Below are 72,089 nucleotides of genomic sequence, written 5' to 3'. Positions count from 1 at the left end.
TTTTTATTGAATGGTTGAGAATTGAATGAATGAATGAATAAATGGTTGAATTAATGGATGAATAATTTTGTATATGCACAGGTTACAAGTGGCGCAAAAAATATTACAGAACAAATTATAAAAACTAAATGAGACATTTTGGCGACTAAACAAATATCATTGGTTAGCTTTTGGCTACTAAAATTATAGTCGCCAATTGTCAAAAAGTGAAACTTTTGGTTACTAAACTTTTAGTCACCAATTGTAAAAAAGGAAACTTTTGGCTACTAAATTTTTAGTCCAATTTTCAAAAAGTGAAACTTTTGGCTACCAAATAGTTAGTCTCCAAACATACATGCTCAATTGGTTACTAAATAACTTAGTCGCTAAAAGTAAAAATATATATATTTAAGTATTTTTAAAAAATATATAGCGACTAAAGTTTTAGTCGCCAATAGGTCACTTTTGGCTACCAAAAAAATTTTAGTCGCCGATTGTCTTCCCCGACAAACTATTGGCGACCAAACTAGTGACCAAATATATTAGTCGCCAAAAGTGAAATTTCTTGTAGTGATGCCTAAGTAGATATGTAGAGCAAATAGTTGTTTTTTTGAAAATTAATATGTATTTAGTAGAACATATCCAATTATATTTTGATAACATTTTGTAATTATATATGATGAATGGAAACATCTAATTATATATTTTGTGATATTTGGATGGAAATTAATATTGCATATCACATGCTCATTACAATTTTTTTTGATTACATATACACTCGCTCTCCTAACAATAGAATCCTGCGTCTGTCTCTGATTGTATGTAAGCTGTAAAAAAATGTTATAAAAAAGGTGTGTACTCCAACAGGAGTCGTTACCATATTTTCTCATGACAAGCCCCGACATGGGCCTGTAGACTTGAACTGGCAGTCCGGTATACAGTAGCCCCTGTGGGCTTCACTTGACTCTACACATGTAGTAATTTGTAACTAGGGCTGCAAACGAACCGAGCCGAGCCGAGCTTTGCTGAGATCTAGCCCGGCTCGTTTACTTATTGAGCTCGAGCTCGGCTCGACAAAAAACTGGGTTTGAGCTTGGCTCAACTTGTTAACATTAATGAAACTCGAGCTCGACTCGGTTCGGCTCGATAAGTTTTTTAAAAAATATTATTCATATTATTTAAATAAAAAATATTATTTATATTATTTAATATATATAATATATTTATTATATAATTTAAATAAAGATAAACAAGCCGAGCTCGTGTGAGCTCGAGCTCAGCTCGTTTATTAAACCAGCCTAATATTCGAGCTTGAGCTCTGCTCGTTGCCGAGCTTGTTCATGAACAGCTTGGTTCATTTGCAGCCCTATTTGTAACCCAACAAATAATTCATGCTACTATTAGATTCTGTGACCTAGTAATATCATGGTGTCTATTTCTAAATTGTTGGTCAGGTTTCAAACTGCTTCCTTTTCTTCTTCTTCTTCTTCTTCTTCTTCTTCTTCTTCTTCTTTTAAGAAAAAAAAATTCGGTTTGAAGAGATTATGCTAGTGATAACAACTGAAGTCCCCATCTTTAAAAAAAAAAAAAAAAACTAAGGTAAGATCATGAAAGCTAAATAAAATTCTCATATTTTTTTTTTCAAATTTTGTTGAATTTGGTATGATATATGTTATGAACAAATGAATAAAGCTTGAGTTTATTTTAAACTTTTTGATTATCAGGTTGCATCCAAATAGCTTAGGAATTAATTACAAAACGTTTCTATGTTTCAAAAAATTCAAATTATTTTGAACAATTAAGAATGGAAGCTCATGTTTTCAATTTTATTATCACTTTTAAATTATCTTTAAAATAAATATTTTTGTATTTAAAAAAAAAATTGTATGTCAAACATATTGTTTTTCCGAATCTTGAATTTTCATTGTGTATCCAAGTGGGCCAACTATGGGCTTGGAGTCTATGGGCTTGTTTGGTTTGTATCTCAAGATACAATTTTTGAGAAATTTTTTTCAAATTTTGTTTGGTTAAAATTTTTTGAAAAAAAAATTCAAAAAATTACTATATGGTTGGGTTCACTTTAAGATTACATAGGAAAAATTACTATATGTCTTGAATTCATTTTTTCCAGTCACCTAACATAAAATTGTACTACCCATATTCTCCACCAATGGTACTAACATGAAGCACCACACTCCCAGATTACCGAATAATCATTCGAGAAGCAGAGAATTTATTGTTGTTGCCATGTCAAGAAAGATTTTCAAATTAATACCCACTTTTATCTTTACAAGCCAACTCACTCTGTTAGGGTAACTCCACGAGTAAGAGACAAAATGCCTTTCAAAAATACACAGAAAAGTATGTTTTATTTTGCCAAATCAGTTTAGCTAGTATGCACACTAACCCTACTCTTTAGTTTAGCTAATCAATCAAACTAACTTAATTAATTTTGAAAAGAAAATTATTATAAACATATATAAGGGGATTTTTTTTAGGGTCCCCAGTATTTAAAATTTATAACATAAATGACATTTAATATTTTCATAATGTCTAAAGTCCCTCACACATCAATCCAGAGAATTTCTCTGGACTTCCCAGAGAAATTATCTCTAGAGAAATTCTCTCCGTATTTCTCTGGTTTGCACAAATTTCTCTGGTTTGGACAAATTTCTTTGGTTTGCAAATTTCTCTAGTTTTCTCTGGACTTCCGAAAGAAATTCGCTCCAAACCAGAGAAAAATCTAGAATTTCTCTGAACTTCCCAAAGAAATTCTCTCCAAACCAAAGAAATTTTCTCTGTGTTTTGAACAAACCAGAGAAAATTGGGCTACTTAGAAACCAAAAACAATCATAATTTTCTTTGTGTTTTAAACAAATGAAAGAAAATTGGACCACTTTGAAACCAAAAACAATCACATATGATTGTTTTGAACAAACCAATTGGTCTACTTAGAAACCAAAAACAATCACAATTTTCTTTGTATTTTGAACAAATCAAAGAAAATTGGACTACTAAGAAACCAAAAAACAATTGTAATTTTCTCTGTGTTTTGAACAAATCAAAGAAAATTGGGCTATTTAGAAACCAAAAAAAATATTACAATTTTCTCTGTATTTTGAACAAATTAGAGAAAATTAAGCTACTTAGAAACCAAAAACAATCACAATTTTCTCTGTGTTTTGAACAAGCTAGAGAAAATTGTGATTATTTTTCCCTGTGATTGTTTTTCTAATAAGCATTTTATCAAACAGGTTAGCTTCAAAGCTCACAGCTATATGTTTTACAGTTCCAAGAAGAGTTTTGTCAAATCAAATCTGACGGTTATGTGTTTTGGAGTTCTAAGAAGTATTTTATCAAACAGTTTAACTTCATACTATATATATAGATGTTTGTATGTGTATGAGTTATGTGTATGTGAGAGAGAGAGAGAGAGAGAGAGAGAGAGAGAGAGATACCTTGTTCCAAGACCAGTAGAGGACGGAGCCAGAGGAGGAAGAACTAAGAGAAGCTTACTAGGGCTTTCAAACATGAAAATGACAGTATCACTTCCATCATCGGCCTTGATGGTGATGATATTGTTGTTCAATCCCACTATTGGGTTGTCTTCTCGTCACGATACACTTTGATTCCGATATCAGTGAAATCGTCCATGGATAAAGACACTTTGAGCGTCGCTTGACGGGGGAGAGAGAGTTGGAGAAGATGACGACGACGACGAAGACGAACTCCGGTGATGGAAGTAGAGTTCGTCGGAGAGAGAAGAGCAGAGAGAAGAAGAGAAGGAGAGACAGTTTGATTTGAGGGGATCAAATTTCTCTGTGATATATGGGTGTCGAGGGTTGAGGGACCTTAGACATCATAAAATAATATTGTGGATCTCTTCCATTACTAAAAGTGGAAGAGGGACCTTGACTAATTTTTTCTATATATAAAATGAATAAATAATTTTTTTATGACATGCTACATATGTTGACATGGCATTTATAAATATTTTTTTTAAATATATAAATAATTAAATTATTTTTAATATGTATATTCAATTATACTTAAAAAATATATTTTCAAACCATAAAAAGAGCAATTTTAGATGGAGGGAGTAAGTAATTTTAGCGGAAAACCCTTTTGCCTCTCAATGAAGGCTAGTTAGTCGTGGAGAGCTAAAATCAAAATGGATATTTTGTCTCTTCTGATGACGAGCCTTTTGGAGTAGAAAAGTACCAATTGCACTAGCAAAAATACCTTAGAATATCCTTAAAGATGCTCTTACATATCATTAGAAATTTAAAACCTTACTTCCAAACAAGACTCAAGTCTAATCAAATCAAGAGGGTCCAATGCTCAAAATTCAAACTATTGCTTCATTTCATTCCACTAAGAAAGTTATATATATATATATATATATATATATATATATATATATATATTTATGTTTTTAATGATTTTTTTGGGTCAAATTTTGTTACTTTCCAATTTATCTATTATAGAATAATCTAAAAGGTTAAAAATAAAAACTTATAAAATTTATAAACAAAAAAAAAATCAGAAAAAAAATTTTATTTTTATTTATTTATTTGCCTTTAGTGAACTTTATTCACAAAAAAAAAAAAAAAATCTAATTGGGCTAGTCGAATAAATTCTAAAAGTCTAAAGTGTTTTGAAAACGAAAATTAAAAAATCACTAAAGATGAAAAAAAATCAACAAAAAAATCACTAAATGAAGGATCATGGGTGCACTTTACATCTTTAGGGGAAAAAAAGTTAAAACAAATAAAGGATAAAATGTTAAGTACTTATATTTTTTTGTTCTTTTTAATTTTCTAGTATCTACACAAAGTTTGTTTGAATATATACATACCAAAAATGTGTTTACATAAATTAAGATCTAAAAAATCATTACAAGAATTCAAAGAGATAAAAGGTGATCTTCTTGTGTAGCGAAATTCAGTTTACAAGAAGAAATAAATCACCAAAAAAAAAATCTAAAACTCTGAAGCAAAGTATAAATTAAAAATTAATCTTGCATAATCATGCTTATTTACAATAATATCCTTTTCAACCATGTAATCTTATTATTTTGAACTCCATTTAATCTTTGCAGTAAAAAAAAAAAAGCACCCACACACAGAGGTCAGCGCTTATTGTCGGGTAAATCTTTCTACCACTCTAACCGATGAAGAATTTGATTTTTTTTCCTTTTTTTGGATTAGTGGGTGGTTAAGATAATATTTATAATTTTGGGGCTCATAAAAGGTCTTCGATTTCACTATCCTCACTTAATTTCAGGGGTGTTAGGGAAGTTTTCAAAACTAGCTTAAATTTTTAGAGCATTTGATAATTGCAGACAAAGCTCATGTTAGCTATATTAATTACTATACATTACACCTCTATATGGCCTTGAAGCAACTACTTTGTTCAAGGCTAGCTTTCTTTTCTTTTTATCTTTTTCCTTTTTATTTTTTCTTCTGCTTTAGGAAAGTTTGTAAGCATAATCAACCCATATTAGCTCAAATAAACTATATACAATTTTCCTTTGCTTATTCTTTCCCCCACTACAACAAAAAGCATTTTCTGCGACGTTTTTTAGCAACAAAATTGAATTTGGTTGCCAATTGTATTTTTTTGGCGACAATATACGTGTTGGTCGCCAAAAAATACACCATTAGCAACAAATATTTCAATTCGTCGCGAAAAATGGTTGGCGCCAATTTAATTTTTCGCGCGGGAGCGCTAAAAATGTTTTGGCGACGAAATTAATATATGGCGACGAAAATGTTTGTCGCCAATTTTTGACTTTTTGGCGACAGAATTAAACTAGTCGCTGAAAGGTGAGTGCTATTTATGGCAACAAAATTATTTTCGTCGCCAATAAATTTATTATCAAAACGACGTCGTTTTGAATCTGTCTTTTTTTTTTAATAAGTGAATAAACAAAACTGACCTAAAAGAGACTCCTTCATCTTCTCGTTTCAGAATCTGCAGCGGCACAAATAGAGGCGGCACAAAAGGTATTTTTCTCTCCCTCTTCTTCGTCTCTCTTTCCCTCTCCCTCTCCCTCTCATTCTCCCTCTCCCTCTCCCTCTCACTCTCACTCACTCACACTGTGAGAGTTTCGAATCTGTCTAAAAGGAGACTTCTTCATCTTCTCAGTTCCGAATCTGCAGCGGCACAAACAGAAGCGGCACAAACAGGTATTTTTCTCTCCCTCTTCTTCGTCTCTCTTTCCCTCTCCCTCTCATTCTCCCTCTCCCTCTTACTCTCACTCACTCACACTGTGAGAGTTTCGGACTGATATTGTGAGTTTCGGACTGATATTGTGATTTTCGGGATTGATCTATTCTAATTTTTGGACTGATTTTGAAACTAATTTTCGGGACTGGTATGTTCGGAATTTTTGGACTGATTTTTGTAAGAAACAAAATCTAGTTGAACCTTGCAGATTCTAGGTGTTTAACTTTAACTGTGGAACTGGGAATTTTGGTCTATTCCCATGTTCTGCTTGACTACATACATGTGCTCTGCAATGCATATTTGATATCACTCACTCTAGTTGAACCTTGCAGATTCTAGGTGTGTAATATGATTAAGGCACACACATTGATCTTCATTTATTTGTTTTCTGCTAATATATATATATATATATATAAACATGTACATTATTTAAATCACTTTTTTATTATTATTTTTTGATCAGTACATTATTTAAATCACTTGTCAACAGAGTTTTGTTTATTATGTTATTACCTCAATGTATCTGAGATTCTGGTCGGTTGATTATATTTATAACAAATTTTGGAATCCTCAAATTTATTTATTTATGCAATTACTTAACATGAATATATGTTTATTACATTAGGCAGTTGCTGAATTGGTATATAAACAATGATTAATGATTCATTCACACAATTTGTTTTGCCTGAATGCAGACAATTGAGACTCTGATCCGTAAGAGTTTCAATTGTGTACATATAGGTAGAACAAATTGTGTGGATGTAATAGTGCTGATAAAAAATGTATAATTTTTTTTTCCCTTTACTAAAATAATAAATCAGAAATATTTTATACTCAAAACAATTATTTAAAAAAATTTCTTAGACTTTGAATTTATGTAAATTTAAAATTTTATTACAGTGTTCGTCACATTCAAAATGAATTTAGTTTATATATTTCAACTAATGGATAATTTTGTGGTACAGCTTGGGTTGTACAAGTAATTTCGCTATTTGAGCTTTACTTATATTTGGAAGGGCATTTTAAATCAACTCCTTATGTAAATAAATTAAGAAAAATAATATACAAATCTATTTTTTAGACCCACTTTCTATACTCAATGATATGTAAGAGAGGTGATTAACTAATAATTAGAGAACATACGAGAGAGAATGGTGTCATAAATATTCTAATTGATTGCCACATGGTTGGGTCTAACTTGGACTTAGAATAGCAATACTCATCAATCAAACTTAAGTATTCTTTAGGGAAAAATGATATATAAGCCCATTTTTTAGATCCATTTTTTATATCCATCGATTGTGAGCACACAGCATGACATGGCATTAAGAAGCATATGTTAATGGGATATTCAAGAGCATTGGCTGAGATCACCTTTGCCATTGGTTTAGATGGAGTATGCAAAATATGACTCTTGTTTTGTTTTGTTGGGTATGTGAATGAACCAGGGAACTTGCATTTTTTTTGTATTTTTATTCAAGTGGTGTGTCATGAGGGTGGACCACGGTTTTGTGTTGAATATTCTTACAAGTTACAACTATTCATTGCCCAAAAAATTATAGATATTTTGTGTATCGGTGACCCTTTTAATAATTTCATCATATAACATTCATTTCATGTCCACTCTCCGTTAATTTCATGTACAGTGCGATTTTAATTTAAACTTTGATTTACAATTCAAATGTTATAGGTTATTGGCTAATGCGAAGAGATAAAAAAGCTGCAATCATTCGTTGGGGGCAATTACTACATCAAGTAAGCTTTGACTATATTTTAGGGCATTTTAAATTTATTTATCAAGTTAGTCATTTTAGTTTCTACACCTATGATCTTGAAACTATATAACCTTATTAAATTTAATAAGTCTAGTTGTCAAAAAAAATGGGACTAGATACGTCATTTAGCAACTTTAATATTTTAGTTGATTTTTTTATTTTTTTATGAAATGAAAAAGAATTATGTTTTGGATGATTTGTGGATTTTTTTTTTTTTTTTGTAGGTGAATAGATAATTGTAAAAGAAAAAGTTGTTGATTAATGTATAGGACATGACATTTTGTTTTATTAACTATTTTTTTCTATTGACTATTTACCCAAAATATAAGTCCCAAACAGGCCTAAAAAGAAAAGAGAAATAATCAGTTATCTTTTTGTTTTTAGGATAAATTGCACTTTTTCCCTTTATTTTTAGTCATTTTTTTTATTTTTTTTATTTTGGTCATTCATGTTTCAAGTTTTTTTTTAATTTACTCCTAAAACTAACTTTTGTTCAAAATTAGATAGAAAATGCATGTTTCCTGCCACATCATATAAAATGAGGGTTGTTTCTGGGACTACTGGGTGATAATTTGATTATCTGCTAATCTGTATCTGTTGGGTGATAATCTGATTTTTTGTTAATCTGGTTCTCTGCTGCTGTGTGGCTGGTCTGTATCTGTTGGGTGATAACCTGATGCTAATCTGCTAATCTGATGTGTGTCTGTTGTTGTTTTTGGCCTATGCTAGCACTGGTTCCATGGCTCTTTTTGTTTTGTTTGTATTTGGATTAGGTTGCATGCCTCTATTTTGGTTTGTAGTTGCTGTATTGCTTGCATCATCCCTCTCTTTTTGTTGATGTTTTCTTCCTTTCTGTAAGGTTATCCATCATCAATAAAGGGTTATTTGTTGTTGATTAAAAAAATAAAAAATAAAAGGGCAAACTGTAAATTACCCTTCAGTTTATATGTGGTTCATGCCACATTATGGGACTGTTTTGTATGGTTTATATGAGTTGTTTATAGTTATTTATTATTTTTAGAATCAATTTAAACTGTTTTGTATAGTTTCTGTTTATAGTTTATTAGGTAAGAATAGTTTAAGAGCAATGCTACGTCTATTTAAAGTCTTGCTAACAATATTACGAAAAACATATATGTTCAAATATCATTGGAAAACAGCCATCAAGGCCAATAGGATGTTGGAAGATCACCATATAATTTGACTTATAGTTTCTTATACTATACAATGTCATCATGTGTACATGCAGCATCTTTAAATTAAATATTAAATTAAAAAAATGTATTACAAGGTTTGGCTTTTTTGAGCATTCATGATATGACAAACACTTATATGACTCAAGGAACTATTTGACATATAATTCTCTAATTCAAAGGAATTTCACATAACCATGGCTTTGTAGGTGACCAAATATGGATAAGAGTTGGATGCTACTTAGGGATAGGATGAGTTCCCAGTATCGAGATGGGGTGAAGGCTTTTGTTCAATTTGCAATGATGAATGTAGATCCAAATGATAAGATTCGTTGCCCATGTATGGACTGTTTGAATTGTGAACGACATACTTGTAAAATTGTGGAGTATCATTTAGTTGTGAAAGGGATGTCTCCTTCTTATAAGACTTGGGTGCATCACGGGTTAGAGGTCTTCGCGCAAAATGTTCGTCCTTTTGGGCTAATAACAAGGGTTTCTAACGTGTCTCAAAAAGAACGTGAAATGGCTCATTGGTTTGTCTTGAATAATAGCCTCGAGCTTGACCATTATCTAGAGTACGTTCTTAATCTTGTTTTTTTTTTTGTAGAATTATGTTTTCAATATAATATGTTACTTATGAATCATATGTTTCTAAGTAGGCAACACAAGAATCTTTTAGAAAATGAAGGTGTACGTGACATCACAAATAGACAGAAAAAGGAATTCCCCAAGTGGTTCAAAGAACATGTAAGATACAAGACTTAAAAGGCCCGTTCGGGGGCCGAAATTGCGAAATGACTACCAAAACCACTGAAACTTGGCACGGACAGCTGGTTAAGGCCTAAATAGACTTGTAGGAACAAACGAGACCTCAATTGGATCTTCGGTTAGAAAATTAGAAGGAAAATTGTAAAATACAAGACTTAAAAGGCCCGTTCGGGGGCCGAAATTGCGAAATGACCACCGAAACCACTGAAACTTGGCACAGACAGCTGGTTAAGGCCTAAATAGACTTGTAGGAACAAACGGGACCTCAATTGAATCTTCGGTTAGAAAATTAGAAGGAAAATTGTAAAATACAAGACTTAAAAGGCCCGTTCGGAGGCCGAAATTGCGAAATGACCACCGAAACCACTGAAACTTGGCACGGACAGCTTGTTCAAGCCTAAATAGACTTGAAGGAAGAAACGGGACCTCAATTGGATCTCCGGTTAGAAAATTAGAAGGAAAATTGTATAATACAAGACTTAAAAGGCCCGTTCGGGGGCCAAAATTGCAAAATGACCACCGAAACCACCGAAACTTGGCACGGACAGCTTTTTGAAGCCTAAATAGACTTGTAGGAACAAACCGGACCTCTATTGGATCTCCGGTTGGAAAATTAGAAGGAAAATTGTAAAATACAAGACTTAAAAGGCCCGTACGGGGGCCGAAATTGTGAAATGACCACCGAAACCATCGAAACTTAGCACGAACAGCTGGTTAAGGACTAAATAGACTTGTAGGAACAAACGGGACCTCAATTGGATCTTCGGTTAGAAAATTAGAAGGAAAATTGTAAAATACAAGACTTAAAAGGCCCGTACGGGGGCCGAAATTGTGAAATCACCACCGAAACCATCGAAACTTAGCACGGACAGCTGGTTAAGGCCTAAATAGACTTGTAAGAACAAACGGGACCTCAATTGGATCTCCGATTAGAAAATTAGAAGGAAAATTGTAAAATACAAGACTTAAAAGGCCCGTTCGGGGGCCGAAATTGCGAAATGACCACCGAAACCACTGAAACTTGGCACGGATAGCTTGTTCAAGCCTAAATAGACTTGAAGGAACAAACGGGACCTCAATTGGATCTTCGATTAGAAAATTAGAAGGAAAATTATAAAATACAAGACTTAAAAGGCCCGTTCGGGGGCCGAAATTGCAAAATGACCATCGAAACCACCGAAACTTGGCACGAACAGCTTGTTCAAGCCTAAATAGACTTGTAGGAACAAACGGGGCCTCTATTGGATCTCCGGTTGGAAAATTAGAAGGAAAATTGTAAAATACAAGACTTAAAAGGCCCGTACGGGGGCCGAAATTGTGAAATGACCACCGAAACCATCGAAACTTAGCACGGACCTCTGGTTAAGGCCTAAATAGACTTGTAGGAACAAACGGGACCTCAATTGGATCTTCGGTTAGAAAATTAGAAGGAAAATTGTAAAATACAAGACTTAAAAGGCCCGTACGGGGGCCGAAATTGTGAAATCACTACCGAAACCATCGAAACTTAGCACAGACAGCTGGTTAAGGCCTAAATAGACTTGTAGGAACAAACGGGACCTCAATTGGATCTTCGGTTAGAAAATTAGAAGGAGAATTGTAAAATACAAGACTTAAAAGGCCCGTTCGGGGGTCGAAACTGTGAAATGACCACCGAAACCATCGAAACTTAGCACGGACAGCTTGTTCAAGCCGAAATAGACTTGTAGGAACAAACGGGACCTCGATTGGATCTTCCGTTAGAAAATTAGAAGGAAAATTGTAAAATACAAGACTTAAAAGGCCCGTTCGGGGGCAGAAATTGCAAAATGACCACTGAAACCACCGAAACTTTGCACAGGCAGCTTGTTTAAGCCTAAATAGACTTGTATGAGCAAACTTGTATGAGCAAACAGCACCCGATTGGACTTCCCGTTACAAAATTAAAATCAAAATTGTGAAGTTCATATCGAGGTTTTTTTTTTTTTTTTTGTCAATCTAATATTGTTTTGTTTTTTCATGTGACAGATTGGCAATGGTGGAAAATAGTTTGGGCTGCATCAGAAGATTTGATTTTGTGTTTTTGGAAATATTTTGACATAGTATTTTGGTAAATGATTTATGGATTAAATGTTTAGCATCAAAATATTTGGTGTTGTATTTTTGCAAATATTTTGACATAGGATTTTAGTAATTGACTTGTTGGTTAGATGTTTAACATCAAAATATTTGGTTGTAATTTTGAAAATATTTTGACATAGCATTTGGTAATGTATTTATGGGTTTGATGTTAGTAGTTTGTAAGTATTTTGACATGCATGTTTTAGATTGTCAGAGAATTGTAATTATGTTTATTGAGATTTTTCATAGCTATTAATTTTGAATTAGTATGAATGTCTTGCACAGGTGTATTATTATTCACATTACATTTGTGTATATATTGTGCACAGGAAAACAGGTGTTTTGGATTATTTTGAACAGGAAAATTATTAAAATCAAAATTTATGTACTGAATTTTTAGTGACAAGTGGTATTTTGGTCGCTGTTAATATATTTGGCGACAAATTGTTCTTGTTGCTAAAAGTTAGTGGTTATTCCAAGAACTTTTCGCAACCAAAACTTATTCGTCACTAAAAACGTGATTTTTAGCGACCAAATTAATTTTGTCGTTAAATAGTACTTTTGGCGACGCATTTATTTGTCGCTAAAACCACAGGGCCTATCCAAATTTCAACCTTTTAGCAACAAATTGTAATTTTATAGCGACAAAATATATGATTTTTGGCGACAAATTTTCTTGTTGCTAAATGTCTACATACGGCGACAATTTTTGATTTCGTCGCCAATACTTTTAGTGACAGGCCTTTGGTGACAAATTGTATATTTGTCGCAGATTCTTTTGGCGACGAAATTTGTACTTTTGGCGACCAATTTCTGGGTCGCCAAATGTGTATTTTGTTGTAGTGCCCCATAGGAAGGCAAAGAATTGTACTTGGAGATAAAAGTAACGCAAGGTAGCATAAAGTAGGATTGTTGTCAGGGTTGTGAAGCCCATAACAGATTCTGTTTCAATGGTTCAAATTGTGCAACTCTTGTCCCGTTTCGTCAGGACTAGAAGGTTTAGTTTGTGCGTGGGTGTAGTTACACCGCCAGTTCTATTTTAATAATTTGATTCCTTACTTTTAAATTTTTGTATGGAGATTATCCTCCTATTAGATTGATTTAATAATTGTAGCCACTTAATTTAATTATATTTGGCTTCCAAAAAAGAAACATTTTGTTTATAAACGGGTAATAAATTACACTTTTCACTCTTAAATTTGTATGTGAATTTCACTTTGATTTCTCATTTTTTAATTGCAATAATTAAGTACTTAAATTTAACTGATGATTTTTTTTTTTTTTTTTTGGGGGGGGAGAGGGGGTGGGGGACTCCTATGAAAATTCTCTCTCTACATTTTCAGAGAGATACTTTGAAAATGTTTCAAGTGCATACGTCATCAGATTAACGAATATTGCCTGGATTTAGTCATACCTAAGTTAATTTTGAATAGCCTGAATACTATGTTATTTCTGCAATTTTTGTGAACAAACCTCAAATTACTGTGAACAAATCGGAATGACAACTCACATTAACTCAGTTTTTACTTATTTATTTACATATATTGTTGGGTTTTCTTCCTAGAAAAATTTATCCTAAGTATTTATATTACTAGCGTTATTTTCGGCAGTGATTTCTGACAAAAAAATTACTTGGATACTGAATATTTCTTTCCAAGTATTGGATTAATTTGAATTCATCATTATGTTTTCAAGTCACCATATTTTATCATGAGAAGCCCAATATGGCCTCATATGGGTTTCACTGACTCTACCTATGAAGCAATTTGTAGCTAAGCAAATAATTTCGTGATACCCTTAAATTTTGTAGCCGAGTAATATCATGGTGTTTATTTCTAAATTGTTGCTCAGGTTTGAAACTAATATAACATCATGAAAGCTAAATAACGTTCTCATATTTTTTAAAATTCTCTTGAATTTGCTATGATATATATTCTGAAGAGATGAATAAAGCTTGAGTTTATTTTAAACATTTTGATTGTCAAGTTACATCCAAATTGCTTAGAAATTACAAAATGTTTCTATATTTAAAAAAATAATAATAATAAAAAAAAAAACAAAAAACAAATTATTTTGAACAGTTAAGAATGGCAGCTCATGTTTTCAATTTTACTATCACTTCTGAATTTGAAAATAAATATTTTCAATTTTCAAAATTTATAACATTTTTAAAATTTTAATTTTTGCATGTGCTTTAACACACCCCCAGAAGGGGAAAAAAAGGTGCAAGGTGATTTTGGAAGAAAAAAAAATCAACCCAATTGTGCTTGATGGATTGATAATTTTTCAATCTACCGCCACCTTGCCTATCCTCAAAATTTGGCTGGTATGATGAATATTTTGGCATTCCAAATCAACAATTTATGTGAGTTTTTGCGAATAGAAATACATAATGTGAAAAAAAAAAAACAAAAAATAAAAAAATTGAATAAAAATGTATAACTTTATTTTAATTTTTTTTTAAGGTCCTTAATATTAATATTTTATAAGATAAAGGTTATATACAATATTTTCATAATAATTGTGATTTCTCAACATTTTCACAGCAAAAATTCAACATAGAGAAATTTTACCCCGACACAGATAAATTTTATCGAAATCTAATAAAAAAAGGCATGTTAGAACTCTCCTAGTACCCAAAATTAGAAAGGGATTTTTCACTAATTTTTTCTTATTTTTTTTCACAATTTCAATTAAGAGAAAATATTATTTATTTACATTCTCAATACAAAACTCACAAACTAATCAAATGACCAATGTTATTCAAATCATTTTTCATAAATTAATATAAAAACAATTAATCTAAGAAAAATAAGCAACAAAAATGAGAAGGGTGGCATTTTAATTTGAGTCTTGATAAAAATAATAAAAATAAAAATCATATGGTTTGAAGAATTTTTTAGTGTACTTTTCCCAAAAATAAAATAAAAAAAAATACTAAAAAATTTCTTAGTGTATTTTTTCCAAACGTAACACTTACAGTTTGAAATTATACATTTATTCAAAACTTACTAAAAAAATTTTGTACTCCTTTTGAAATGGTTTAAAGAATTCCACATCCTTTTGGAATGGTTTGAAAATATCTCATCATTTTTTTGGAATATTACATCGGAGTGTTACGTTTGGAAAAAGTACACTAGGAATTTTTTTGTGTATTACATTGGAGTATTACACTGAAGAATTTTTTTGGAGTGTTATATTGAAGTGTTATATTATAGTGTTACATTTCAAAAAAGTACACTAAATTTTTTTTTAGGAGTTTTACATTGTAGTGTAATGTTCGAGTATTACATTAGAATGTTACAGTTTGAAATTATATATTTATCGAAAAATCTCATATTTGAAGTCATTTCAAATAAAAATAGTCTCGTATAAAAATTCATCTCAAGTTTGATTCACATACGTTGCATATCTTACATTTTCTAACAAGTGCACGCGTGCACACACGCAAAAAAAAAAAAAAAAAAAAAACATAATAGAAATAACGGTATAATCGTAAATCTTATTTCTAAACAATATATTAAATCTACATTTTCAAAATCAATAGGACTAATTAGTTTATAAAAAAAAATTTAGAACTAAACGGATTACCATTTCTTAATATGAGATTTATAAATAATTTTTTTTAGATTTTATTGTAATATTATATGTAAATATAAAAATAATTATAAAAAAAGAAAAAAAAGAGTGTTTTCAAAATGATAGCTAGCTTTTGAATCAAGTTGCAGCAAGGATGCAAGGTACTTACTTGCTCAAGCCTTCTTTTACTCTTCTTTTTCTCTTTCTGAGTTGGATAGAAAATTTATAATGCCTTCTTCGACACAGAATTGAAATTGATACAAAGTAGCACAAAGTAAGTAATTAATATATATATATATATATATATATATAAAGAAAAAGAAAAAGAAAAAGAAAAAGTGATTATTCACACAATTATTTCAAAAAGACAAAAAAGAAAATAGAGAATCTCTTTGCGGACAAATGTAAATAAGATCAATTTTTATTTGTGACAGTTCACCAACCACAGTAAACATGACTTCGAAAATACCACGTAACAAAGGTTTTATTTGAGATGTGGATTGATTTTTTTATTTTTTAGCTTGAGATTAAAAAGTTTCGTTGGAGATGAATTTTGACTTTTGTGAAAGAAAAAATAAATGATTATGGTTTGAATATTACATATTTTAGCGTAAGACTAAAAAAAATTTTTTGTGACTATTTTAATCCCAACTCACCCCAACCCTTCATGCCAAACAAGTGCTTAAGCAATACACTTTCAAGGTAGAGTTAGGATTCAAACACTAAAATAAATATTAAATGATAAATTTTAATTTGCACCACAATAATTAGTGGGAGATAAAATAATCTATCTCCTCTTATATTTATGATTTTTTATTTTTTGGTGATACCATATACGATGATATCATTGTTGTATTATATATATATATATTTTGAACAACGGGTGTCAAGAAAGGTATGGAGTATGACGAGTAACCATACATATCTCTAATTTGAGAGCTCTAAATGAAACACTAGTGTAGTGAGAGAGAGAGAGTAGAGAGAAATAGAGAGAGAAGTGTGGGCTCCACATTCACATGGATACTCTCCACATCATTAGAACTGCATTAAAACTCTCAAATTAGAACTCTCAAACATTATTGGAATATGACCACTGGATAGGTTTTCAACTGTTTAAATAATTAATAAAGTATTTTTTATTTTAGGTTAATTGGCCCAATAAAACTTCCGTAAGTGTCTCAATTGGCCCAAGACATTTTAAGCCTAAAAGGTTTTATAAGTGGTTTGTTTAAAAAATTACAAAAACCCATATAAGAGATCAATTCTTTTTTCAAGCAAAAAATCATTGTTTAATTTTTTTTAAAATATGACTTGACCCCATCATGAAAATAATATTTTTCTGTTTATCATATATAAGAAAATTTTAACATTTGACTACTAATAATTTTTTTGCATGAAGCCCCAACAGTTCTCTCCTCAGCGAAACACTTGTGCTAATTCATTCTAAAAACTTCACATGCCACCGCGAAATCAAAATTTGTAGGGGAAATATCAACTCAATGTAAAGTTATACAAAAAAAAATTAAAAAAAATTACAAATCAGTAATATAAGTTATAAAAAAAAAAGTACGAATCAATATTAAATTTTACAAATATTAATAATTAAAATTTTAAACTCTTTTTTTTTTTTTTTTATGAATCTATAATAAAAATTTTCCAAATTTATGTACCACAAACCGTTTTTAGTCTGGTGTGCTCGAGGCCTATGGACACCCCCACTTGGCCTCATAAATTATAATCCATCTAGCTCTTTATGAGACTTTATTTAGGCCCGCAAAAGAGGCCTCTATTATCTTCCATTTGCCTGTAGAAGGTAAAATGTAAAATAACCCACCAAAAAAAGATGCTTTTACCATTAATTTTTTAGAATTATATAACTTTCTGATCATATAGATTGGGTCTTAAACTAAAAATGAAATTAAACTTCCAGGCTGGGTGAACCCAAAATGAGGAGAAGAAAAAATTTAACATCAATGATACCAATGACATAGTATCATCATCTAATATAAGTTTGTTATTCCTATCTATATGTAGCAAGGTGATGAATGGGGTTCGATCTCTACCATATGGATATATTAATTGGTTGGTGATATCACATGTCATGACGTGGTATCATTGTTGTATTAAATTTTTGCTCCAAAATGAAGTCTTGAAATTGACTGAAGAAAACTGAAATTGAGGAACTCAAACCTATATATTATGGATGCATAGCAAGAGATTCACTGTTATAAATTTATCGCCCAAAACACTTTTACTCAGTCATGGGATTACGCCTTATTATTCTCATACCTTGAAATATTTAAATCATCCAATAATTATAAGTATTTTAAAACAAGAGACATGAAATTTTTTGGACTTGATCCTTGCCCCTTAGTACCATCCAATAATTACCATTTACTCTCCAATCCAAATACTTGGACCAAAAACAGGGGAAAAAACTATTTGAAATAAGGATTGGATTGACATCCTCTCAATTAAATAATTGAAATGGAGTATCTTCATTATATCATCCAAGAAACAAAGGAGGACCAGAAATTCAGAAAAACAGAAAAAAGTCAAGAACTCCCATCAACTTCATTCTTTTGTAGCTCCCTGGCAGATTAGTTCCAGATTCAAAAACTAGATTCATGATGAGTCACTTCTTCCATAACTCGGACTTCGAACAGTTATTAAAACCAGTACTTAATTTCTTGATAACCACAGTGTTGGGATCTGGGATCCCGCCCAAGACCTTATAGAAATTATACCAAGCAGAAAAACACACCCACATTCAAGGAGACACAATATTTAACGTGATTCGGCCTCAATGCCTACGTCCACGGGAGAGTAGCCGGTTATCACTATAACAATGGAAATATTACAGAAAGATTACAATAGAGGAGGAGCTCACACTCTCCTCACTCACACACTCACCCGTCTCCCTCGCTCACACCGAGGGAGACGGTCTCTCCGCCTCACATATTTCACTCTCTGTGGCTTCCTCTGCTCTCACTCAAACCCTCCCCTCAGCCTCCATTTATACACTACAGAAGAGGTGGATGGAGGGGCTGGCCTTGCATATGGCCAGCTATCTTGTGTGCTGGCTTCACATGGCCAGCTCATGTGTGTTGGCTTCCTAACATGGCCAACCTTGCAACACATGGAGGATCACCCCTCACATGGGGTGATGATATCCCACAAATCACCCCCTCAACCCATGTGAGGTGATCCACAACACACATTGCTGCTAATCTTGTCACGCCCAAATTCAACATAGTTTGCATCTCCTCACTGAGACGCTGCATCCCTTGAAAGCTAGAGATAATACACCAGAGATACAAGAGGATGAGGGAACCCTACATCCTCAACTTAACTCACACCACTCTCTGATTTGGAGAGAACCGCTGCTCCTATCTCCTATAGATCTCTTCCACGCTTCCTGTCTCGGATGCCTTCAACATAGTCTGCATCTCCTCACTGAGATGCTTGCACCCCCTGAAGCTAGAGATAATACACCAGAGATATAAGAGGAGGAGGGAATCCTACATCCTCAACTCAACTCACACCACTCTCTGATTTGGAGAGAGCCTCTGCTCCTATCTCCTACAGATCTCTTCCACGCTTCTGTCTCGGATGTCTATACCTGCTATGCTTGAACTTGCGCAACCAAGATATCCGACACCCCCTGATTGGATGTCCTGCACCCCCTGCTGGGATGCCCTTGACTGTCATGCATTACCGTGCAACTCCTTGCATGATGAACACGGGAGCAACTAGAAAACTTCAGAGTTTGACACATCAACATCCTCAATTTTCCTTGCTCGGAGCTTATTTCTGAACAACCAGCCTTTGCTTTCTGCACTTCAGAACAACTTCCCAGCGATCTCATACGCCCGTTGTCTGTGCTGCAATCCCTGATGTTCGGTTCTGTCTCACTTGTACGTCCGTACTGATGTTTGACAGTTAGCCCTTCTGCCAAGACAACTTCCACCGGTCTGTACAAGTTACCACTATGCAACTCCGTGCATAGTGCTCGCACCCATGGCTTCTAGTCTCCCTGCGTCAAGCTTGCTTGAGAGATCTGCATCAACTCTATCATCTGCTGCCATGGAACTAAAGAAACCACCATAGAGAAATAAGACTTGCCACTCCTTGGCACGCACTCCTGCGTTTTACCTGTCTCAATTTCTCTGTCTGGAAGTTTCTGTGAACTGTCAACAACCCGTTGCTGCACACTCTTCTCGCGCCTCTGTACGACACTCTAGCGTACCCTTGCACTGTTGCACGTCTGCAATTATACTTCTGCGCTTAGTATGCTCCTCTGCAACTATTGTTCTACATGTCCACATACCATTAGTACCTTCTCGTATACAGTAGCTCCAACAGCCACAGTATTTCCCTGAGCCTGTACTGGTTGCCAAATCATCTATCCGTTGATGAATAGTCTTCTTTTTGATTGAACCAGATCATCTAACGAACTCCGGAGATAATCATCTTTGCAATCCTCTGATCACCCCTGACCAACCCTGATCTCCCTTGATTTGCCATTTAATCAAGTCTGATCTCTTCTGGCCTTCAATGATCTATCTCAATCTGTATCTGGTTGTCCAATCTGGTCAGAATCTGCCCATTCTAACCTCTTCAGTGAATCCGCAACATTCCATAATATCCGGCAACCTTCCTTCGAGTATTGAAGATGGCAAACACCCATGTTTTGACAATCTTTCCAAACCGTTCAGAATTTCACTATTCTGACCTCGCGGTTGCGTCCGGAGCGGTCTGTTTAGCTAGGACCAACCTTCGCTGCACTTCCAGGGACCTCACTGAAAACAAATCTCCGAAAGTTGGGCCACACCACAATTTTCTGAAAATTCTGGGCCAAATTACAATTTTCAGAAGTTCAGGGAATATTCCGTGTACCAACAGAATATTCCGTCCACTGCACCTGATGCCGTTCGTCTCTTTAATCTGCCTTCTTTTTACAGAAACTCCGTCTCCAAAATCTGACCGTACGGATGTGTCCGGAATACTCCAAATAGTCGGAAACCACTATTGGATCACCAAAAACGGACTCTAAATGGCTTAGATCTAGCCAAAACATTTTGTATGCCTCAGATCTGCGGCTGCACCATAGTCGCGCCGCACCGGATTTTTCCTCAGAGTGATGACGTGGCGATGAGGTGTCTGCCACGTGTCGATGATTGGACGCTGACGTGGCGACCACGTGGCAGCTCCTGGCTGACAACTGTGCCACGTGGTGATGACGTGGCGAGATGACGTGGCACGCGTGCTGATGGCGCGTGTAGGGCACGCGCTGTTCCCTCAGTCGTCGTCTTCCTTGAACCGCGCGTGGGGCGCGTGGATGCGATTGGGACCATGCGCCGGTTTCCTGATCGGCGCGTGGTGGCGCGTGTCGTGACTGGGATTCACGCGCCAACTTCTAGGGGCGCGTGAGGGCGCGTCCGGCCTCCGTTGGGTGTTTGCTTTATATTTCTGGACTCCTCTTCTCGAGCCCTTGCTCCTGGTGTGCTCAAAACCCGATTTCGAGCAACTTGATTTCTGGGCAATTTCAAACAACACGTTATTTTTGTTCCGAAACGCCACCAACGAGGCTCTGATACCAATTGTTGGGATCTGGGATCCCGCCCAAGACCTTATAGAAATTATACCAAGCAGAAAAACACACCCACATTCAAAGAGACACAATATTTAACGTGGTTCGGTCTCAATGCCTACGTCCACGGAAGAGTAGCCGGTTATCACTATAACAATGGAAATATTACAGAAAGATTACAATAGAGGAGGAGCTCACACTCTCCTCACTCACACACTCACCCGTCTCCCTCGCTCACACCGAGGGAGACGGTCTCTCCGCCTCACATATTTCACTCTCTGTGGCTTCCTCTGCTCTCACTCAAACCCTCCCCTCAGCCTCCATTTATACACTACAGAAAAGGTGGATGGAGGGGCTGGCCTTGTATATGGCCAGCTATCTTGTGTGCTGGCTTCACATGGCCAGCTCATGTGTGTTGGCTTCCTAACATGGCCAACCTTGCAACACATGGAGGATCACCCCTCACATGGGGTGATGATATCCCACACACAGACCACAACACGGCAAAGTAAAGAGGTTCCAAAATTAATCTTTGTATATCAGAGAAAAATGGAGCAAACCACCAAGCTGTTATGCTTTGCAGATTTCCTGAGCATACCCACTCAATTCCACACCAAAGGACATCAGTCCATACAATACATGAAATTAGAGATTACAGTACATTATTACATTTTCCATTGCCTTCCATTCCACACAGATAAGCAACAACACACAAAGACACATTTCATATCCTGGTCACTAATTAGTAATACAGAGTTAGATGACTTCAATGTTTATTCAATAGCAAACTCAAGGTAGCTACTCTCAGGAGCTGTCTTAAGGGCAGCTCGGAAAAGATTAAAGTAGAGTGGAAACTGCACCAAGGCAAAAACTGTCATGGGTAGAAGCGCCACTATATATTCAAAAACCCATGCGTCTCTTACAACACCTCTGAGGATAAAGAAATGTCCACCGCAAAAAGATATCAACATGGAAGCAATGGATAGAAAGAGTGTCGTCAAACCTATCAGGAGCATTCCTGGCAACTTACGATGAAAATCCATGGCTTTGTGTTGAGTGGTGAGAATGGCTAGGAAGATGATCAATGCTGTCAGTGAAAAGCAGAGCGCCGCAAGTGATGAGATGGAAAAGACGTCAAACATGCCCTGTTGTATGAGGACAGGCACCCCGTTGTCTTGATTAACGCCACCTGGTATGCTGGCTGACGTGGCAAAGGCCACTGTGGCAATGAGTGTTGCAGCGATGACGCACGAATCTGATGTTTTCATTAGCCATTGGGTGTCAGCTTGCACGAGATCACTGTGTGTCTTCATAAATATTTCGTTTGGGGTCTGGCCGTATTTGTTATACTGAGCCCCAAAATATACTGGCATAGATTTCTTAATAAACTGCAGTAGAGATCAAACAAATATATGTCATGCATATGCTTTATTAATTAGCGGCATGGAATTCTGAACAAATTGCATTACATCCAAGCATGCAGTTTTCACTAATGTTTCTACATAATTAATTCTATAAGTTTGTGTTTGGTTGATGGATTTGGAAGGTGAGAAGGAAAAGGTAGGTGAAATGTGAATAAAATATACTTACATTTCACTTATTTTTATGTACCTTTGTCTTTCTCTTTCTAAATCCCTTCTTAAATCCTCCAATCAAGCACTGCATAAAGGAATTTTTTAGAGAAATGCATTACAAACTAATATTTTACACCAAATGATGTCCCCTTTTGTGGCTCTCTCGAAATTTCTTTCTTCTTTCTTTCATAAACAAAGTTTGTCAAACAGTGATTAATATTTCATGAAAAAATCTATGTTTTCAAAAAGTTTATATTGAAGGTGCATCCCAAAATAATGTGATGATGACAGTTTTTACATGAGTTTTTTTTTTTTTTTTTTTTTTTTTTTTTTTTTTTTTTAAAAAAACACTTACTGTACTAATTGGGTTTGAAGGGGTAATATACATTGTGGCACTAGTTTGTTTGTTTCATCCACCACTTGCTATGTTCTCATCGGCTGCCCTTCCCCCATAATCTTAGGATAATATAAAAATAAAAATTAAACAAAAAAACTTGAAAAGATCTCGTTCCACATCCTGTTCACCTTAAAATCATGCTGATTCTATATATAAATTATCACTCCAATTTTAATAAATTATTTTGTATAAAATTTAAATTTTAATTCAAGTTTTGTTTTTATTTCAATAGCATTACTCATACTTCATACCTCATACCACTTGATTTCCCATTGCATTTTCAAACCGGGGATAAGCCAGGGACGATCTGAAATCTTTGCAGCGAGATGCAATGCACTGTTGCCATCCTTGTCCACTTCATGAAAGATGGTGTCTCTCAGAATATACCTCTTCAGTAAATACTGGAATACATCCGTTTGCCGGTTCTCGACTGCCAAGAGCACTATATTCTTCCCATCAGAGTTTCTGTCGCTGACGGCCACCGGAAATCTAACCATAATTTCCTCCACTATTTCCATGATACCATTCTTTGCAGCAATTAATACAGGTGTCTCGTTTTTATAAACATACTCTAAAAAATTGTTAAAATCAAAATGTTGATATCTAATATAATCATTGACGGTAAAAGATCCACTCAAACAAAATTTTAAATATTTTAAATACCAGTAAAAAATAAAATAAAATAAAATTTTAAATACTTAAATTATATTTATGAAATTAAATAGTTTAATTTTTTTTTTCTATCTTACCTTTTTATTTTTTATTTTTTCTCAACTAGTAATACCACTTTATTCAACCAATCACACTATCCTTTCCCACTCTTGGCCAACATCACCGCCATTATTGTCTAACAGTATTTGGTATATTCCCGAGAAGGATTAGAGAATATTGTGATGGTGTGGAGAAATGGGAGATGCTAGAGAGCTCTAAATCTAGAGCTTTAATTTGAGCTCTAGTGATGTGTCCAAGCAATAAAAAATAAATAAATAAATAAATAAGGCAAGACACAAACATCACATCAGAGTGGGTCTCACATTCCCATTAGAGCTATTAGAGCTCCTATATTAGAGCTCTAAAGCATTTTTGGTGGAGAAATAGATTAGAGAATATTCAAGTAGGATTTAGTGGATAGTTTTCTTTCCCCCAACAACTATTGATCCAATAATCATACTTTCTTCATTTTTATCACATTTGACTAAAAAAAAAAAAAAAATCTACCTTCAAAAGCACATTTGTCGGCAATTTTCACTACAAGAAAAAGTACTATTAGCGACTAAAAAATTATATTTCGCCGCTGAAAGTATAGCATTTGGCGACTAAAAATGCATTAGTAGATTTTTGGCGACTAAAAAAATTCAGTAGCCAAAAGTATAAGTTTTGGCGACTAAAAATCTGTTTGGTTGCCGATATATGGCTTTTAGCGACTAAAAAAATTTTAGTAGCCAAAAGTAAGGCCTTTTGGCGACTAAAAAAAATTTAGTAGCCAAAAGTGAGGCATTCAGCGACTAAAAATGTGTTTGGTAGCCAAAAGTGAGGCTTTTACCGACTAAACAAATTTTAGTAGCCAAAAGTAAGGCCCTTTGACGACTAAAAAAAAATTAGTAGCCAAAAGTAAAGCATTCGGTGACTAAAAACACGTTTAGTAGCTGAAAGTGATGCTTTTTGGCGACTAAAAAGAAGTTTAGTCGCCAAAAGTGGTATCCTTTTTTTTTTCTACTAAATAATTTATTTTTACATAAATTGTGTTCAATAAAAAATAATTATGTTTATATATAGACTTTAACATTAATACGGGTCTAAGTACTATATAAATAATATATGTTGCATATATAATTATATGATGTTATGGAGGCGTAGTGGAAGGAGTGTGTTGTATAAGGTTTATGGTGTGGGAGATTAATGGTTCGAATCTCTATAAGAGCAGGGTGTAACTTTTCTTTTCTTTTTGGAATGAGCTTTTGGCGACTAAATCTGTTTGGTCGCTGATTCCTTCAGTATTGGCGACTAAAACATTAGTCAGTAAATGTATAATTTTAAAAAATATAATTGACTATTTTTAGTCGCCAAATGTATAATTTAAAAAATATAATTGACTATTGGCGACCAAAGTTTTGGCCGGTAAAGACTTGCTTTTTGGCGACTAAAATTTTTTTAGTCGTCAATACCTTTCCCGACCGTTTTCCAGCGACCAAACTGGCAACTAAAAAATTTAGTCGGGGAAACTTAAAAACCGACTTTTGGCAACTAAAAATTGACTTTTGGCGACTAAAAATTTAGTCACCAAATGTGTTTTTTCTTGTAGTGTTTTTTACACACAAACGCAATGAAATGAATAGGTTACGATTATCAGATTGACATAATTTTTTTGTCATGAATGTCCTACAAATTGAGTAGTTTAAATCATTGAAACGGGACCCATAATGAATCCAACAAGATTAAAGAGAACCCACCAGTACATTAGTTATAAATATGTAGACTCTTTTCCAACCCAAAATCATTTTAGGTCCGGCAGGAACAACATAGAGAATGAATTTGGGTCATACATTAATTTTTCAGTGTACTATTCTTTGTACACTTTTTTTTATATATATATTTTATAAAAAATTCCAAATTCAAGATACCACTACCTAACAAGAAGAGATGAGATAAGTATAAAAATTACCATCTTTGTTCTTTTGGTTATTGTTGTTGTAAATAAAAACAAACAATTATGCAGCGGATAAAATAATCATATCATACCTTTCGATGATAGAACCTCGTGGATAAATCACGTGCTTCCAGAGTCTGATAAATCAATCCCAGCAGTGGGGTGATATTACAATGGTGAATATCACCCACACAAACCACAGTGCAATTGACTTGATCGTTGTTTCTTGGGAGAGAGTCAGTTTATGGGTAGAAAACAAAACCTACGTTGTTTTCTCTTGGATTACCCATAACCATATAACAAATATTTAATATATTATAATATCTATCCATATCAGTTAAGATACAGATAATATCTAATATATATTATATCTATCTATATCAGTTCAAACTGATAACGTCTGTTTCAAGAGTGGTTATCCTAAATAGGTTTGATTTCAAAATCAAAACCTATTTGGATAAGGATTCAAAATCAAATTTAATGGTCATGCCACATGGGCGCCCATTACTAACATCTCCCACTCGCACATGAGTTGGCATGACACTGCCACATCTCTATCTCAATCTCCCCAAAAACGAACAATCTCATACTAGCCACTGCACCGTGCGACTGCTGAGAACACCTGCATGTGGGAGCTCTATACTAGAAACTCAAAATGAGCCAGCATAGAGACATCAACCCAAAAAGAAAGAAATAGTGTCTCATATACCCCAGACCCATCTAATTACACCGGTCCAAAAAACATCTCTAATCCCTCAAAAAGAGCATGTTTGACCCTCTTAATTCTTGCAATATATTCACACTCAATTCGCCTCTCATACAGAGCGATGTGAGTTGCCGGCAGTGAATATACAACAGTGGTGTAATACTAGATGATCTTCCCTTTGCACTCATGCCATTTAGTTTAGGATTGACCGCTTTCCCAGTGATGTCCCTTAAGGCCGAATCATGCATGACCGCAGGCAACATACCAAAGTAGCAGAACATCAACCCCTTACCTTATGACATAGTCAAAAGTCACAAAAGGGTACATAAATGAAAGTCATATCAATAATGACACGTAAGACTCACACGGTGAGGAAGCAGGGATCCATTCTCTCACCTCATTACTCGGTCGCCAAGCACATATAGTATGAATACATGCTACGGTGGAGTAACTCTTCCATAAAGAGTGACGTCATACTCGATACACCGTACAGATATTAGTCTAGTCGCTTTCTAGCGCCTAACCCGAATTCTCTATTTGCTCGCCTTCTAGGCGCCAAATGAGATCTCGCATCTGGCTAATCATAACAGGCATAACATGGAAAGTGGGTACTAACATCCATGTTTGGTCCTTAACACGACCTCATCTTGGTTATAACCAAGGCGACATACATAGTGGATGATTTAAGCCTCTCTTGGCTCCGAATAAAATAAACCACCAGTCTCATCCTTGCTCGCTCCCAAGCGCCAAGGGCGATTGCTCGTGTGAGTGAGCCAATCTTGCCTGCTGACATCATCATCTGCTAATCATTATGACACAAACCATAATAGTGTCAACATCCCATCATCTCAAAATAAGTGATCGATTTAAAAAAAAAAAATGACCACAGCTTGCGCAATTATGGATTCCAAACATAAGCCATATCAGCACCTCTTGCGATAAGTATATACAACGGAATCCACCATGTGCGCCTCACATGAAATGATTTAAGATCACTACCTCTTGCGCAATAACCTCTCTAAAGATATTTTTGGTGACCAATTTGCGTTCATTCTTAATGCGCCCAACTAGCGCAGATGCGCCCAACCAGCGCATTGAATTTTACAATGAGCAAATTAATATGCTTCTAATAAAGCATTTTATCCACAGTCTAATGAGCAAGGTCAAAGTCTAAACAACTCAGTTGACCATTTACCAAAGATAACACTTATCATGCCGAATACGCCCACATAGCGTACTTTAGGCTCCCATTACAAAGAAAATCAAGGAATATAGGTCCTCCCAAAGACAATCCGAGGATTCACTCAATAGCTAAGGCTCTGGCTTTTACCGATAGGTAAGTCAATGGATTTGCAATTTTGCATCTAGAATCATTCTAGGATATTCTCTATGTAAGTCATCGAAGACAAACCGAGAATTTTCCTAAAACAATCCCTAAGGATCGTACATCCGAGCATATAAATTACATCACCCATGTCCATCATATCTAAAATAGAGGACTGCCCACCCTAGATGGCGACTACCTTATAAATTCCTGGCTCATAATGACTAAGTAAGGAAAAACTTCTTTTGGACCATTGATCATGCCTCAGTGGTCTTCATCGATCATCGTTGCCCTATCATGGCTTGACGAAATCTAAGAACCACTGTTTGGATAACTGCTTTAGGCTGTAAAAGATTTATTGGAACCAGCAACCTTTTTGCGCTCCTAACTTTTCACCATAAAAGCAGAAGGTAAATCCTTACGGATCTACTTATCCAATTCTCTAATGAAAAACGGGTCACAATGTCCACAAATCAATGTTCCGAACTTATGTCAATCATAGCCTAAGTCAAAATAACCTCACTCCCCAGGAGGAAGTCTTCTCATGGTCAACACTTTCCTCAATGGTGCGACCATTCGGTATCTAGCGAGCCTTATGCCTCAACAATGACTATCCAAATTACGCATAACTTTATAACAGTTTTGCGTCATAATGGAAAGTCAACCAAATTATAAAAATGGTTGATCCTCAAAGACTTTGTCTTAAACTGCGCAACATTGATCCACTTTCTAAAGACAGGGGACTAGAGCCTTTGGCATTATCCTAGGCTCTTTATCATCTTGCGGAGCAATCATGAATGTTTCCCTCTCAATCACCCAGTGATGACGTGGAAAATTTTCACATTTGCTACCACGCAACTAAGAATGTAGAGTATTCTTCTCTAATGGAGTAATCCATTAGTAGACACATCGCTCCCACTGTCCCTAGGATATTGGAAATTTCTTTCCATTCTCAACTAGGCTACATAGAGCGCTATGCTTGGAATTCTCCATCTTATAGAGTTCCGAAAACTCTATTCACGTCACCTTTACTAATAAAACTTTATGTGACTTAGTTACACTACCACAAAGCTGCTTACCTATATGCACATGACCCGGAGGGTTTGCATGACCGCATACAATAATGCGCCACACGACCCTTTGTGTTTACAAGACAGCATACAATAATGCGCTATAGAACCCTAGGTCTTAACTCCGCAATCTTATGAGAAGTAGAATAAAGATAAGCTGCTTAATGGTTACAGATCGCCCATAGATGGCTCTCTGCTAACCCATTACTCAAAAATGGAGTGTAAAAACTGATATGGAGGGCACTTAGTTAGGGATATAGGCAACAAACTAGTGCAATTCCCAATTGGGAAACATTTTGCGCCATTATCTACCTAACATTAACAATATTTAATTCCTTATCTCTACTACACCAGTGTGTTGTTGAGTACTAGGAATAATCAATGTTCTAAGCATTCATCTCTCTTCACAGAGTTTTTCTGAAAAAATAACTCAAATAGATACTCGCCACCTTGGTCAAAACTAAAAGCACAAAAAACTCTTATCTAATTGATCTCGACCTCATATGTGCAATGTCAAAAATCATCTCAAAACTTTTGACTTATGGGAGATCAAATAGTCTTGACTCAGATGCGTATCGTAATCTATAAATGTGTCGAGATTGAGGCTTAGCTATTGTACCCTCACACATATCTAGTCACAAAATATCATAGTGGACTAAATGCGCCAAAACAAATGACCTTCTGCGGCTTTCCTACTTACTTGTGCGCACCCATTGCGAACAAAGTTACACATTCACATGAGAGCAGGATGTCATAAGCGAGTGGGCCCGAGAAGGCCTACTCAAACCATCGTGTCATCATCTCATTAATGTGATTAAGTATAATAAGCCACTGGTTCATGACCAATGTCATAAACTAATTCCAATCATCTTAATGTGTGAGTTCTCGAAGACAAGTTTTAAAGGTTTAGGCCCAACTAGGTAATGACTCACGACTAAGTCATATTCACTAGATCATAAAAAGGATGTCATGGAGATATCAACTGCGCCTAAGTCGCAAATTTAACTAGTAAGTGCTAATCCCCTGCACCTTCAAGTCAATTTCATTCTCCATACACTTTAATACATCTAGTTGAAAGATGACGATACTCCTGTTGCCATCTCTATTTCTCGCTTCATAGTTACTTGCAATTAATTCTACTATCCACAAGAAGGAGAGAATAAGCTATCAACTATGATAGCTCCTGAAGTAACTTAAGCGCGAATTAGGCTAAAGAGTCTAATTCAACACAATGCTCTTACAAGCGATGCGTTAAATTCTTAGAGTCATAACAACCTTGTCAGCCTTAACCTTTTCATTACTATGCTGCAACGTTTGCGCTTAGTGGTAAATGTTATTCAAAACGTTAGCCTAGTAAAGGAATCACACAAAGAAGCACCTCATCCATGTTTCATACTCAAGTGTGGAAACAGTAAGTGTCCACACTTAGACAAGTTGGCAATGCTAATAGATTTTGCAGCCACTAAGCGCTAATCTTTTCACTCAGTGTTAATAGATTTTGCAGCTTCTAAGCGCTAATCTTTTAACTTCACGTGATATTTCAACGCACACTATTATAGTGCATGAAATTTCGCTCAATCCACTCCCAATAATTGGGTAGAGAGCAAAACACTGCTCGTACTGGCTACTCGTCTTACACTTAATGACTAATTTATTTAAGCTCGCATTTCTTGGATGACGTGACTCTTGAATGTTACTTCATCCAATGATGTAACATTATTTACAAGTCAAATTACAAAGTCAATCCGCGCAGCTCATTAGTCAAGATCATATACAGATCTATTGAGGGCTTACTAATTTCATAACTCCAAAACTCGCCAACCAAAACTATGTAGCGTGCCGCTAACTATAGCGCACACATTAGTTTTTATTGTGCCAAACAAGGCAACAAAAAACACGGCGACTTTGAGTCATGTTTCCTTACTTTGGCTCAATTAAGGTTTGACCTAAAGTCTCCAAGACTTTTGCTCATCTAAAGAATGGGATTAGTTTGTTCACATTTGAACATCTCTACTAAGTTTAGGTCAACCAAATTAACTTCCATAAGCTAAATCAATTTAGAGAGAAATTCGCATTGGGATTAATTTGATTAGCATAATATAATTTTGCCGCAAAAATCTAAATTAAATAGTGACAATATTACACAAGTCGCAAGATCGAAAATCCGCTATGCTCGTAATCATCTCTTGCGCCACAAGTGACAATTATCCAAAATTTAGTTTAATTTATGCGCAAAATATTGGTTTTCGGGAGTTAATCTACAAAGATTTCTCTCAACCGAATAACCTCCCACTGACTATGGCATATACAAAGCATGATAAATTCCATACAATAGCATTTTAATGTAAATCTACAAATAACTCATGCTATATTTATTTAATAATGGAATTCTAATAAATAAATAAATAAACATGCTCTTCTAATTACAACATATTACAAACCCAAAAAAATATGCTGTATCCAATATTTAAATTATGCCATAACAGAAAGTACATCATCCTGAAATTTTCTGGTATTTTCTGGAATTTTAAATAACTAATTAAACACACATAAAATTAGAAATAAAAAATCCAGAAACTAGTAAACAGAAACAATATTCAGATTATGCCATAATTAAAATGTACATTGTTCTGAAATCTTCTGAAATTTTTCTGAAATATTCTGGAATTTTAAATGACTAATAAATACACATAAAATTAGAAATAAAAAAATCTAGAAACTGATAAAATGGGACATTATTACCAGTAGATATTAAAACATTTCAGAAGTCCACAATAAAAATTTCAACCCCAGAAAATTAATCATGCAACACCAGATGCATTTTAAAGCAAAAAAAATGCATTATTAACATAGGAAAAATATTACATATTTTCGTAAATTTTCAAAATTTTACAGAATATAGAAAAATTAATTCTGAGTCTAAGGGTACCAACCATGCTTAAAACAAAGCTATAACGAATAAATTATGGCCAATTAACGCAATTTAGAATTAAAAAACAAACAAACAGAGCCTTAGAGGCAAGCCAGCGCGGAAAAACGGCTCGGCTCGGCTCGGCGCCGCTCAGCGCAAGTCGGCTCAAGGATCGGCTCAGCGCGCGGCTCAGCCTCGGCTCGGCGCACGGCTCAGCCTCGGCTCGGCGCGCGGCTCCAGCACGCGGCGCGCGTGCGGGCGCGGACGGCGCGCGTGCGTGGACAGCACCGCCGACGCGCGCGTGATGGCGCGTGCAGGCGCGTCAGCATGGCATCCGGCGCGTGTAGGCGCGTGGGCGCGCGTGGCTTCGGCGTGGTGGCGCGTGAATGCCACGCGCCGCCTTCCAGGGTACTGACAGTTCCGATTTTTGTACTGCCGGACTCCTTTTTCCAAAATAAAATCATTTATGCTCTTAAAAATGACATTAATGATCATAAAAATAAAATATTTTGGATCTCCACATCTTTTATAAATATACACATGATAAAAGAAAGCACGAAAATATCCATCATTGGCTCTGATACCAATGTAAACTGAAAAAAAAAACACAGAATATGCAGCGGATTAAAATGATCATATCATACCTTTCGATGATAGAACCTCGTGGATAAATCACGTGCTTCCAGAGTCTGATAAATCAATCCCAGCAGTGGGGTGATATTACAATGGTGAATATCACCCACACAAACCACAGTGCAATTGACTTGATCGTTGTTTCTTGGGAGAGAGTCAGTTTATGGGTAGAAAACAAAACCTACGTTGTTTTCTCTTGGATTACCCATAACCATATAACAAATATTTAATATATTATAATATCTATCCATATCAGTTAAGATACAGATAATATCTAATATATATTATATCTATCTATATCAGTTCAAACTGATAACGTCTGTTTCAAGAGTGGTTATCCTAAATAGGTTTGATTTCAAAATCAAAACCTATTTGGATAAGGATTCAAAATCAAATTTAATGGTCATGCCACATGGGCGCCCATTACTAACAGTTGTTACCTTTTCGAGGATCTTGCGCTGGCGCCGGTGTGCCTGGATCAATGTTGTCATTAACGTGTTGTAATTCGCCAACATAGTTATCAAAATATTCGCCAACATAGTGTTGTGGTTTCTGTCCATTATTTTCATAATATGCCATTGATAGAGGAAGAAGTTTGTTCAAGAGCTGCATAGTCCATACGTGCTCTTTTTTTCTCTCCAGCACCTCCCCCCTCACTAAAAATAAAAAATAAAAAATAAAAAATAAAAAATAAAAAACTTAATTTAAGCACGAAAACATGATTTAAATAAGGGGTACTTACGTGTAGGTCATAATAAGTGAATTTATTGTCTAATAAGTCCTATGAGAAAAATTTGTTATAAAAAAACGTCACTAATTGTAATTTTTAGCTACAATTTATAAAAATCATGACAAAAAAGTCACTAATTATCAATTCTTAGCGACATATATAAAAAAATTGTTGCAAAAAAATTATTTTTAGCGACAATTTTACCAAGACTTATTTTCAATAGGACTTGATGGAAATTAAGTCTAACTATTAAGACCTATTGGTAATTTACCCTTTAAATAACATAACAAGACTATCTAAAAATATATATATAACATAACAAGACCAAAGGAGAATTGTTGTGGGAAGTTTATAGTATCTACCCCATCCAAGAATGATTAGAAATGCCTTGTAGATAAGCTCGACGGGTTCAACGCAAGATTTGTAATTGGGCGGAAAATTGTCATGCGAATGACCTGTGAATTAAACATATATATACATGCATAAAATAAAAATAAAAATAAAAATCTTACAAAATGAATTGACAATAACATTCTACAATTATGAAAATGTTCAAATATCACATTCTCAACTTTAGGCAATAGTTAAAGAAAACAAAATATAGGGCAAAATTTATTTTACCTTCTTCTCGTGGTATGAACAAATAAAAAATGTGTCATGTATTTTTATTGGACAACTACCACAATACGTTAGGAGTTTTTAAAAGTTTTCCAAATTGTAGTTAAGAAAACAAAATGTAAGCTGATCAAAAAAGAAAAAAGAAAACAATATGTAAAACTTTGATTGATGATTTACTTACCTGGGCTTTCCACATCTGTTTTATGGTGTGTATTATTGTTGCCTGTATCTGAAAAAGAAAATAGTTAAGGGGTCAATCAAACTTTCTTTCTTTTTTATCGGCAAAAGAAATTGTATTGATATATCAATTGCTTACAAAGGGAGACATATATTTAGTAAAATTTATAATTTTGGAATTTACTTGTCAAGTTTATCAAAGAAGATCAGTCCTGGATGTGAAATTATGTGTAACTAAGAAATTTCACAGTGGCTGTGCAGAAACTAAGAAATTTCATAGTTTTTGTTTGTAAATTGAAATATATTTAATTGACAAATTTTTTGGTTAATAGTGAAAATCTCGGCTAACATCGAAATTTCTTAGTTAACAACAAAGAAATTTCATAGTTTTCTACTACAAAATCAATTTTTTTTTCTTTAAAAATGTTGAATTTGTTGGGTATACCTCCTTATTGGAGTGTGGGACCCAATTGGTTTGTTAAAGAATTTTAATTTGGCTTGGTTTAGGTATAATATATAAATATATATTATATTTGAGGAGACCCAATCCAATTTGGAAACAACTAAGGTTTGATAATAAATCCTAGATTCACAATATTTTAGGGTTTGTTTTTGCTCATCCCGTGGGAAAAGAAAAACGGCAGCAGCTTTGGTTCAATTGGGTTGTTTGTTATTCTTGATTTGACTTGGTCAATCAAGAATTGGTGCTTTGATTTGTGAAGCAGTTTGGTTCAATTTTCGGCTCTAATTTGGTTCGTTATTTTTGGGTCTTCTTCAACTCTGGTTCTGAAGATTTTGGTTCATCTATTTGGTGAGGTCTTTCCTCTTTGTTTATTTGTGATTATTTGGAATTCACCTAAGGGTGGTTTTGTGAGACCACTAGTGTCTCGTTTGTAATCGTTTGGAACTTGGTTGATAGTGGAATCGGATTTCGATCCCGTGGACGTACCTCACATTGAGGGAACCACGTAAAAATTCTTGTGTTGCTTTTGATTTAATTTTTCCGCATTAGTTTTTATTCTCATTGATTGATTTACTTGTGGGGAATCACATATTTTCTCTAACAACTGGTATCAGAGCTTACGGTTTATTTGGATTTATTTATTTGTGTAAATCAATGGAGCGGAATGTGGGTCGTATGTCTAGCTTCAATAGAAACAATTGGGTAACTTGGAAAACTAAAATGGAGGAAGTATTATTTTGTAAAGATCTATATGGACCCATTGAGGGTGATTCTGACAAACTCAAGGGTATAAAAGATGATGAATGGAATAGGCTTAATCGAAAAGCCGTTGGTGTTATTCGTCAATGGATTGATGACAATGTGTTTCATCATGTTGCTACTGAAACTTTAGCACATGATTTATGGAAAAAATTAGAAGGCCTTTATGATAGGAAATCAGCCACAAATAAAGCTTTTCTGTTTCGTAAGTTGGTTAATTTAAAATATAAAGAGGGCAGCCCTATTCCGGAACATCTGAATGAAATAAAGAGTATTGTTAACCAACTTGCTTCTATGAAAATTGTTTTTGATGATGAGTTGCAGGCTTTGACGCTACTTTGTTCTTTGCCCGAAAGTTGGGAGACTTTGGTTATGATCGTCAGTAATTCGGCGCCTGATGGAGTTGTCACAATGGGTCAAGTCACTAGTAGCCTATTGAATGAAGAAACTAGAAGAAAATCAGCGGGTTCCTCTCATTCAGAAGCATTTGTTGTGAGAGGCCGAAGTAAAACAAAGGGGAAGAGTAAGACTCCTCATGGTCGTGATCAAAGCCGTAACAAATCAAAATATGGTTCTTTTTCAAAGAAAGACATTGAGTGCTATTATTGCCATGAGAAATGGCACATGAAGCGAGAATGCCGAAAGCTCAAGAATAAGGAGAAAAGGCGTGACAAAAGTGTGGACAAGAAGCAAGAAGACACAACGGCAGTTACTACCAATGGTGATCTCATGGTCGTTTGTGAAGATGATTGTATCAATTTTGTGGGCCAAGAGAGCAATTGGGTGATTGATTCTGGTGCTTCTTTTCATGTGACTTCTCGAGTTGATTTCTTCACTACCTACAACAAAGGAGATTATGGTTTTGTTCGAATAGGTAATGAAGGTTTGTCCAAGATTATTGGTATGGGTGATGTTTGCTTGGAAACAAATTTGGGCTGCAAGTTGTTACTTAAAGATGTGAGGCATGTTCCCGACATTCGCCTCAATTTGATCTCTACCGGGAAGCTAGATGATGAAGGCTTCAACAACAAATTTGGTGATGGAATATGGAAGCTCACAAAGGGTTCTTTGGTGGTGGCTAAGTGTAAGAAGACTCATACACTTTATTCGATGCAAGGAAAAATTTGTAAAGGTGTTGTCAATGCACTTCAAGATGATACTTCTACCGAATTGTGGCACAAGCAGCTTGGCCACATGAGTGAAAAGGGGCTGCAAGTTTTGTTCAAGAAAGAGCTTCTACCCGGTTTGAAAGGTACACATCTTAAAACTTGTGTTAATTGTTTGGCGGGTAAACAACATAGAGTTTCTTTTTATAAAAATGTTGCTTTTAGAAAAGAAAATGTTTTGGAGTTGATTCACTCGGATGTTTGTGGTCCTTTAAAAGTTAGAACACATAGTGGTGCACTTTATTTTGTTACTTTCATTGATGATTATTCAAGGAAAGTTTGGGCTTTTCTACTAAAAACTAAAGATCAAGTTCTAGAAGTATTTAAGCATTTTCAGGCTATGGTTGAAAGAGAAACAGGGCAGAAATTGAAGTGTATCCGATCAGACAATGGTGGTGAATACATTGGGCCATTTGATGAGTATTGTCGCAACCAAGGTATTCGGCATAAAAAGACAGTTAAGAAGACTCCTCAACAAAATGGAGTTGCCGAGAGGATGACCCGCACCATTGTGGAAAGAACACGGTATTTGCTTTCACAAGCTAAATTGCCAAGATCCTTTTGGGGTGAGGCATTGAAGACAACGATTGACGTAATCAATTTGTCTCCTTCCTATCCTTTGAATGGTGATGTTCCTGAAAGAATTTGGACAGGCAAAGATGTGTCTTATTTGCACTTGAGAGTGTTTGGTTGCCGAGCTTTTGTTCACATTCCAAAGGATAAGAGGTCCAAGCTTGATAGTAAGTCAAGACAATGCATTTTTCTTGGCTATGGGCGTGATGAATTCGGGTATAGATTGTGGGATCCGGTCGACAAGAAAGTTATTCGAAGCCGTGATGTTGTGTTTCTTGAAGACCAAACAATTGAAGACTTTGGCAAAGGTGATCAACCGGAGCTAAAAACTAGTGATCTTATTGACATGGATCCATCTCCTTCATCTTCAGTTAATGATGAAAATGGAGGAGATGTGCAGCCACCTATTGAAGATGTAGAGGATGATGCTAATCCTAATGAAGTTGAGCCAGAAATTGAGGAAGAGCATCCAACTCAAGAACCGCCACCACAACTTGAGTTAAGAAAATCTACAAGGGACCGACAACCTTCAAGAAAGTATCCTCCTAATGAATTTGTGTTGATTTCTGATCAAGGGAAGCCTGAGAGCTACCAAGAAGCAATTGAGTATGCAAAGAAAGGTGATTGGAAAAAGGCCATGGAAGAGGAGATGAATTCCTTGCATGAAAATCACACTTATGATTTAGTGAAGTTGCCTAAGGGGAGGAAAATTTTGAAAAATAAATGGGTCTTCAAATTGAAGAATGATGGCAAGACTCTGAGGTACAAAGCACGTCTTGTTGTGAAAGGCTTTGGGCAAAAGAAAGGTATTGATTTTGATGAGATTTTCTCGCCAGTTGTAAAGATGTCTTCTATTCGGGTTGTACTTGGCATGGCTGCAAGTATGAACCTTGAAGTTGAGCAACTTGATGTGAAGACAACATTTCTTCATGGTGATCTTGAAGAAGAAATTTATATGGAGCAACCGGAAGGTTTTGTAGAGAAAGGGAAAGAGAAATTTGTTTGCAAATTGAAGAAAAGTTTGTATGGTCTCAAGCAAGCCCCGCGGTAATGGTACAAAAAAATTGACTCTTTCATGATGAATAATGGTTTTTCTAAAACCACTTCGGACCATTGTGTATTTGTGAAAAAATTTTCGGATGACAAATTTATTATTCTTTTGCTTTATGTTGATGACATGTTAATTGTGGGTCAAGATTCTACCATGATAAACAGGTTGAAATTTGAGTTAAGCAAGTCTTTTGCTATGAAAGATTTGGGGCCGGCAAAGCAAATTCTTGGTATGAAAAATTGTTCGTGATCGCAAAAAGGGGCTGATTTGGTTGTCTCAAGAAAGCTACATTGAGAAAGTTCTTGAGAGGTTCAATATGGATAAAGCAAAGTCGATTGGTTGTCCACTTGCGGGTCACTTCAAACTTAGTTCGAATCAATGTCCTACAAGTGAGAAAGACAAAGAAGAGATGTTGAAAGTTCCTTATGCTTCAGCAGTTGGTTCTTTGATGTACGCCATGGTTTGTACAAGGCCGGATATTGCTCACGCAGTTGGTGTGGTGAGTCGGTTTCTCTCTAATCCGGGTAAAGAACATTGGGCAGCGGTAAAATGGATTCTAAGGTATTTTCAAGGGACTTCGAAGGTATGTTTGTGTTTTGGGAATGGTAAGCCGATGTTTGATGGGTTCACAGATTCTAACATGGCTGGTGATGTTGATTCTAGGAAATCTACTTCGGGGTATTTGATGACTTTTGCAGGGGGAGCTATGGCATGGCAATCTAAATTACAAAAATGTGTTGCTCTCTCAACTACCGAAGCTGAATTTATTGCCATTACGGAAGCTTGCAAAGAAGAGTTATGGCTGAAGAATTTTTTGCAAGAATTGGGTTTGAAGCAAGAAAGGTATGTACTTTATTGTGATAGTCAAAGTGCTATTCACTTGAGCAAAAATTCTACTTTTCATTCGAGATCGAAACACATTGATGTGAGATACCATTGGATTATTGATGTGTTAGATTCGAAATTGTTACAACTCGAAAAGGTTCACACAGATGATAATATTTCAGATATGTTGACAAAGACTTTGTCGAAGGACAAACATTTAAAGTGTCGAACTTTGGCGGGTATGGTTGATGTCTCCACCTAAGTCGGTAGGGGGAGAATTGTTGGGTATACCTCCTTATTGGAGTGTGGGACCCAATTGGTTTGTTAAAGAATTTTAATTTGGCTTGGTTTAGGTATAATATATAAATATATATTATATTTGAGGAGACCCAATCCAATTTGGAAACAACTAAGGTTTGATAATAAATCCTAGATTCACAATATTTTAGGGTTTGTTTTTGCTCATCCCGTGGGAAAAGAAAAACGGCAGCAGCTTTGGTTCAATTGGGTTGTTTGTTATTCTTGATTTGACTTGGTCAATCAAGAATTGGTGCTTTGATTTGTGAAGCAGTTTGGTTCAATTTTCGGCTCTGATTTGGTTCGTTATTTTTGGGTCTTCTTCAACTCTAGTTCTGAAGATTTTGGTTCATCTATTTGGTGAGGTCTTTCCTCTTTGTTTATTTGTGATTATTTGGAATTCACCTAAGGGTGGTTTTGTGAGACCATTAGTGTCTCGTTTGTAATCGTTTGGAACTTATTTGGTTGATAGTGGAATCGGATTTCGATCCCGTGGACGTACCTCACATTGAGGGAACCACGTAAAAATTCTTGTGTTGCTTTTGATTTAATTTTTCCGCATTAGTTTTTATTCTCATTGATTGATTTACTTGTGGGGAATCACATATTTTCTCTAACAGAATTAAATATAGATTTTGTTTAACCTATCTCCGTAAAAAGGTTCCAAGAACATAAATTTTACGAAAAATGTTTTGGATAATTAAGTTACTGAATTTTAAAGTTTATTAAAAAAATGTTGTGGATAATTATAATTATAGAGGATTTCTATACAGACCAAATGCTCGAATAACATTGATACATGAATATCATTACTAATAATAGGATTAATAATATGATAATTTTCAATTATGAATTACATTGATGATTTTCTATTAAACTGATGCAAATATATCACATAATTTCATTAAAAAAAAAAAGAGTAATTCTAGAGATCCCAAATATTCTACCAAAAGTTTTACCAAATGTCTCACATAGGTGTGGGACCCACACAATGTGGGTCCCATGTGGATCCCACACTTATGTGAGATATTTAGTAAAACTTTTGGTAGAATTTTTGGGGCTCTAGTATTTTTGAAAAAAAAATGTCCTGACTGATGATTTGCTTACCTTTGCTTTTTCCATTTGTTTGTTGTTTTCTGTCAATCTTTTTCGTATCTAAAAAAGAAAATAGTTTGGTATTAGTAAACAAAATTTATGGGGTCATATTAATCAATTTATTGCTTCCCCTTCATAAACTGATCATTATACAATTAAAATCATATTACTTTAAGAATTAACAAATCGTAAAGGGACAGGGAAAAAAAAGTATTAATTTTTTTTTTAATATATATATATTCCCTTCATATTTTCTTTATTTTCACAAATCTTTTGTCAAATCCAATATCCAAAGACAACTTAAGTCGATTTTAGTTTGTAACGTCTAGAAGGGTATCAACCTATATTGTCAAATTGAATTTAAGTTATATGTCGCTAAAATTCTAATATGATATGAAGACCAAGTTTTGGGGGCTTCACAAAGCAAATCTTCGTCTCAATATATATGATTAGTAGCAGCTGAATTTAAAAATTAGTAATACTCCATTCCTTAGACTTAAATGGTACAATTGTAAAAAATAAACTAAATTTGTTTGATTACTCTAACAATATGCCACAATAATTTTGTATTTGACTAAGAAAGAGGTCAGCTATTTGAATCTTTCCATTTTCATGTCTCTTAACTATAATTGCATATAAGAATTAATTAGAAAAATAAAATAAAATAAAAAACTCACGAATTACATGGACCACCTTCTGGTACAGTCGATAGATGAAGAAACACGCTTGGTAGTTCTCCGGAAGTTTGGGTTGCTTTTCGAGTTGGGATTCGGGTTTCGGTTCCTTTTCCCCGTCATCCTTCTTGAGCTCCTCAACAAATGTACCTTGCAAATATTGATGTCCATAAAGAGATAAAAATGTACTCAACAATAGAGTAATAAATTACAAAGTGGCAATCTGATTCTATTACAATCTACAAGTCTCAGAGTTAATTGGGCCTAGTGGCCCTCACTACAACAAAAACACACTTTAGTGACACTATGTTAGTGGTATGTTTTTAAAAAATGTGACAAAAATAATATTTTGTGACACATTTTAGAAAAATGCCACATAACCACAAATATACAAGGCTGTAGTGGCATTTTAATAAAGAAATGTTACATCAATTTTATGACATTTTATAAAAAAAAATGACACAAGAAATTATTTTAGTGACATTTATCAACAGATGCCACTAAATTTTAGTAGTAATGACATTTTTTAAAAATGTCACTAACTAAGTAGGTGTAAGTTAATTATGTGTTTGGTTTATGAATTCATATTTGAAAAATAAAAGGAAAAGAATATGTAAAATGTGTGTTACTTTTTTCTTGCCCCTTTTCAAATTTTTATCCAAATTCATAACATTCCAAAACATTCTCACATCCTGATAACATTCCAACACTAATTAAAAAAGAAAAAAAGAGAGAGTATATATTTATAAATTAAAGAACATCAGAATTTCTGAAGAAATCATTTGATACGTGATGTGTGGTAGATGTGTGGAGTGGTATGAGAGGAGTAAACTTGAGTCTAAGGTAATATCACGTATTCATAATGATGCTCCTATAAGTGAGAAAAAGAGAGAGAAGTTACCGTAGTAAATGATTCTATCCAAGTGTCCAAGCCGCTTTCCACTTTTGAAGGAGGAAGGCTTAGTGGCTAGAACATGAAGTGGGGTGAATCCTTTCTCATTGTAGTGATTAACAAGTTCTCCATATCGACAAATTATTTGAAATGACAAATCTATCCCCAGCACAACGCATCACATCACATATACATCAGCACACAGAATAATAAAAATATGTATATAGGATATGATTTAAATTTATAATCTACTAGCAGACTTAACATGTTTTACATATCCAACATCATAATAATATGATGAGCAAGATGTCATTTTGTAGATAGATAGATAGATAGATAGCTCACCAAAGAATCCGCCATTGAGGGCAGCATGAAGAAAAGTATCGCCGTTGCTCCCTCTACAGTTGATCGAAGCATTCTCCTTGCCACAAAGATTATCAAGACAGAGGAAAGCATCTTTCTTACCATTGAGAGCAGCCAAGAACAAAGGGTTCATTTTCTCGTTGTTCCGAATAAAAATTAAATTTGGATGTTCTATAGCGATCCAATAGCACATTTCGAAACTACCCGATGCTGCTGCCAAATGGAGAGGGGTATTCCCTCTCTCATTTTTTATCGTGAGAGCCTCTGGTCCAAGACCTTCCTCAACTTGTACACAGGGATCTTCTGGTTCACCTTCACCACCAAGACCTTCCTCAACTTGTACACTGGGATCTTCTGGTTCACCTTCACCACCACCACCATCATGGTTATAAATTGTATCAACGAGCAGTTTAACAAATTGAACTTGGCCATCTGACACCGCTAGGTGCAATGCGGTATCTCCTGATTTGGTGATCTTGGCCACGTGAACTTCTGCATTTTTCTTGTATATTTCCACGACTTCCTTCCATTCACCTTTCATGGCATGCCTGAACAATTGGCTCTTTATTTCTTTTTTCTCGTCTGTTTCAGGCATCTCCATCACTAGAACAGTAAGGAAAAATATATAGCTAGATATATAGCTTGCGAATCAGTAATCAGGTGTGGGTAGTGCTTGGGATGATAAGAATGTTTGCATGCAAAATGGGAATTTATATATAGCCATAGAAGAAACAAACAAAAGAGTCCTTGTTACATTTCCTCGCCAAAGCAAAAACTCAAGTGAAATACAGGGGTAGGTTTGGTTTTCAAAAAGAGTTTGTTTTAATTTTTTTTAAATAAGATTTTAAAATTAGTCTCGTGAATTTTTTTTTTTAAATTAAAAGTATTTATCATTTTTATATAGTTTAATCTTTTTGCATGGTAAAACTCATTTTTAAAATTTTAAAAATATATTTTGAAGTTTACTTTTGTCAAATTAATTTTTATTTATTTTTAAAAAAAATTCAAAGAATATTATTTTTATAAAAATTCATACAAAATCTCAGATTTATATGACACTAACATTTTTGTAATTAATAATTAACCTAGTGAGTTATTTGGTTAGAAAATATTTGAATAAAAATACGTAATTTAATTTCTAAATCACAAATTATCATAATTATACTAATAAATATATGTAATATTTACCACAAAAATACATGATATACCTTAAAAAACATCCAATTTGATAGAACGACCAAAATATAACTTGATTTTCCCCCACGGTTGCTAAGCTAATTCTACTTATCAAATGTAATATACAAGAAAGGAACCAAAAGCACCCTTCGCATTTTGGTAACAAGACGTTGGAATTTTAGCATTACTCTTAATGTAAGAATAATGTTAGGTATTAAAAAAAATATATCATGAAATATTTTATGAAAATTTTTCATTCAGCAATGATTGAGGGTCACAATTTTTATGGTTTTTTTATTGTGTATAATTCAAGTGTGGAGAACCTTTATGAAGTTTTTTTCATGATAATTTTTTCATAATGTCTAGCATTATTCTTATGATATATTTGATTGGGAGATTTGGAAAGAAATTTAAAAAAGAAAGTAAAAAGATAGGTGAAATGTGAATAAAATATACGACAATGCTACGTAGCTCAAATTTTGTGGCTCAAAAGTAGCTCAAATGGCCAAAACGACGTCATTTTGAGTACAGAACAACATAAAAATGGCCAAAACGACGTCGTTTTGGCTATTTGAGCCACTTTTGAACCACAAAATTTGAGCTACGAAACATTTTCCTAAAATATATGTACATTTTACCTAATTCTACATACATTTTTCCATTCACTTTCTAACGCCTTTCTTAAATCTCCTAACCAAACACAATATTAAGAAAATAATAATATTAAAATGATGACATTATATTATTATATAATAATATAACACATTTATAATCATTATTGTAATGGATTCCGTATAATCCCATCAATATCTGACAGAACTACATTTATTACTAAAAAAAATAAAATAAATTAATAAATTTTAAAAATTTTATTTATTACATAAATTGTAGATGATATTGATTGAATGTGTCACCAGTCTTTAGTTACGATGCTGCTATTGGATGATTATTCACTTTTTTTCCTTTTTTCTAAAGTAGATCTGGCGTCACGTTCTTAACACTGCTGGAAAATCGACTTTTAGCTACTAAAAACGTCTCTAATTTTTTTTGTGACGTTTAGTATCAAACGCCGACGACGCGGCCGTCGCTATAGCTTTATGGCGTTTGAAAAACGTCGTTATATTATTATAGGCGGCGTTTTTAAAAACGCCGCCAAAAGTCCTACCTAATTGTACTGTACCGTCACTATGACATTTAGCGACGTTTTGAAAACGCCGTAAAGACATTTATACATTTTAAAAATCTAACCGTTGGAGTGGGTATATAGTGACGTTCAAAAAACGCCGCCATAGCCTTTATTTTTATTTTTTTTATTTTTAACGTTGCGCTAATTTTATATGGTTGAAAAAAAACCTGTCATAAACAATTATTAAGAACTAATAATTGATGTTTATTAAAATAATAAATAAACTAAGTTTGAAAACAAAATTAAAAATAAAATAATGAAGCTCTTGACACGTTATTATACCGATTAGTAACATGATTACACTCTCATCTATCCATCACATAACACATTTGGTATAAAGTTCAAAAAAAAAATTATAAATAAATAATAATAGGAGAAGAAGAAAAAGAAGAAATCTGATGCACCAACATTGTATTCAAGCAATCAATATTTTCTTTTTCCTTTTTGAAGACCCATCAAGTAGAGTAGAAAACTATGAAGAATCAATCAACATGCAAGAACCGTCCTTTCGGTTACCTTACAAACCTTAGCTTGTTAGAACATTAACTACATCTACAAAATATGATAGCAACTATTCAATACAAAAGTTTCTAAAGCCATTTTTTAGATAAGTAAAGAGTTTATAGCACCTGAAGCAAGAGCAGTCACTTTCCCTCGGGCCACAAGTAGCATATCAAGAACCACATCCCACATAGTCATCTCTTTCTCTTCTCCAACAAACTGATTCCATCCCATGTCCCCATCAGCGAAGTAGCCCCCACCGAAGGAAAAACCCCTATTCCATTCTTCATGTTCGCTCCCTGACATCGGTGGAACAGAGACAGGTATCCAAACCCCAGTTTCTTCAGAAACTGGCAAGTCATAACAAAAATATTTGCCAACTGTATCATTGCCAGCATTTGAAACATTATGATTCTGCAGATCATCACCCACCATAGTGCCATCAGGTGCCTCGGTTTCATCATCTTTCAGCTGTGCATTTTCTTCATTTACCAAATTATCAGTGGCCGACAAACTACTTTCTTTCCTTTGTTCCTCAACATCTTCAGAAACCTGAACACCAGCACCCAGCAATGCAAATAAACAAGCAGCATTTTAAAAACTGATTTAGAAACAGATGACAGAAAAATGATACCCCTTTTGTCCCAAGTCCTTTTTGTCCATTTTCTTATATTGGAATGTCACACGATAGTTCTTCACTTTAAAAGTGAAGTGTACAAAATTTTGTTACTTTTCTAAACTATCATTTTGAAAGAGTAGCTCTGAAATCCACCACAGAAAATTTTCCCAAGTTTTGGATGCTCATGCTTCCCACTTGAGCATGAACGCGTTAAATGCCCAATGATAACAAGTAATCACCATGAAAGTCCCTAAGAAGATGGGAAAACAAAAAACAGAAGGAAAAAAAAAAAAAAAAAAAAACTAAGAAGAGAACTGCAGTTCTGAAGTCTGATTATCGAACTTAATAAAATTAATCATCTATTATAATGCTCAGGGGTACAAATAAGTAGTCAATGCTCTTCAGCTAACACAACATTGATATCGTCATCCTCAAAAGCAAAATACACAGGATACTGTAACCAAATATAGCATCATCAAGATAGTTTCCATGATAAAATCACATTGAAATATAGAAAGTGAGAAGAAATTTGGGGATGTGAAACACCTTGATTAATGAGTAGGCCAATAAATTATAGGACATGACAGAAAGTCAAATGTCCTGGCCATTAAATGGTGTCTAAGAATCCTACAGAGCAATATAATATATATGTATCCCGAGTCCATTTGGGAGCCTGTAACAAACACTGCAGGTTACTTTGTTTAGAGTGTTTTGATAAAGTTTTTGCATACTACACAAACATAGCTTCAACAAGCTGAAACAATTCTTTCCATTGATATCACAACTCTTAACTGTAATAATCGATCAAATCCCTGCACTTTAAAAAGGACAAAGCACAACTGTTCAATCAAATCATGGTCTATCTTACAACAGGATCATTATGGTTTTGACAAAAAAAAAATAGTCCAACATCAATGATGTAACTCATTAGCAAGTGATTGTACTAAAATAATAATCAGTTTACATAGCATAAAATGCTTTCCAACACAAATGATCGTACATAATTCCAATTTCCTGTTAACTAGTATAAAACATTTTGAAGTACAAAACCCAGCTTAAAAATGTTTGAGTTTAACAGGACATTGAGCTTCTTTCAATGGTTCCTGACATCAGCCAGCTCCAAAGCCCCAGTTTCAAGCATACTGTTCAGGGTAAAGAACTGCAGAAGGCTGACATAAACACTCCTAAGATGGCTCACAATTAGACAACTCAAATTTTTCTTGCATACGGATTACATCTCATAGATAGATAGATATACCTTTAGTATCTAACATCTAATATCATGCCTGCACCTGTGTAATGTGTACTTATATATACTAGAGGGCATTGGAAGACCCTCTCTATGATCTATCTAGTAACAATATCTGAGGATACCTTGAAACAAATCCCAAACAAAATTATTTAATGGAATACAATTATATAAGTAAGCAAGTCACCCAAACCCTTAAAAAAGGATCCTAGAGAAAGCAAGACAGAGAAAAAAATCATTGTAAAATCTAGTAACTCAGCAAGATTGTGCCCATACCGTCTTTTATCCACAATGGCTAAAGGCGCATCAGATAATTTTTTTGCAAAAGCACGTGCTCTGGCCACCCCTCCAACATCAGGTGAGACCACGACCATATCATTAGAGTAAATCATCTTGCTAGCAAGATAATCAAGAATCACAGGCTAGTGCATGCAAAAGAAAAAATAATTAGAGACTAAATAAATAAACAATAATACCAGCAGTGGTTGTCCCATCTTTCTTAAATGTAGGCTTTAGTTTTGCCAAGTCTGATATCATTGAATATTTTTGAAATGGAATTACCTCAACATTTCTTAAGTTGAAATGGAATTACCTCAACATTTCTTACGTTGAAATGGATATGGAATTACCTCAACATTTAAAGCTATAGCATTGAATATTTTTGAAATGGAATTACCTCAACATTTCTTAAGTTGAGTGCGCTATCAACATCATCTGTTGTCAACATTTCTTAGCATTGAATATATATATATATATATATATATATTAATTATGGGTCCTTGTGAATGTTGACTTGATGTTGTGTAAGATAACTCTTCACAGTTTTCTTCAAATGAAAGTAGAAAATTTAGTAGCCCTTTCACAAAATAAAATTATAGGGCAGATTAGTAGTATTGCAAACTGTGGGCAGCTAAAATTTTTAGAATTAAAGATGTTTGTCATTCTATGTTAAAATTTAAAATCACAATGGATTAAACTTATCAACTATTCAACATAGTCAGCTACACTCTGCTTGAAATTTTAAGTGGTAGCTAATGTACATTACCAAATGCGGTTATGAATATATCACTAAAATCTCAGTTAAAACCACTTAATGGGTTTACAAAAAGAACCATACACAAATACAAAGGAAAATGTTCTTCCATTATATTAAAATGCTACACTTAAAATTTGTACAAAAACTCTATTTACAACCTGATGTGACACCCACATCAACCTGTGTTTTAAAAAGAAGGTAGTTACTGACATGCCAGATCATTTTGCAAGTTTTCTTCGTACGTATAGCATTACATGCACTTTTTACAGCTCATGGTCAAAGTAGGAAATAGAATAAGTTTACAATTAATAATTTATACCAACAGGAAGAAGCCAAATGTGTAGTGTCACAAGCAAAGATAAATGAATTTCAATATAACGGTTCAAATAAGTAAAACCACTTTCCTCTTTGTCATTTGACACACTACTATTAGACCTTGAATCAACATCAAGCCAATCCTCAAGAAGTATAGAATCTACTATGGTAAACAACAGAAAATGGAGACACAGATCATTAAGATAAAAGGTACACTCATTAAGATAAAAGGTACTATATGTAATACCTTGCTCAGAAGATATGCTATCCAAGTTAACACAGAACCAGTGGTCTCATGCCCAGAAACTAACATTGACAAAAGGTCATCTTGTAATTGTATGCTTGATACCTGCAACACAGTGGCACAAATGTAGAAACAAAGAGCAAAACCTTGCATGTCAATTTAAATGTGAAAAAGCCCATTAAACTGAAAAATGAGGGCACACTAAAATCAAATGCTTGACTTCATTCCATTTCATTTTTGTCTACTTTGGGGTGTCAAATCTGGGATCAAACAGAAATTTGGGTTTGCTAGCATTGCACAGACCTTGTTTTCATAGTGTTGTGGCTACAAACATAAGCGCTCAGTTATGCTAGAATCTAAAGCACAAGAAATTTTTTGCAGTAGTCTTAATTTTAATGAAAAAGAAAATAAATACAGGCCTAGAGAGCAGATTATCTGTGCAACTCCACAAGCATAGGAGACCAACTACTTTCAGCTTGTCATTAGAATGAAGGAAAAATCCATATGCTACATAAAGCCCTAAAACAATTTGACTATATGCTCATTCACACTGAAATAAACTAAATGTATTCTTTCACCCCTTGATTTTAATTTTAAAGAGAAAATAAAAAGGAAGAGATCACCAAACAGAAGACGGGGAAAAGGTAACAACAGCACCTTATGATTTCAGGTAAGCTACCATTGACATAGTTTGGGGGGGGGAATGTAACTAAGCTACACAGTGACATAATGGGGGGGGGGAAACGAAGAAACCAAACATTTATATATATATATATACACACACACACACAACACAAATAAGCAATAGATCTCAATAACCAAATCAAGAGAGATGGGAAGGAAGAGCTTGAGAGAGAGAGAGAGAGAGAAATCAATACCTCGCGGTGAAGCTTCGAAATCGAGAGAGAGAACTTCAAATCGAAATCGCTCTGAGATGAATTTCAAAATCGCAATCGCTCTGAGACCGATCTGAGAAATCTAAGCATAGCCTCTCCTGAGATCACTTCCTCTGCGATCGAAACCCACCCCTCTTCTCTCTTCGCAATCTCCCAGAGCTTTAGAGCTTCAGAGCTTCAGATCGATATCGCAGAGAACAAAGGATGAATATATAGAGAGAGAGGGAGAGAGGGAGAGAATCACCTAAACATAGATTTCGAAATCGAAATCGAGGGGGAGAACTTCGATTAGGGCTACAACGAGAGATGAATCAATCCGTGAGAGATGAATCGATCCGTTGAGACTGTTTAGAGAGAGAGTGAGAGAGAACGAGACAGAGACTAATGAGTGAGTGAGAGGTTAGGGCTACAAAATGTATTTATAGTTGATATTCACCGCTCGCCCATTGGAGAGAGAGAGAGAGAGAGAGAGAGACAGGACATTCGAAGTCGTTTTAAAGCGCCTTTGGTTACCGAGACGGCGCCGTTTTGATTTTAAAAAAAGCGACGTTCGAAAAACGCCGTTAAATACTATCAAACTGTGGCGTTTAATAAAACGCCGTTAAAAGAATGTCGCCAAAACTCATTTTTCTTGTAGTGTAAGCAGCAAATAAATAAAGCCCTTATTCAGATTAATGTTCTTGTTGGCTTTTATACTATCGATCAATTTCGGTTACTAGAAAATGTTATAAAATAAGTTGGCAATGAGAAAATTAATGGACCTGGAGCCCTTGGGCGTTGTTCGGACCTGTAATGTCTATCACAAGCTTTATTTTAATAATTCGAGTCGTTTATTTTACTACACACTTCATGCATATTAATCACAAAAAAATTAGGTCGATTTAATGACCGCAACCTATTCAATTGTTACGTTTTTTACCAAAAAAAAGGAGACAATTGTATTTTTAAATATATATGTATATATATATTTGATAACAAACGTAATAAATTGAATAGGTTACGATTATTAAATCAACCTAATTTTGTTTGTGATTGATATACATGAAGAGTCTGACAAAATGAATGATTCTGATCATCGAAAAGAGATCTGTAGTGGAACCTCATAGATCTACACAACGCCATCCAGTCCGGATTAAGGACTGAAGGGGATCCACCTCCGAAAGTGCAAAAGAGATATGTGTCCTCACATGGATGGTACTATATTTTAGATAAACTACTAATAGGTCATAATAGTTAGATTTAATTTCTATCAAATCCTATTAAAAATAAGTTCTAATAAAATCGTTACTAAAAATAATTTTTTGTTACAATTTTTTGAATATGTCGCCAAAAATTAACAATTAATGACTTTTTTTATTACTGTTTTTATAAATTGTCGCTAAAAATTACAATTAGTGATTTTTTCCTGTGACAAAATTTCAAGTTGTCGTTAAAAGTTGAAAATTAGTGACATTTTTTTGTAACCATTTTTTTAAATTGTCGTTAAAACTTATAATTAATGACTTTTTTGTAACAAATTTTTTAAACTATCACTGAAAATTAACAATTAGTGGCATTCTTTAATAATTAATAGTGTTTGATAAAAAATGTCATTAATTATCATAGGACATATGCACTTATTAGGACCTACACGTAAGTTCTCTATTATTTTTCTCTATATTATATTTATTAGGGTTTCTCTTTCTTATTTTGGGAGTTTATTTGTATCAATTATATATTATATTTGATTTTTAATATTATGATTGTAATGTATTGAATGTCATTATAATATTATATATGAATGTTATAAATAATAAAAAAAAATTTACAAATTGATAGCTAGCTTTTTAATCGAATTGTGCAGCAAAGGATGCAAGCCACTTACTTACTCAAGCCTTCCTTTACACTTCTTTTTCTTTTCCAAGTTCGATAGAAAATTTGTATGTCTTCTTCAACACAAAATGATACAAAGTAACAAAACGTAAATAAAAAACATATATAGAAAAAGAAAAAGAAAAAGCAAAAGTGATTATTCACACAATTATTCCAAAGAGAGAAAAAGAAAACAGAGAATCTCTTTACGAGACAAATGTAAGCAAGACCATTATTTGTTTGTAACAGTTCACCAACCGCGTTAAACATGACATTGAAAATATCACATATCAAAGTTTTAAGCAATACACTCTCACGGTCAAGTTAGGATTCGATTACTACAATAAATATTGAATTTTAGAAATTTTACTTTGCACCACAATAGGGTTAGATTAGTGATCGACAAAACTGTCTACCTAACCTTCTTTATGCTTTTTAAATTTTTTATGACACCATATAGGATGATATTACCGTTATATTTTATTTTTTATTTTTGAATGACAGGTATAAAAAGAAAGGTATGGACTATGTCAAACAAATTACTTGGAGGGTAATATTACAACTGCATATTTTTTTACAATATTTTTTATTGCTTACTCACAATAAAAATAGGTTTTATATCATGTGATGATGTGAGGTCCACTTTCATTGCATGTAAACTGTAAAAAAAAATGTTATAAAAAAAGGGAGATTTAGTCAAAATCCTCACATAATAAAATTTTAATGTATTAAGGACAAGCACAAAAAGTTTTCCTTGAAAAGTCTAACAAATATCACTATTATCAAAATATTAAACTTTAAAATAATATAACTTTTGATGTAGATATCGATTTTTAATAAAATTAATATTTTTAAAATTCACTAATCAAGATTTATCAAATAAGATCTATATTGACTATAAAATTCTTTAAAAAAAAAAAAGAATGTTACCGTTAAAATTGATGTAAACAGTAACAGTAAAATGTTACTCTATTTGATAGTAACATGTCACTTTATCTCATAGTAACATGTTACTCTGTTTGACAATTAGTCTATTTGACAATAACACGTTACTCTGGTAATATTATCCAAGAAAGAGAAAAAAAATTATATTTTATTTTGTCCTTATTTAATTATGTGTTTTCTTCTTAGAGGATTTATGAAGAAAAATAAAGTGGACTATCTGTTTTACCAAATAAGGGTCCAATAAGAAAGAGTTTGCATAATTTCCCATAAAAAAAAAAAGTTTGTATGTACTGCAACTGTTACCATATTTTCTCACGACAAGCACCGATATGGGCCTGTAGACTTGAACTGGTATATAGTAGCCCCTGTGGGCTTCATTTGACTCTACACATGTTGTAATTTGTATGCCAGCAAACAATCCATGCTATCATTAAATTCTGTGGCCTAGTAATATCATGGTGTCTATTTCTAAATTGTTGGTCAGGTTTCAAACTGTTTCCTTTTTTTAAGAAAAAAAAACCTTTTCATAGGGCTGGATAGCGAGTTATCCGGCCCACACAAACTACCATACCCGAACCGACCCTCACACTGTAGGCGGTTTCGCAAACATAATAGGGTCGGGTGCGGTTTGAAATATAACAATTATTCAGATTGCGGACAGGTTGTGAGTTTTACCTGCACCCGTCACAACCCGCCCGCACTTAGAATATATAAATATATTTTTAGAAAATACCTGGACCGTTCATCTATGATCTATATCCTATTTTTGGTTGCGCTGCCTAAACAAACCAAACCCTAATCCTAATCCCTAGCTCTCTTCTCTTACTCATTTTCCTTCCATCTCTCTCGTTCTTCCACCTTCTCTCACTCACTGATCGACGTCCACTCTGCCTCTCCGGCAACTCTCATCGATCGACCAAGACCTTCGCAAGAACTTCGCAAGATCCTGATCCACCGATCGACTAATCCACCTTCGCAGTATCCACTTTCGCAAGATCTATCTTCGCAAGATCTTCTCTCACTCTCTCTTCTCTTTCTACCTGATCGACCTTAGCAAGATCGACTCTCTCCCTCTGGCAACTCTCAACTAAGCATCCCTCTGTTTTTGTCTCTCTCTCTCTCTCTCTCTCTCCCCGCAAGATGCACAACAGATTCAAATGAGAGAACACTCCATCAGAGGAAGAACTTACAGATGAGATTCAACTTTTTTTTTTGGGTCTCAACTAGTTGGTTGTCTTCTAGGAATCAAATATAATATTTTTTTTTTGAATTTAGAAAAATGATATTCAAACTCTACACTTATGTTCACTCCCTCCTAAGTAGTTATCCTATTTATTGGGCCATTTTTCCATTCTTTTTGTTTTGTTTTGTCTTTTTTGTTTTGAGATAAATTTAAAATTCAAACATAGTATAAAAAAGTTGAGCTTTTAAATCTCACCAATGAAGCATAAGAGAAGAAAATGGCGAATGTTGACATCACATGTACGTGTAGTGTTGTAGGCAAGCATAAAAATGTTTCATTGGAGAAAGAATAGATAGATGGTAAATCCAATTGTATAGATTGATTTTTATTTTGTTTTTGCCTCATTTGACCTTTGTATTTGAGAAGTTGATCTTATTGTCCCTATTGTTCCTTTCTCTTTTTAATGCAGTTGGTTAATCGTGTCTCTTCAACTTTGAAATTTTCAAGGATTATAAACAAAATCCTTGTTTGATCTTTGAATTTGTTGTTGATATCTGTGTTTGGTGATGATATTAATCCTTGTTCGATTAATTGAATTTGTTATTGTTATCTGTGTTTGATGATGATATTAATCCTTATTTGATTAATTGAATCTGTTATTGAATTTTTGGCATAATCTATTTAGATTATGTTTAATTGAATCTAAAATTGAATTTGTTGCTGTTCTTCATAGACTTGTACAAAACATTGTTTGATTAATTGAATCTGTTATTGAATTTTAATTTAATCTGAAATTGAATCTGTTAGATTGTTAGATTAATTGAAATTGAATATGTTAATTGAAATTGAAACTGTTAATTGAAATTGAATATGTTGCAGAACATTATTTGATTAATTGAATCTATTCTTCATAGATTGTTAAAGAAAAAAGTCCAAACTGCAAACAGCCTGCACATCATCGAACCTTATCCGCACAAATCGCAAACCACACTGCGGGCGGTTGCGGGTTGACTTTTTCCCAAACCACATAGATTCGGGCAGGTCAAAACTGAACCGCAAACTGCACAAATCTGATCTGTGACCACCTTTTTTTTTTTTATTCAACTGAAGAGATAAAACAGATTACAAGTCTAGAGTCATGGGATATTAGAATCCCTTCTTGAACCAACATTAATCATGTCAGTAGCTAACAAAGAGGAAATAGAACTAGGTGGGTCTTCTAGAAAAAGGAGGTACTCCTGTTGATTCACTCCTAGATTTGCCATAGCATCTGCACTATGATTTACTTCCTTGGGAATTGTGGCAATAGTGCATTGACATCTTCTGAGGATGAAGTTTGCATCTTCAATGAGTGCCCGATATGGTGAGTTCTCACCAGCTTCGTCTCGAATGAGTTCCATAGCCAGTTGAGAGTCAGTTTTGATTTGGATGTTGGCCATTTCTTTCTGCATGATTATGGTATGACCTCTATATATGCCCCAAAGTTCAGCCTCTAGACTTGTACAGTTACCTAAATAGCCATAATATCCCTAAACCCAGGTACCTACTTCATCTTTGAGCAACCCACCAAATCCAGATTGGCCAGGATCACCCTTGGAACATCCATCTGTGTTGAGCTTAAGCTGGCCTGCAATAGGACAAGACCAGAGCATTAGTTTAGGATCTTTAAAATTTGGGTGGAAGATAGCTTGAAAAGCCTCCTGAGTTTCCATAGCCTTTTAGAGTATGGAGTTAACACTGGTGTAAGGAGGTTGTGTAAGATTATTGAACACTTCTCTGTTTCTTTCTTTCTAGATGATCCATAGGGCTGTCAAAAAAACTATAGACCAGTGAATATTGTTGACTTGGTCTTTGCTGTGGATATTGGTTTTAATCAATTCCTGAAAGGTAGCACTATTGCTGTGTTGCCACCAAGTAGAATTCTGCAGATTCAACCAAATTGACTTAGCTTTTGTGCAGCTTCTGGATAAGTGGTGCATGTCTTCTCTGGATGAATGACATCTGGGGTAGATATATGTGTCTGACACATTCCTTATGAGCCTTATATGATTAGTTAGAAGTCTTTCATGCATGACAAGCCAGAGAAATGTTCTCAGTTTATGAGGGGCCTTTAATTTCCAAATCCATTGCCAGTTAACTCCATCTGTTTCTTGGTTTGATAAGGCTTGATAGGCTGCTGCAGTAGAGTACTTACCAGTGGGGGAACTTTTCCAATGAGGTGTGTCATTATATATCACATACCTGGGTCTATGGATTCTAAGAATGGTATCAATGGTCTGTTGGGGTAGCAGGTTGTGAATTGAAGTGAGGTCCCAGTTTCCATCATCATTAAGAATGGAACTGACTTTGGTTAGATCACCAGTGTGGACTCCCTGGATTGCCATGCATAATGGTTGTTCTCCACACCACCAGTCAGCCCAAAGAGAAACATGCTCCCTAGTCCCAACATCCCATTTAATATTTCTATCTAAGACATCTCTGTTTTTGATAGTATGTGAGACTTGTCTCCTAGTAGGCCAGTTGGATAGAGAATAGGTTTTGAGGTACTTAGTTTTGAGAACTTCACACCACAGCTTAGAGTTAGTGGCAATTTTCCAACCAAACTTAGAAATAAGGGCAAAGTTCTGGACTTTGGCTTGTCTAATACCTAAACCCCCATGTTTCTTACTTTTATAGACCTGCTGCCAGTTCGCAAGATGAACTTTCCTCTTGGCTTCAGTACTACCCCAAAGGAAATTTCTATTTAGTTTATCAATTTGGTCACAAACTTTCCTAGGGATTTCCATTGTTTGCATAAGATGGTTAGGCATAGTTGAAGTGACAGCCTTAATCAGGGTTGTTCTACCAGCAAGGGACAAGTTTTTAGCTTTCTATCCTGAGAGTCTTTGGGCCATTTTGTCAAGGATGTCTTTAAACTGGGATTTGGAAACTCTGCTATGGAGGAGAGAAATGCCAAGGTATTTACCCAGATCAGCAGTGAGAGAAATGCCACAATGAAAGCTGAGAGAGGTGGCTTTCCTTCTAGGGACATTTGAAGAAAAGAACATCTTTGATTTTTGAAAATTAATTTTTTGACCAGACATATCACATAATTCAAAAAGAACATCTATAATACAATCACAACTTCTTCTAGTAGCTCTAACAAATAAGATAAGGTCATCAACAAAAAACCAATTGGAAATGGGAGGGCTATTTTTAGAAGCTGGAAGGCCCTTCCATTCACCATTTTTAGTTTTAATTCTAATCATGTTGGACAGATTTTTCATGCAAAGAACAAATAAAGAGGGATAGAGGATCCCTCTGCCTAAGTCCTCTTCACATACTAATGCTGGGTAAGGCCTCACCATTCCAGATGATGGTAGAATTAACATTAGACACACAGTTCATAATGAGAGTGATCCAATCAGGATTGAGATTGAGTTCTTTAAGAGAGTGGTGGATGAAATCCCAGGAAATGCGATCATAGGTTTTTTCCAAATCAATTTTGAGAACCATGCCTCCAAACTTGCCTTTCTTACCTCTAAGGCTTTTTAGATTGAATATTGAATTTGTAAATAGGTGGACTAGATTGGAGTAGACGCCCAGTTTGAATATATCCGATCTAATATTGAATTTGTGAGTATGATTTTTCCTTAATAATTTCCAGGAATAGTTTGATCATAGATTATTCTTCTTCTTATGTAACCTTAGCCCTCATGTCTCTGAATACGAATTTATCCTTGTTTTTGCTCCACAATAAATATTCTCTTTTACTATCAAATATCTACCGGAATCATTCTTGAACAGACATTCTAATCAAATGTAACAAGCTAAGGATTCAAGCCACCCTTTCATTTTGGTCGCATGATGTCGAAATTTTGTTTGATCAAAATTGCTATGCTTCACACAAAAAGTTCCACCCAATTAAAATTCCATCTGCATCAACATAATGAGGTGTATGGACAAATAAAAAATCTCAATAAAATAGAGTCCAAGTTATCACACTTCCTACAGCATCAAATTAAAGCAGAGTACTCTGTTTCTCTGCAGTGCAAAGTTTACCATTATTGAAGTAACATTGAAATTGCAATCCAACCCTTTTATTGAATAAAATCTACAGCATTTAAAACCCTTCTTCTTTTTTTTTGTGTGCAGGAAATGCTGTTTGTCACGCTATGAATTTTGTCAAACGTCATGTGTACATATTGCATTCATTCTACATGACAATTATAGTGCGAATCCATGAAACAAGTGGGAAAATATACATCTAACGATATATAGCATCTCATTTTTTGCCTTTTTCTTTTTAGTGTCATAATTTTCTTTATACCTTTTGGTACTTTTTTTTCATTTAACGCACCAATATCCATTTTTAATTTTTCAAACAGAGTAATATGTGATTAATTTTAAGGGCCATGTTAAAGTGTGCCATTAGGATTAGGGCACGGGTTTTAAAAATATTCCTATACAAGGGTAGTTAGTACTTTTTTCCATTGTACTTGATGGAGATATGAACAAACAGAAAAACACATCCTGGCCAATTATATTAAACAAAATTATGGGGAATTATATTATTTAAATCACTTCAATGTTTATTGGTCATCAAACTGAAGGGAAGAAAACTGGGAAACAAGAACTGAAAACACACACATACAGATGGCTTATACGTGAATATTTGTTAGACAAACAGAATCTAGTTAATTAGTAACCACTAAGTCGTTCCCAGGTACCTTCTTAATTGAACCAAAGACGAGCTTAGCATAGAGTGGTAATTGCGCCATGGCAAAAATTGTAATGGGTAGAAATACAACTAAATATTCGGCAATCCATGCGTCTCCTAGCACGTCTCTGAGAACGAAGAAATGTCCACCGCAAAATGATACCAACATAGAAGCCATGGATATGAAGAGCGCGGTCAAACCAATTAGGAGCTTTCTAGGCAAGTCAGTGCCAAAATCCATGATTTGGTGTCGAGAGGTGAGAATGGAGAGAAACATGACCACTGCTGTTAGTGAAAAGCAGAGTGCTGCAAGTGATGAGCTTGCAAACACCTCAAACATGCGTTGTTGTTTGAGAATGGGTTCTCCGTTTTTCCCATTAATGCTGCCAGGCACGCTAGCCGATGTGGCAAAGGCGACCGTTGCCATGAGTGTTGCAACGATAGTGCATGACTCTGAGGCTTTGTTTAGCCACTCGGTGTCGCTTTTCACGAGCTCTTTGTGTTCTTGCCTGAAGGTTTCTTCCGGTGTCTTGCCTTTGTCGTTTTGGTAATTCAGCAAATATTTCGGCACAGAGTTCTTAATAAACTGCAGTATGGATTAGAAAAAAAAAACTATTATCAGTCATGTTGAAGCATTAGACAGCTGATCAAATATATATTAGTTTTTAATAAAATGTACTAGCAAGCTAGCCTCCGTACCTCGTACCACTTGATTTCCCATTGCATTTGAAGCACAACACTTGGATCGAGCCAAGGCCTATCAGTACTGAGAATTGCAGCAAGATGCAATACACTGTTTCCATTTTCATCCACATAATCGAACAAATTATTTGTTATCTGGTTTCCATCTTGCAACAATTTGTAGATATGGAGTTGCCTGTTTTCTACTGCCAAAAGCATCAAGTTCTTTCCCTCTGAGTTCACGTCATGTATAGCCATAGGAAAAGTGTTAAGAATATCCCTTACTATTTCACCAATACCATTCTTTGTTGCTGTAAAATAAATGTATTATTGATTGATATTTTGATTGATTTATATTGATTTGTATGTTACAAGCTATTATATAGGAGAGGTGTGAGGTAAGTGAGTGGTGGTAGTGGATGGTAGTGGAGGTGGTGGGTGGTAGTGGAGATGGTAAGTGTGTTAGGTTTAGTGGAGTGAATGTAGTGGGTTAGGGTAGTGGGTTAGGTTTAGTGTACATTAACAGCCCCCCTCAAACTCAAGGAGGTTAGACACAAACCAACTTGAGTTTGGAGAGAGTAACAAAACAGAAAAATAAACTGATAAATAAAACAGGATAGGAGACACGGTATGGTCGTGTCAGACCGATGTAGCAGACAGTTTATGGGGTCATGTCGGACCGTTGAAGCAGACACTGTGTGGTCGTGTCAGACCGATGTAGAAGACAGTTTACGGGGTCATGTCGGACCGTTGTAGAAGACAGTTTACGGGGTCATGTCGGACCGATGTAGCAGGACAGTTTACGGGGTCATGTCGGACCGTTGTAGAAGACAGTTTACGGGGTCATGTCGGACCGTTGTAGAAGACAGTTTACGGGGTCATGTCGGACCGATGTAGCAGGACAGTTTACGGGGTCATGTCGGACCGTTGTAGCAGACACTGTGTGGTCGTGTCAGACCGTTGTAGAAGACAGTTTATGGGGTCATGTCGGACCGTTGGAGAAGACAGTTTATGGGGTCATGTCGGACCGTTAGAGAAGACAGTTTATGGGGTCATGTCGGACCGATGTAGAAGCTGACCGGAATCAATGTCGGGACAGTTTACGGGGTCATGTCGGACCGATGTAGCAAGAGGTTGTGGTGGTGCACCAAGGGGGCGACTTAGGGAGTGCGCCATGAGCGACTTATACATGATACTGTGTATAACCCCCCCTCAAACTCAAATAGGTGTGAAGATAGAAACCTATTTGAGGTTGAAACAAAGGGATTGAGAAAGCTGACCGGTGTAGAAGACACTGTATGAGTGTGTATATAGGCTGCCCAAAAAAAAAATATACATGGATGTAGATATCGAGCCCTCAAAAGACGTGCCCTCAAAAGGTGTGCCCGCATCCTCAAAAGGCGTGTCATCAAAAGGCGTGCCCGAATGCATCAAAAGGCGTGCCATGAAAAGGCGTGCCAGTTTGTCGGCGAGAAGAGGCGCGCGATGCGCGTGGCTGTCTCTGTGTCATGGGCGTTATAAACCGAAGCGGAGGAGGCAGAAACGGAGACAGAAAAAACTGAGAGAAACCTCTGAAAACGTCTTCATTTTGCTGAGAAAGAGAGGTCGTTTTGCTGAGAGAGATAGGCTGTAACACTCTGTTGCTGTTGCCCAGAAAATGGCTTCGTCGTCCCGTGGGCTGCTCACTCTCTTTCCCGACCTCAACGAGTCCACAAGAGAGATAGCAGGTGCGGTGTCCCGTGAACCTCAACCAAACACCACTGGGTTTGCTCCGTTGAACTTTCCGATGCAGTCGGTGGAGCAAAAAATGGCTGTGCAGTCGGATGTGGAGGCCAATCAGTATACTCTGAAGGCATGTGTGGAAAGCATGACGGCGGTCACAAACTTGTCGAACCGGCTGCAGAGTAGGACAAATGAGGTGCAGCATTTAAACTCCCAGCTGGCTCTGCTCCAACGCATGTATAAGGATGCGCGAGCAGAGATAAGCGTGCTAAGGGCAGAAAACAAGGAGCTGAAGCGGAAGGCCACCGTGATGTTCCGATTTGGAGGGCCGCCATATGCTGCAGTGGAGGAGCAGGGAGTACTGATCATGCCCAGTGGAGTGGGAAACACGGAGGCAACACCGGCAAGGGCTGCCCAGGACGGAGGCAAAAAGAAGAGACCGGCGGCAGAGTAGAGAAAAACCGCGCCTGTGGATGTAGTAGTTTGTTTTTTTTTTTTTTTTTTTTTTTTTTTGGTGTAAAATTGTGATCGGGGTTGATCCCTGAGATGAATAAAAGATGGGTGTTGTGCAAATTTATAAATTTTTTTTTTTTTTTTTTTTTTTTTTGTTTTTTTTTTTTTTTTTTTTTTTTTTTTTGTTTTTGTTTTGTAAAAGGGTGATCGGGGTGAGTCCCAACATGAATAAAATGAGTGTGGTGTGAAGTTCTTTTTTTTTTTTTTTTTTTTTTTTTTTTTTTTTTGTGCTGTTTGTTGTTTGTTTTGTGTTTTTTTTTTTTTTTTTTTTTTTTTTTGTTGTGTAAATAATAATAATAATAATAGAATATAGTATAATAGTGTGGTGGGAACAAGCCCACGAGGAAAGTAAGATTATTGAGGTGCAAATCAGGTTGTGTCTTTTGCCTGGTTTTTTTTTTTTTTTTTTTTTTTTTTTTTTTTTTTTTTGTACAAAAATAAAATAAAATAAAAAGAATAATAAGAATAATAATAATAATAAGAATAATAAGAAGAAGAGGAGGATGATGGTGGTCTGTACAATATAGTAAAATAAATATAGATAGATATATAGAGATATAGAAGAAAAGAAGAGAAAGTGGAGTGGGGTTGGAATAATAAAAAAAAAATAAAAGGTGGCTGTGTGGCTGTCAGTCACTCCCGTGGGTGTGTGTGTGAGTGGAGTTGGAAGAATCAAAGAAAGAAATAAAAAGAAAAGAAGAGAAATGGTTGGGTGTGCCAGCTATTAAACAAATATATATAGATAGATAGATATATATATATATATATTCAATTTGAGGGCGACTTCGGTTAGATGGAGAGAGAGAGAGTAATAAAATATGAGAGGGAAAGAGAGTGAGAGAGTGAGTGGGTGCCCCCATGTGCTGGTTGTTTGGTGTGTGCTGGTGCAGCCGTGTATCATCCCAGAGGGAGAAGAGAGAGATCAGTGCATGTTGAGTATCCCTTATCCCATGAGAGAGCTTCATCTTTTGTGGTGTGTGTTCAGCTCCAACCCAAAACTGCCGAGAGAGTGAGAGAGCCCGAGAATAGATGCATGTGTGTGTGTTGATCTGTATCAGTGTCCTTCATGCAAGGGAGCTCTGTATGTTTGCTGTCTATGGTGTGTGTGCTCTCTCTCTCTAAAACCGTGTGTGTGAATGGTGTTGTGTGTGTGTGTTCTATGTGTGTGTTGCAGTGAAACTTCCATGGTGTGTGTATCAGTGTGTATGTGGGCTTGCCGAGAGAGAGAGAATGAGATGGCAGTGTGTGTGTGTAGCTCTGATTGGGCTGTGTGTGAGAAGTGTATGGTGACTGGGTGTGTGCATGGGTGAGTGGCGTGTGTGAGAGCCGTGGGTGAGAGAGAGGTGGCTGAGTGTGCATGGGTGAGTGGCGTGTGTGAGAGCCGTGGGTGAGAGAGAGATGTGTGTTAGCTGGGTCTCTTGTGCATGGTGTGGGAAGATCTTGGGTGTGTATGGAGTGGGTGTATGGAGTGGGAAGGAAGAGAGGATCTCTGTGATGTTGGAGCTCCGGCGTGTGGGAAGATCTTGGAGTGGGTTAAGTATGTGTTACGATCAGATGTAGTTTTTGCTTGAACAGTGCAAGGCTTAATCAGATCAGATCCAGCAACCTTGGTAAACTCTTCATTTCAAGTTTATCTCCTGAGAAGAACATGAAGCAGCCAAGGTGAGTGAGATTTGGGTTTGTCCGGCGGGCGGCCAAGGCGAGATTGCCGCCCGCCGGTGGAACGAAAATACTAGGTTCTCAACCTAGCTCTGATACCATGTAAAATAAATGTATTATTGATTGATATTTTGATTGATTTATATTGATTTGTATGTTACAAGCTATTATATAGGAGAGGTGTGAGGTAAGTGAGTGGTGGTAGTGGATGGTAGTGGAGGTGGTGGGTGGTAGTGGAGATGGTAAGTGTGTTAGGTTTAGTGGAGTGAATGTAGTGGGTTAGGGTAGTGGGTTAGGTTTAGTGTACATTAACAGTTGCAATTATTATCGGTGTACCTGCAGCAAGAAAAATCTCGGAATTTCAATATTTTGCCAATATAGATTTCCATTATACCACTTGATTTTCATGAGGTGGTGTTACAGTAGTGGAGGTGCGGCAGGTGCCATAGGTTGTGTTGTGTTGTGGAGGTGCAATAGGTGGTGGTGGCCAAGGTAGCAATGTGGGGAAGAAGAGGGAGGAGGGGTAAATTTTTTGTATTTTATAATTTTGGGCTAGAATTGTTTTTCCAAATTTTCATGAATTACCCGTGGGCATGGATTGGGCTAGGATCGGGCTACGATCGAGTTTACTAATAGACGTTAAAAATTGGCCCAAACTAGGAAACAATGAATAGGTGAACGACTAAAGTGAGAAAAAATATATTTTAGGTAGTAAGGTGAGAAAGGGATAATATTTTAGGGGTGGAAGTGTAATTTATCTAAAATTTTAATTATGTAATAGATATTAGGCGAAATAAAAAATAATCAGCTTGTTTGGTTTGGGTTTTTAGGATTTACTATTCAGAAAATTAATTTTTTTTTGTTTTTCGTTTTTTTTTAAGTAATTTTTAAAATTTTTAGATACGCTTAACATAAATAATACTTATAAAAAAATCTTTAAAAAATTCATTAAATACCAAAAATATGTTAATTCAATACATTTTTGTATTCTTGTGTATGGATTGATTATTTAAAATATTTTATTTTTTAGATACATCTTAGTAAAATACATCTAAAAAAGTAAAAAAAAAATTGCTTAAAATTTTAAAAATATTCACAAAAAAAAAAGAAGAAAGAAAACAAAAAACTTAATTTCCAAAAAATTGAAACCAAACACAGTGGCCCCGTTTGGTGTAGCTGTTAAAACAGTTTATATATTATAGCTTAACAGATTATAGATTATGACTTTAATCAGAAGTTGTTAATTTGTTTGGTGTAGCTGTTGGATTATAGATTTAAGTTGCTGAGTAGTGTTTGTTAAATAAGCAGTGAAATAGCTTTTTCAATTAATTTTTATTTTTTGTTTGTCTACATTTCTCATAAAAAAAAAATAATAATCTATAGTCCATTTGAGTCTTTTTCTATTTTTAAAAAAATAAAAAATAAAAAAAAATTAAGAGTATAACCATAAATTAACATATCCACAGCAGAAGGTGATAATCAGAAGTAAGGGTTGAGCAGCTTCTCAGAATTAGCTTTTTTTGAGTTAAAATAAGCTGTTAGAATCAGAAACTGTTTGAAATAAGTTTAACCAAACAGTCCAAAATAACTTTTTCAAAGCTAAAAGCTATAAATTGGCTCTGAAAAGTTGAAACAAACACCCCCAGTGAATAGTACTTTTGAAAAATAATTATATATCGTAATAGCCTTTACCCGCTTTAATGATTAAAATCATACAAATTTTTTTTTATTAATATGTAATTATTTTTAAAAAAGTCATTGATTAATTAAGCTAGGCACAAACTAATCTCAACACTCAATTATTATAAAAAAATAATAATAATAATTGACAAAGATGGTCATTGCCTTGGGAAACATGTATTAAAAAAATTTTAGAGCAAAGGAAAGAAACAAGCAGTGATCACCTATCTTTCTTTTCTCCATTTCGTTGCTTTTGTAGGAATCTTGATCGTCTGTCACATGAATTCAACAATCTCACCACCTCATGATCTGCTAATTATCCAAATTATATAATGCCAAACTCTTGTTTCTATTTGCCATGCGGAGCTTAGAGAAAAGACATAATGATATTATAAAAAAAAAAAAAAACCAAAAATAGTAAAAGATATCACATTAGCTCGGAGTAGGGATGAGCAGTGGATATATTAATTCGTCCAAATCGATCAAACCGAACTAATCCATCGCATTTTGGACGGATGCATGATGATGAGTGGACGGTTGCGAATTAATTTTTTTCCAATTCGCTTAGTTTTAGACGGATGACAGATTCGAAGTTTGTTTGGCCGCAACCGAACTGTCACATCGCGAGCACCCCAAATAATTTGTAAAACTTTGTGTTTTTAATTTGTTTTGGTATTCTATTTGTGTTTTCAATTGAAAAAGAATTTAAATATTTTGTTGAATATAGTCTGTTGCAAAAGAGTTTTCAGCTTGAATATATTTTTTGAATTGAAGAAAATTATTATTTATCTATATTTTTTATTTTTAAATCTAACTCTAAAAATCAAAAAAAAAAAAATGATATATGATATATGCTGGTTGGTTTTTATTTTCAAAAACAGATATAGATGTAACTATACAGAGACATACAATCTCTCCTGATACTATGCTCATAATTCTAGTGATTTGAATTGTTTTTATATTTTAAGAATCATAAATTGTAATACTTTATGTGTATGAGGCATGTTGTGATTGTAATATGTGAATGCGGCATACAATGATTGTAATATTCTAAAGTTTCAAACTTTTTTTCTTTGGATGAGGCATGCAGTGATTGTAATACTTTTTTTAAATCATTAATTGTAATACTTTTTTTTTTTTTAGGAAGTGTACAAGTTGAATTACGTTGAAAATTTATAAAACGCCAAACCGATTCGCATCCATCCACCAATCCATCAATCCACTCAATACACATCTGCTGAATTGGCGGACGGATGACGAATTGAAGGTTCTGTAACCTCAACCAACCCGTGCCCACCCCTAGCTCGCAACAATTGTTTTAAGCACAACAACATCCTCAATTCAATAAAACTATAATAAAAAAATTTCAAAATTTAACCATTGTAATAAATTAAAATTTTAATTTTGTCAATTTAAATTTTAATATTTTTATTTATTTTCTATCTAAACTACTTTTTTTAAACAAAACCTATATTTTATTTATTAAAATTCAATATAAATATAAATATAAATATATATATAGAATAGTTTTGAGTCAGTTTTACTAATGGACAATAGATTTTGAACCAAGGAATACCTTTCTTCTTTCACCAAGAATTTTTTAGAGTATTTTTTTTAAAAAAATTTCTAAAGTGGTGCATTATGTCATTGAAATTTAATATTAAAAAATTAATATAACTTATTATTAAATTTCAACCACACAATATATCACTCTTAAAAACTTAAAAAAAAAAAACTCTATAGGATCCTTACCTCTTCTTCTTTTGGTTATCTTGGCTGGTGTCCCAGTGGCTCTGACTAAAAATGATGCGAAGCATGACATCACGATTCTGATTGGAAACTACATTGAAGTCAAACGTGGCATCAATCTCATAGCGTGACGTGGGTTCGCTTCCGGTCGCTTTATTAGAGCATTTCCAATGGTTGTTGTTATATTGGGATTGTTATTACTATAATTTGGCAATGAATAGTATTATTTTACCAAATTATAGTAATGGTGCTCCAATGGTCATTTGCTATTTTTGGCAAATCTCAACCAACTTTCCCTCCAACTTTGTAGGTGTTGTTTGGATATAGATTTTTTGTGATTTTATTTTTATTTATTTTTTGTCTTTTGTGACATTTTTTTATCTGTTTGTTAAAAAAATTAGACAAATATAAAAAATAAAAAAAAATGAAAAATTGGAAAAAAAACAAAATTTGTTTGATTAATTCACCCCACCAAAAAACATATCACTACATATTTAATAAATTTTTTTAACTACACATAAAAAATAAACAATCACCAATTATCCATCAACAACCAACCACTAACAACCATCCATTATTAACCCAGCATTTTATCTTTTTAATGACAGTTAATGTCAGTTAATGTCTTTTTATTCCAATAAAATGTTCTTCATTTAATGTCTTTTTATTTTACAATGTCTTTTAATGTTAGTTAATGTCTTTTTTTACATTGTGAAGTACAAAATACTCAAAAATGTTTCTTAAAACAACATGGAATTTCATTAAAAATTACATCAAAAAATAAAGACTAACATTTATCCCGTAACTACATAAAAAAAGACTAACAATTACATCAAAAATAAAAATGATATTGCAAAAAATAAAGACTAACATTTATCCCGTAATTATTCATCAGGAGGTAGGGGGAAATAAAAATTTGGGCTGCTCACATTTGAGGACATAGTCATTATTTGGTGTTCTTCCTTTCTCATCTCATGTTCTTGTCTTCTGATCTCGAAGTCATGTTTTTTCATCTCATGTTCTTGTCTTATGATCTCGAAGTCATGTTTTTTCATCTCAAGTTCTTTCATCTCCTGCAGTGCTTGAATCCTTTTTTCTTCTCTTTCATCTTTTTTCTTTTCCTTCTCAGCAAGGTATTGGTTAAATGTGTCCAGTTGTGTGCTCATTTTTTGAACTTCAGCTTGAGCGACTTGATTTTTTCGAAATAATTCTTTTGCAGATTTCCTACCCATGGGCCTTTTACCCCTTGCAGAGACACTACCTTCACCGACGGTTGGATTGTTACCAACACTTGGACTGGTGTCATCTTCAAGAGAAATGGAGTTATCCATAGGAGAATCGGGGGTTGAATTAGGGGAAAACGGTGTATGTATTCTTGACTTCACCGTGTTCGTAGGAGTTACATCTTGCCACCTAATATTGTTTTGCAAGATTGGCCAACAATGTTCAAAAAGAAAATGTTTGTTTTCATCTTGATGGTATAACAGTTTTGCTTGAAGCATCTATATCAATAAAATATTAAATTAATTAATCAGTTAATTTTTATGTAAGACAAAATAAAAAAACTAACATAATAAATGAAAATGAAATCTTACTATATCAACTTGTGACGCCCCACTTGGATGTAGATTTTCGACTTGCGCTAGACACCCACGAAATTTGTTACAACATTTCATGATTACACCCCATCGAGATGAGATAGACACTTGTGTTCTTGAGTGATCATTCTGCAATGAACAATAATTTTCAAAAATTCTTCCCCAAAAATGAGCATGAGATTGTGAATTCCCAACGATTGGATCTTCAGTAATGTGACACCAAGCTCTACAAATTGCCACATCTTCTTGAGTGGTAAATGATTTTCCTCTTTTCATTTTTGATGAACCTTCCATAGTGATTGTGTGAAAAAACAAAGAAGAAAATAATTTGTGAAGTTTGGTGTGAAATAAAATTCAGAAAAAAGAGAAGAGAAAAGAAAAATGAAATTTAAAATGTTTGGTGTGAAATGAAATTGAGATTAAAAGTTTTTATTTATAGAAATATAAAATATGACCGTTTGTAAAAAAATGCCCGTTAATTTATAACTATTTTGAAAGAGGAAGAAAAAGAGCCGTTGCATTACTTTCACAAAATAGCACCGTTGGATTATATAATCCAACGGCTCATCCATCCATATATCTAGAACAATCCGTGCATTATCTATCTTCCTATATACCCTCCTGTTTGAGATGTATCTATCTATCTATGACACCAAGCTCTCTCTCTCTCTCTCTCTCTCTCGCCCTCACCGATCTTCATCTCTCTCTCCTCTTTTCTCATCTCCTCTCCTCAAATCTTCCAAATCAAACCCTAACAAAGCCGATCTCTCTCCACTGATCTCGGTCTCCATCGATGAAGCCGATCTCTCTCCACTGATCTCGGTTTCAAAGATCTCTGCTTAGATTTTCAGATTTTTTGAGATTTTTTGGGTGGGATTGATTGACACAGCTATGAGGAAGGTTATGGGTTTATGGGTTCTATTTGTTGTTGGGTTTGTTAGCAAATGTGTAGATGGGTTTGAGTGTTTCAATCTGACAGAGCTTTGATTTCAATCTTTCTATGGAGTCTCTGCTCCAACGGTAATATTTCTATTTCTTCATCTTCTTCTGTTTTCTTTCTCTTTTTTTTTTAATTGAATTTTCTACATATGGCCACTTTATGGATTTGCTGCTAATTGTGGAATGTGTAGATGGGTAGATGGGTTTGCTAATTGTGGAATGTGTCTCTGCTCCAATTGGATTTGCTGCTAATTGTGGAATGTGTCTCTGCTCCAATTGGATTTGCTACAAATGTGTAGATGGGTTTGAGTGTTTCAATCTTTCTCTTTTTTTTTTTTATTTCTTCATCTTCTTCTGATTTCTAATTAAATTTTATAATTCTGATTGAATTTGTAATTGAATTTTCTAATTGAATTTTCAATTGAATTTTTTTTAACAAGTTTTTTTTTAATTGAATTTTCTAATTATGATTCTGAATCTGTAATTTTCATGTTTCAATCCGTTTTCATGTTTTCTAATTCTGAATCTGTAATTTTTTTTTCTGTGAATCTGTGAATCTGTTTGATGAATAATTTTTGAAACCGTTGATTTTTTGCTGAGTTGGCATGAATGGCAGCTGCCAAAGCTTGTGTCAAATTTGACACAAGCTTTGGCATTTCTCAAATTTGGCAGCTGCTATGTTTTGCCATTGGAGCATCAAAATTCAATGACAGCCGCTATATATAGCAATGGCAGCTCCAATGGCAAACCATTGTAGATGCTCTTAGGAATGAGCATGGTCTGGATTGAATTAGATTGAGGTAAACAACAATGATTCATCCCACTAAAAACATCACCACTAATAGCACTAATGCATTAAAAAAAGTAAAAAAAAAAAAAAAAAATACAACTCTAAGACCAAAACATCACATCATTAATAGCAGGACCCACTGCCACCTAATTAGTGGGAGCACTAATTAGTGCTCCCAAGCATTATTCTTGAGGTAAAATAAGAATCAATTTATTATTTACAGTTCTTAAAACATTGAAACCAATTCAATCCGTTTAAATCATGAAACCAATCCGAACTAATCCATTTAAACACGAATTGGATCGGTTTATGATCACGGATTCACATAATTGAATAATAAATATATATATATATATATATATATAACACTTTAATTTTATAAAAACATAAATATAGTACTATAATAGTTCCACAATAGTAATATGTTTTTTTATAATAGCGATATACTATTCTAAAATTTAAACGACCATAAGAAAACTGATTTTACCATAAAAATTTAGACCATTATAAATTAAAATTAAAAACTAACAAACAAAAGTAATAAAAGAAGATATTATACGGGTTTAGGTTTGAGTTTATGTTTTATATAGAATAAAAGAAGATATTATGAGGGACGATGTATAATAAAAATATAGACTATTTGTATACGGTTCGAATCGGTTCCAATCCAGAACCGTGAGATTCAATCCGAAACACTTATTCTTCAATCCGAAACTGAACTACGAATTCAAAAAATCAATCCAAATCTATCGAATTAGACTGAACTTAATCGAATTACGAATTTTACGAATTCTTTACCCAGCCCTATGCTTTATAGTCATAAGGGGAAGTATGTTCAACAAGTTCATTCACGATCTTAACAAAGTATAGGTGCTTTGTTTTCAACTCCAGTAATCGTTTTGGAAATAAAATCATTTTCCACGAGAGTCCTAACAACATATAGCAAACATTAACTGTATTATAATAATGTGAAATTATATATATATATATATATATACTAAGGGATGTTTTGAAATCTTAGTTAAAAGTCAATTTAATTTTTAATCTATTTTGAGTAATATCATTTCTTTATTTTTTTTTATTTTTTTATACGTTTTTCAAGAAAAAAAAAAGTTAGAAAAAATTAAAAAGTCAATTTTTAATTAACTTTTCAAAATAATTTTAAGATAAATTACACTTTATTCCTTTTATATTTTATCATCTTTTTCATTTTGACTCTTAACTACATATTTGGTCATATATTAGGATAAAATGTAATTTAACAATTTTGATATAAATAAAACACTTATTTTTCAAAGCTTTATTACTTTTTTTTTAAACTTGAAATAATTTTTAAGCAAATTTAACTATTTCAAGCTTGGAAAATGCGTTGGACCCCCAGTGGGGTGCTGGGGTCCTTGCTGATTGGCTGTAATTTTTTTTTTTTTTGGACTTCAGCCACTAGCAGTGTGCCATGTGGCACTGGGGGGTGCTGGGTCCTTGTTGATTAGCTGAATTTTTTTTTTTTGGACTTCAGCCACTGGCAGTGTGTCATGTGGCACTAGGGGTACTGGGGGTGCCCAGTCACTGGGGGTTCTTAGCATCACCGTTCAAACTTAATAACCATTGCAATTGATTTAAACTTAAACAACTATTTCAAATTTAACTTTTTCACACACAATATATACCGACACTCACACCCATGACAAGTAAATACTAATATGAGATTATATGACCTTTCTACAACAAAAATCAAAACAATCCGATATAGAGAGAGCAGTCTACAGATGAGCTACTCCATTGTGATAAGCTCTCAATTCAACTATATTTCTATATATAATATATATAATTAAAAGATTATAATTATTTCATCAATTTAATTTTTACATAAAATATAACTTATTATTATGGTAGATCTCAACAAGTCCAATCATTACTGTCAAGTAAACTTGAGAAAAGTTTACACCTGCTGTTTTTTATCACAGTTTAATCATCATTTCATCTGTGATATAATAGGTCTATTACTATTGTCTATTTCTAATGCATACATATGAGTTGGTAAATATGATTAAAAATAAATGGATAAATTATACTTATTTTTCTTGAGATTTTTTACAATTACAAGAACTTTCTCTATAATTTTAATAATTACACTAACATACTTTACTTTTGAAACTATTATAAAGATTCCCTCACTGTTATTCTCCGTTAGGCTATTTGTTTGTGTCATGCTGATACCATATCAATAATGATGAAATTACCGTTTAGATACTTTATCTATTCAAATGGGTAATTTCCTAATAATTTAATATAATATTTAAATTATGAGGAAAAAAAATCTTAAATTATTAAAATATTATTAAATCATTTAATGGAAAAAAAAACTAATTTTTTATTAATAAAATATTTAAAAATAAACAATCTCTCTAAAATTAATGTTAGATAATATCATAATAATTTAATATAAGACTTATTTCATACTATATAAACAATGTAAAATTTTTCATTTCAAGTAATGCACTTATTATTTGATTTTTTTTAAAAGTTGAAATAAATGAATTTATATTTTTTCAAAACATTTGCATTACTTTTTTCGATTAGCAAAGAAAAATGAAACTTTTATTGATGAAAGAGCAAGAACAAGCACCCAAACACATCAATAAAAGAGGGAAGTGCAAAAACATCATAGCTATCACTCCACAATCCCAACTATGTT

General features: G+C 34.4%; 2 protein-coding genes across 4 annotated transcripts; both read right to left on the bottom strand.

Moving 5' to 3' along the window:
- Positions 1-21,768: 21,768 nt before the first annotated feature.
- Positions 21,769-42,899, bottom strand: LOC145807589 (uncharacterized). 3 transcript variants are annotated; one of them, XM_082906064.1, is made up of 9 exons: positions 42,146-42,899; positions 41,810-41,959; positions 40,912-41,058; positions 40,247-40,294; positions 34,010-34,057; positions 33,573-33,665; positions 32,921-33,136; positions 23,441-23,760; positions 21,769-22,606 (listed from the first exon to the last, which is right to left on the bottom strand). In XM_082906064.1, exons 1-9 carry the CDS (start codon positions 42,762-42,764, stop codon positions 21,992-21,994), a joined length of 2,256 nt encoding a protein of 751 aa, XP_082762190.1. In that variant the 5' UTR covers positions 42,765-42,899; the 3' UTR covers positions 21,769-21,991. The 3 variants fall into 3 exon arrangements, with proteins under 3 accessions (XP_082762190.1, XP_082762192.1, XP_082762191.1); XM_082906066.1 differs by having other exon boundaries at positions 23,441-23,697; XM_082906065.1 differs by lacking the exon at positions 40,247-40,294.
- Positions 42,900-57,891: 14,992 nt separating this feature from the next.
- Positions 57,892-59,050, bottom strand: LOC114306712 (uncharacterized). The gene is made up of 2 exons (XM_028251996.2): positions 58,763-59,050; positions 57,892-58,649 (listed from the first exon to the last, which is right to left on the bottom strand). The coding sequence occupies exons 1-2, from the start codon at positions 59,000-59,002 to the stop codon at positions 58,041-58,043; spliced, it is 849 nt and encodes a 282-aa protein (XP_028107797.2). The 5' UTR covers positions 59,003-59,050; the 3' UTR covers positions 57,892-58,040.
- Positions 59,051-72,089: the final 13,039 nt, after the last annotated feature.

Source organism: Camellia sinensis, chromosome 14 (genome assembly GCF_055761805.1).
Source record: "Camellia sinensis isolate YWXY chromosome 14, ASM5576180v1, whole genome shotgun sequence".
Classification (NCBI taxonomy): Eukaryota; Viridiplantae; Streptophyta; class Magnoliopsida; order Ericales; family Theaceae; genus Camellia; species Camellia sinensis.
This window is presented reverse-complemented; position numbering and strand designations above follow the sequence as displayed.

Coding starts and splice junctions, on each gene's coding strand:
- LOC145807589 (XM_082906064.1), bottom strand. CDS start 42,764: ATGGAGATGCCTGAAACAGACGAGAAAAAAGAAATAAAGAGCCAATTG. Junction 41,059..41,809: donor GGATAGAATCATTTACTACG/GTAACTTCTCTC, acceptor AATATTTGCAAG/GTACATTTGTTGAGGAGCTC. Junction 23,761..32,920: donor AGCGCAAGATCCTCGAAAAG/GTAACAACTGTT, acceptor ACAATTTTTTAG/AGTATGTTTATAAAAACGAG.
- LOC114306712 (XM_028251996.2), bottom strand. CDS start 59,002: ATGGCTATACATGACGTGAACTCAGAGGGAAAGAACTTGATGCTTTTG. Junction 58,650..58,762: donor GGGAAATCAAGTGGTACGAG/GTACGGAGGCTA, acceptor TCCATACTGCAG/TTTATTAAGAACTCTGTGCC.